Genomic DNA, 60,948 nt, shown 5'->3' with positions numbered 1-60,948 from the left:
ATGCCCCGCCCCCAGGGGGTGCCGCCCTGGGCAGCAAAGTGGCACTGTTCGCCACTGCCCTTTTTAAGCAGGAGGTGCCAGAGATTGAGCCTGGAACCCTTGCCTGGGCTCTGCTGCTGAGCTCTCAACCCTTCAGCTATGGTCCCTCTGCTGCAGCTTGGTACATGCCTTTGGGCCTATCCACCAGATACAGAGATAGCACAGAGATGGCCATACCAGCTGGGGCAGATAGGAGTTGTAGTCCAAAACAGGTGAAGGACACCAGGCTGGCCTAAATTCTCGCTGGTGCCTTGTCTTCTTGCCTGATGTGAGTAGGAGCAGTCCTGGTGGCCAAGAGACCCATGCAGAGCAGTGCAAGGGAAGCTGGACCTGCTTCCCTCTCCTTTTAAGGGCAGATGTGACTGCTGGGGCAGATGTGACTTCACAGTCAGCCAAGTAATAATGGGGATGAGCTACCAGTGCAGCAGGTAGCAGCCAACAGGGCTGCACAAAGGCAGCGGGAGAGCTGGGGGAGGCCCAGGCCTTAAAGAACAAGAGTGACTTGAGTATGTTGTGCCGTGCCAGCAGGGAGGAGGAGAGGCATGGAGCAGCCCTGGCCTAAGATGCTCTGCCCCTTTAAGAGCTGTGTGCCTCCAGAGGTAGGAATGGAAGTGATAGAGAGGGGTGGGATTGGCCAATCTTGACAGGCAGCTAGAGGCAAGCTACAAGGGTGGGTGAATGTGTAGAAACCTCCGGTGTTTGTGTAGCTGCAAGGCAGTCTGTTGTGCAAATGGGGTGCTCCTTCCACTTTCAGTCTCTCCTGCCCAACCTACCAACTGGCATGCAGCCCCTGGACTGTTGACCACAAGCAGCTTACATCAACAAGAATCAAGATACATTATATAAAAAAATACAAATCCCACATTCAACACAGCTGTTAATGATAAAATCCCGCATTTGTAGTAGTAACACAATTAACCAGCAAATCTCTAAAAACTAAAATAAAAACAAAAGTGAATCATTTGCAAAATGAAAATATATCAGAATACAGCAGCAATATATATATATGAGGACCACATGACTATTACAAAAAAACCCCCCACATGTAATACAGTGGTACCTCGGGTTACAGACGCTTCAGGTTACAGATGCTTCAGGTTACAGACTCCGCTAACCCAGAAATAGTACCTCGGCTTAAGAACTTTGCTTCAGGATGAGAAGAGAAATTGTGCAGTGGTGGCGTGGCGGCAGCGGGAGGCCCCATTAGCTAAAGTGGTGCTTTAGGTTAAGAACAGTTTCAGATTAAGAACGGACCTCCGGAACGAATTAAGTTCTTAACCCGAGGTACCACTGTATTACAAAATCAGGAATTAAGTGCCACCCTCACTCCTCTGACAATTACATAGTACCATCCACTCAATTCTCACTTTGGCAAAACACTCAGAACATTCAACAGCCCATCATCATGTCCAAATCCAGCAGGTGAAAAGACAAAAAACCAACATCTCTCACTTGAGATAACACAAACACCCTCTCCCCTTCTGAAGAAGTGTGCGTGCACACGAAAGCTCATACCAATGACAAACTTAGTTGGTCTCTAAGGTGCTACTGGAAGGATTTTTTTTTTGTTTCGACTACGTCAGACCAACACGGCTACCTACCGTACCTGTAACCTCTCCCCATCTGTTATCAAGGGAGATTAAACCCTTTCCCACCAAGAGACCCTCACCCTGGGGGGTGGGCTTCAGGCCCAGCCACCAACGCCTTGAGTCTTGACCCTCACAGAACAATAATGGCGGAAGAACAATAAACTGAAAAGGACAAATCTTAGCAGGGATAGGGATGATTTACATACCATTTGGCTAGCTCCTTATTAGATAGCAGTTACAGTGAGAACTTGGATGTACCACTGAGTTGGATGGCTTTAAAACAGGACTAGACAAATTCATAGAGGAGAAGGCTGCCATGGCCACTAGCCAGAATGCCTCTGCTCTGCCTCCATGGTTGGAAGCAGTCATGACTGCCAGTTGCTGGAAACAGGAAGGGAAAGAGCTCTTGTGCTCAGGTCCGGCTGTGAAGGTTTCTCACAGGCAAGTGGCTGGCCACTATGAGAACGGGAGGCTGGACTGAATGGGTCTGCTGAATCAAGCTCTTCTTGTGTCCTTAACTTGCTCTTTTCATTCTTTTGCCGACTTTCACCATTGCTATCACCAGTGCTTTTTTTCTGGGGGGACACCGGGACACGCATATCCCTAAACATTTTGTGAATCTAAGTTTGGCCTCATTGAGGGGCAGTATTTCAATAGGAGTAGGAAAATGAGAGTACAGTGGTATCTCGGGTTAAGAACTTAATTCATTCTGGAGGTCCATTCTTAACCTGAAACTGTTCTTAACCTGAAGCACCACTTTAGCTAATGGGGCCTCCTGCTGGCACCGCAGCGCAATTTCTGTTCTCATCCTGAAGCAAAGTTTTTAACCCGAGGTACTATTTCTGGGTTAGCGGAGTCTGTAACCTGAAGCGTCTGTAACCTGAGGTACTGTACTCCTCCTAAACATTTTTTTAAGGAAAAAAAAGCACTGGCTGTCATGGGCGAAACAGACAATGTGAAAGCTACCTATTGCCACTTTCTGAGCTGATTGACATGTGTTCTGGTATTGTTTGTAGGGGGCGGAACTGCTTGGCTCAGTGGTGGTCTGCTGGCTGAGCCCCCTTTGGATCACACCTCTGTGCAAGCAGGTCTCATGTAACAAGTGCCTGAAGGGTGGGAGGAGCAGAAACATCCCAGAAGTTTCCTATCCAGCTCCACCCCACCCCACCAACCCCAGTTCCTTCCCACTCCCCACAGTTACCAATACCAGGGGGGTGGGGAATGTACAGAATGGTAATCACTTAGCAAATAAGCTATGTTTACAATTTAATTGATATGATTTATACTGATTGCAGGATTCAGTCTTTTCTCCAGGGCAGAATCCATGCAGCCTTGCTGAGAAATCTTCTTTGTCATCAGTTTGGATCCTTTTCTCTCTCTCGTGTTTTTCTCCAGGGACATCTGCTTTAGAGATGGCCTTGGGCCCCCTCATCTTCCTGGCGGTGCTAGCTCTAGTTCATCACCCCCTGATGGTCAGTGACCACACAGACTCAGCCACACTGGGCCGGCTCCAGGAGCATGAGAAGCTGATGGAAATGGAAATGGGACGCCTGCAGACAGAACTTGACCAGAAGGGCTGGAGCTGGGACCCAAGGCAGAGCCGGGAGGATTGGGGGACAACCGATGTGGCAGCAGAGGATGGAACCTGGGATGGGTGGCACTACGTCGGGCTGGTCATTCTCATCCTGTTTGGGTGCTGCAGACACACCATAGAGAAGGAGCCCAGTTATGACTCCAGCACAGACAGCTCCAGCACCACCACCAATGAAGAAGACTATGACGACACTGACATGGAACCCGAATATGACGAACCCAAGCAAAAAATGCTGGAGGCCTTCTATGACCAGCACGTTGACCTGGAAACCAGTGACTTGAGCAACATGTGTGATTTTGTAGAGAGCTTTGTGAATGACTTGCTGGAGGCTTGTCGGGGAGCCCTTCCCTACCAGAACACCCTCCCTGTGCTGGAGAATTGCATCGGGGTGGACAGTGCCTTTGAAGGATGGCACACACAGAAGCCTTCCAAAGCTTTCCGCGTTCTCGTGCCCGTACTGCCACCCAAGGGACACTCTTTCCACATTGAAACTAGTGAATCTGAGGGTGCCCCAAGCACACATGGACACATCTTGGTGGAGACAGAATGTGTGTGCAAGAGAGAGAGGCTCCTGGGGGACGTGGTGTGTTTCCTTCACCATCCAGAGCAAGAACTGAGCAGTGACAAGCAAGGAATCTTCCTTGTCCACGTTTTGTGCACCAGCTCCCACTTGGATGTGGAGAAAACCATCCACTGGTTCCAAGGCCTGGTGGGCAAGGCCTGGCCCAGAATCCAGCCCAAGTACAACCTTGACCTTGTGCCTCAGCCTTCTAATTCAACATGCCGACTGAAATTGGCATTCCGGTCGGGCAGGTCCGTCTCTATTGACATCATACTCGGGGTGCAGCAAGGAGACTCCTTGGTCTTCCTGGCCACCCAAGCTGCTGAGATAGATCGTTTGACTGGCACTGTCTGGCAGAAGTCCTTTGCTGTCCAGGAGTTGCTTTTTTTTAAGTGGGTGAGCCAGCGAGTCCCAGAGGAGAGCTGCCACCTGAAATGTCTCCAGATCATAATCTATTTCAAAGAGTCCAGCCCATCAGAGGGTAAGAACATGGTGCTCACCAACTATCACTACAAGACTTGCCTGATGCACCTCTTGCTCTTTCAGCCCCCGTTGGACTGGGGCCCTGAGAGCTTTGCGCGAAGACTTCAGGACATCCTCTTGTACATGCACACCGCCCTGCAGGAGATATATCTTCAGCATTTCCTTATTGGTAACATCTCCTTGCCCATCCAGATCCCTATGCCTAAGGCCCTCCGGAGTGCGACACCCGTGAATCTTTTCAGGCACTTGGCAGAGGACCCAAAGCTTCACGCCAAGGCAATGAAGGAGTTTGCAGAGGTTGTACAAGCTGTGAGGGCTCTGTTGACAGGGTACCGGCAGTAGCAAAAGTCAGCTCTGTTAGAAAGACCAGCCTTTTGTGGCTCTTCATAGACCCACGTACCCTAACAGGGTTGGAAAGGCATAGGGCTATGGCCGGCAATGAAACAAAGCTGGCTTATCAGGAGCATCACTGATCCTGGGATGGTGCCATGTGGGTATCTTCACAAGGTTCCCATGCTCCAGATTGATCTGCTAAAAGGCAGGTGAGGCTGTAAAAGGGCCCATCGAACCATGCTGGTTTACATTCTTAGTGCCAACTACTCTTCTGTATTTTTATATGCTCCAGTTCCAAACGAATTTGCTATATTAGACTTGAAATAAAGGTTCCAGCAAACTGTGTTCTTAAATGCCTGCCAGGCCTCCAATGAAGCCACTGTGTTTCACTGCTTCTCTAGGTCTACCTTTAGAAAACCCATAAACTAACCACAGGCATCTAATGGCCACAGGGCTGCATTTGCAACTTCCCCAGCTGTTTTTTCAATGGAACATGAGATGGAAGGAGGGGTCACTAATCTGTCTTGGTCTGAAAACAAAACAAGTGTGTCAATCCCTAACTCTGGCAGCACTGTCACACTGTGTGCAGGGGCTGTACTCAACACACATGGTGCCTGTGGCAGAAAATCCAAAGAAATGAATTAACATGGGGCACAGCAAGCCGCTTGAACAGGGGTGGGTAGCTTCTGACCAGCCATATACTGTTGGACTCCCATCAGCCCCAACCAGCATGGCCAGGGGCTGATGGGAGTTGTAGTCCAGCAACACCTGGGAGGCCACAGGCTTCCTACCACTGAGTTAGAAAGCTGTCTTGCACATGCCTCATTCAAATGAATGGGAACCACCAGACCATTTTTTATTCTCTTCAGAATAAGAACTGCACAATGTATCCCTGCAAAGGTTTCTAAGGACAGCAGTCTACCATGGATTCAAGGCTGGTTATGCATGCAATTTTTGAACAGCAGCCATACAATGCCCTCTTCAGAATGCCATCCTATATTATTTTCCCTTTTAGTTTATGTGGGAAATCTAGCAAGTTTAAAAACTTGTGGAAATGGTAGATGTGGGTTAAATTGGGGGTGTGGTGGATATGAGGTGGCATTTGGAGGAGGATGTGTAGGTGCTGTGAAAAGCTTGCATGCCTGGAGAGCAGGGAGTCCTAAATAAATGGCTGCGCAGGAGCCTCCTGGCACTTGTCCAGGCTTCGTGTTTCCTTCTGAATGAGGCACAGCCAGTGCTTTACCCCTAAACATGCATACCACTAAACATTTTGTGACTCTAAGTATGGCCTCATTGAGGTGCAGTATTTCAATATGAGTAGGAAAATGAAAGTACCCCCCCCCCAAAAAAAAATCTCCAAGAAAAAAAGTACTGGGCACAGTGAAGGCTGAGGTGTCTTTAGGATTTATGGTTTATTTACACATATATACCACCTAAGCCAGTAGTTGGCAAGGTTTACCTCGCCTGGGCCAGTTCACTCCAGTGGAGATCCCTCCGCGTGCCTAATCATGCGCATGCATGAACGCACGTGGCCGTGTCTGCGCAGACGTGATTTCCGGCACCGCGGAAGCGAGTCCACGCACTGTGCTGTGCCGGTTTACAGCAGCGCGCGAGGGCTCATTGAGCGGGTGGCTCGTGGGCCGGTTAAACGACCCCAGTGGGCCGCTTGTGGCCCATGGGCCTTAGGTTGCCTACCCCTGACCTAAGCCTACAAGAGACCTTGCTTCTCCCATACAGTGATACCTTGGGTTACAAACACTTCAGGTTAGAAACTCCGCTAACCCGGAAGTAGTACCTCGAGTTGAGAACTTTGCCCCAGGATGAGAACAGAAATTGCGTGGCGGCGGCAGTGGGAAGCCCCATTAGTGCCTCAGGTTAAGAACGGTTTCGGGTTAAGAATGGACCCCCGGAACTAATTAAGTTTGTAACCCGAGGTACCACTGTAGTTGCAACCTTCAAACAGAAATCAAGCACCACTCTCTCTGGCTCCCCAGCCTGCCTCTTCCACTTCTAGCTTCCAGCTCACATCACTCTGTTTCAAATGGTGTGGCAGGAGAGGATGCCAAGTGTGGTGGGACAATCAAAGAAACATTTAAACATTCCAGTTTAGAATAGTATAGTATAGCATCAAAATATATGCTTTTATTTGCAGAATATGGATAAATATCTTCTCTAAATGGGACCAAAAGCATCAAGTGTGTGCGAATGACTCATGTTCTTATGTACCTGCTTTGTTTTATACTTTCTGGGTGTCCCTTGATCATATTATAAAGTAAGGTAAAGGGAAAGGGAAGACAGGAGTGCCTGGCATGCTCTAGTCCATGGGGTCACGAAGAGTCGGACATGACTAAAGGACTAAACAACAACAACAACAACAAAGGTAAAGGAACCCCTGACCATACTTTGTTGTTGTTGTTGTTTAGTAGTTTAGTCATGTCTGACTCTTCGTGACCCCATGGACCAGAGCACGCCAGGCACTCCTGTCTTCCACTGCCTCCCGCAGTTTGGCCAGAGTCATGTTGGTAGCTTCGAGAACACTGTCCAACCACCTCATCCTCTGTTGTCCCCTTCTCCTTGTCCTCCTGAGTTGCCCTTTCTATGTAGATTTAAGAGAATATCTCATAGCCCCATGCCTATCTCAGCTCAGCTCTCTATCCAGAGAAAGTCAGGTTGTATATTTGTTGTATAATCCCACTGGGAAAACAGCTTTCTTGGTGGCCAAATTTCTCTTCCTAGCTCTCAAGCGTCGTAAAACTAAAATCGACTGCATTGATGTGGGGTTATCTGTATAGCTTTTACTAGTGCTGCCCATATTTTATTTTAGAGCTTTTTAAAGATGTCTTAGATGTTTTAATCTTGTACTGAGAAATGTATCTTTTCTGACTGATTGTTGAATAAAGAATAATGATGATGATGATGATGATGATGATGATAGGCATCCAAACTGAATTCGCCCATTCCCGTCCATTTTAGTTCACTGATGCCCAGGATGTCAATATTTATTCTTGCCATCTCATTTTTTACCACATCCAGCTTACCTTCATTCATGGTTCTTACATTCCAGGTTCCTATGCAATATTTTTCTTTACAGCATTGGGCTTTCCTTTTGCTTCCAGGCATATCCACAACTGAGCGACCTTTCGGCTTTGGCCCAGCCGCTTCATTAGCTCTGAATCTACTTGTACTTGTCCTCCGCTCTTCCTCAGTAGCATGTTGGACGCCTTCCAACCTGAGGGGCTCATCTTCCAGCGTCATAACTTTTATATGCCTGTTGTCTTTGTCCATGGAGTTTTCTTGGCAGGGATACTAGAGTGGCTTGCCGGTTCCTCCTCCAGGTAGATCATGTTTGGTCAAAACATAACTTCTCTAAGTTATTTAAGCCCCTTCACAGAGGTGATTTCAGAACCAATGGCAGTTATCTTTGAGAATTCCTGGAGAACAGGCGAAGTCCCTGCAGCCTGGAGGAGGGCAAATGTTGTCCCTATTTTCAAAAAGGGGGAAAGGGAGGACCCAAACAATTACCGCCCAGTCAGCCTGACATCAATACCAGGAAAGATTATAGAGCAGATCATTAAGCAGATCATTATTATTATATAATACATATAAGTAATGTGTATACATTTAATGAAATAGATAAAAATACGTTAAAAGCAGCAACTCAATTTCAAATTAAAAGTGCAGCAGATTAAAAACAACCCAAGCCAAAACAAATTACTGTTCTTTCCTTGTTATGAATGCACGCAAGAAGGAATGCCTTTTTGAAAATAGTGCTTGAGCTTGCTGCTATGCTACACACATCCATCACCTTTCTGCTTCAGAACTATTGCGTCACTCACATATGCCAAATTAGGTACCTGCCGAAGAATGGATGCTTTTGAATTATGGTGCTGGAGGAGAAGTCCCCTGGACTGCAAGAAGATCAAACCTATCCATTATGAAGGAAATCAGCCCTGAGTGCTCACTGGAAGGACAGATCCTGAACCTGAGGCTCCAATACTTTGGCCACCTCATGAGAAGAGAAGAATCCTTGGGAAAGACCCTGATGTTGGGAAAGATGGAGGGCACTAGGAGAAGGGGACGACAGAGGACGAGATGGTTGGACAGTGTTCTCGAAGCTACGAACATGAGTTTGACCAAACTGCGGGAGGCAGTGGAAGACAGGAGTGCCTGGCGTGCTCTGGTCCATGGGGTCACGGATAGTCAGACACGACTAAACGACTAAACAACAACAATTTATGTCCCATCTTTCCTCCAAGGAGCTGTAGGTGCTGCACCCAGTTCTCCCAACAAACCTGTGAGGGAGGTTAGGATGAGATGTGACTGGCTCACAATTACCAGTGAATTTCATGGCAGAGCAGGAAGGAATTTGAACCCAGGTCCCCCAGGACCTAGCCCCAAATTCTAATAATTTATGCCACTCTGGCTTAACTGATTCATTAATTTATTAATTGGCTATGGCTCATATGATACAACTCAACTAAAGTTTATTTAATTGAGGAACCAGCCCTAGAAGTGCAAAGAGCAAAAAGCATAGGGTAAGAAAAAGAAAATTATTTTTGATCCAGTGTTTTTTGGACTACCGGTACTCCCGGCCTTTATCAGGGAAATCTATAATTTAAAAATATTTCTACAGGTAATTACAAAATGGAATATATTGTTGTCATAAGAATTCTAATGGCTCAAATATAAAGTTCTTAAAAGTACAAGGCAAACACATACATATGTATATAAACCAGTGTCTGAAATAGTACAGGAGAGCAATCCTGAAACCATTTTGACTCTCCCAAATTGATCTCAAATATTTATTTGCAAGGAGGAAGGAAATGGGAAAGCCTCTCCATTGTCTTTTGCTTACCTGCCTTAAGAGCGTATTTGTGTATGAATAGGGTGAGCCTGTGACCTGGATTCAGGAACTAAAGTATTAACCATCACAAAAGAATGGCCAGGCTGCCCAGGTGATGCAATCAGTGACCATTATCAGTTATCCTGGCAGGCAGGAATTCCGCTGTAGACTGCCTCTTCTGTGATATATGTATGATGTTTTGGAGGGTGGTCTTGAGCTACAGGGTGGACAATTTCAAAAGTCGACCGGTATATTTTCTCCTACCGATAAGGAACCCACTTAGGGACTCTATACGGGCTCTTGGTTACCCCATAAGGGAAAGGAGCAGTTTTTTTTCTTATAACATTGTATAAAGCATTTACTCATAAACAAAATATAAATATCACATCAGAATTAAAAAGAACCATTCAAAAAACAAGTCCAGAAATTAAGTAAAAGTATTTTTTTTAAAAAAAAAAATCAGCTCTTATATATTATGATCATGAAAACATGTACATACGACAACATATATAGGCTGCTTATTCAGTTATCTCTTTAAAACTATGCATTAACAAATATTTGTTAAGATATGCCAGCTGGTACACACACTCTCTCAAATTTTATCATTTTTCTGATGCTATGCATTTTAATATGAATTTTTAGCTGGCAACTTCTAAGAATCTGGAAATTGTAGCTTTTTGGTCGCTTTGTGAGGGGTAAACTACAATTCCCATGATTGATTGGGGAAAGTCAAATGTTTAAATATTTGATGTGTATGCAGCCCACCAGCTTGTTACACTTTTGTTGTTTTTAATTATCTACAAAGTATTTCATTTATCAAAAAAGAAATACCTAATACAATCTGCATTTACTGTATTAAGGACAGTCCTATTTTTTAGATCACAGTTGAGAGATGTATTAAACTCGGAAATTCCAGGAATAGACTCTCTATCCTTTTCATAACTCTGTTCTCTCTAGCTCCTCCCACGTGGCACGCGCCTAGCCTCGCGCCACCCGTTAACTGCGCGCTGACGTCACGGGAGAAACTGCGATTGTGACGCGGAAAATGGTTGCCGGTTGGGAACTGTGAACCGGTGGCTTACCACGCGGCGGAGGGAAGGTAAGTTAAGGGCAGCTAATCGGGTAATTAAAGGTATGCGTAAGGCAAAGCACGCCGCGGCTGCCTCAAGCCTTTCCCCACATTCAGAGGCGCCTACACGGGGTGGGGGGGGGAGCGGGGGGCGGAAAAGAGACGCTGTAAGAAGCTGATTGGTCGACAGTGGAAAGGCTTGGCCAATAGGGAGCGGTGAAATGCGCGAGGGAGAACTTTTGAAAGAAGCGACATTGATTGGCGGGCGCAAGCGTCGTCCGAAGGCTGCTCATATTGGGGAAAGAGATTCATGGAGGCGCGGAGCTTCTTATCTTGGCTGGGGACGCGCACAGTCCTCGCGCCGGCGGAATCGTGGCTGCCGGACGCGCTCTGAAGGAGGAAGCTTTTCAGTCTTCGGGCTTGAGCTTTGGTTGTGGCAGCCAGCAACTGTGCACATTGAACTTTGTTGTTTAGTCGTGTCCGACTCTTCGTGATCCCATGGAACACAGCACGCCAGGCACTCCTGTCTTGCACTGCCTCCCGCAGTTTGGTCAAACTCATGTTCGTAGCTTCAAGAACACTGTCCAACCATCTTGTCCTCTGTCGTCCCCTTCTCCTAGTGCCCTCCATCTTTCCCAACATCAGGGTCTTTTCCAGGGAGTCTTCTCTTTTCATGAGGTGGCCAAAGTATTGGAGCCTCAGGTTCAGGATCTGTCCTTCCAGGGAGCACTCAGGGCTGGTTTCCTTCAGAATGGATAGGTTTGATCTTCTTGCAGTCCCCTCCAGCACCATAATTCAAAAGCATCAATTCTTTGGCGATCAGCCTTCTTTATGGTCCAGCTCTCACTTCCATACATCACTACTGGGAAAACCATAGCTTTAACTATACGGACCTTTGTTGGCAAGGTGATGTCTCTGCTTTTTAAGATGCTGTCTAGGTTTGTCATTGCTTTCCCCCCAAGAAGCAGGCATATTTCAATTTCGTGACTGCTGTCACCATCTGCAGTGATCATGGAACCCAAGAAAGTAAAATCTCCATGGACAAAGACATTGAACTTAAGAACACCTAAATGAAAAAATTCCTTCCAGTAGCACCTTAGAGACCAACTAAGTTTGTTCTTGGTATGAGCTTTTGTGTGCATGCACACTTCTTCAGATACACTGAAACAGAAGTCATCAGACCCTTATATATAGTGAGAGGGTGGGGAGGGGTATTACTCAGAAGGGTGGTGGGAATGGGTGATTGGCTGATAGGTATGGTAAACCTGTTGACGACTGTTAACTACTGCAATTGGTCTTAGAGGGAAAAGCAAGGGGTAAGATGGCTAAAAATAGCTTTATTATGTATAATGAGATAAGACTCCAATGTCTCTATTCAGACCAGGTCTTTCCATGGTTTTAAGTTTGGTAAAGGTAAAGGGATCCCTGACGGTTAGGTCCAGTTGCGGACAACAGGGTTTGCAGTGCTCATCTCACTTTACTGGCCAAGGTAGCCGGCGTACAGCTTCCGGGTCATGTGGCCAGCATGACTAAGCCGCTTCTGGCGAACCAGAGAAGGACACGGAAACACTGTTCACCTTCCCGCCGGAGCGGTACCTATTTATCTACTTGCACTTCGTACTTTCAAACTGCTAGGTTGGCAGGAGCAGGGACCGAACAATGGGAGCTCACCCCGTCGCGGGGATTCGAACCACCGACCTTCTGATCGGCAAGCCCTAGGCTCTGTGGTTTAACCCACAGCGCCACTCTCATCTCTTTTCAGTTTGGTAATGTTGCAATTCAGCAACTTCTCTTTCCAGTCTATTTCTGAAATTCTAGACAGCTACTTTGAGATGTCCTGGGACACCTGTGAGCCTCATAGGGAGGCTGCCTGCTGCACATCTTCATGATTTAATGTTATGGCCTCTGCAGCTTTCAAGCAGCCTCAGACTTGGGTCCCCAAATGTTGCTGGGCTACAACTCCCACCACCCCTGACAACTGGTCCTATTAGCTGCGGATGATGGGAGTTGTAGTCCAGTAACAGCTCGGGACCCAAGTTTGAGAGAGGCTGGCTTGTGGTCACGTTTGTCTAGGGAAAATTGTGGGAGCTACTGGGAGCTCCCAGTTACTCCTGCTGTTGATGGTGACGCATATAGATAGAGGTGTGCGGTTGACCTGTGCTTTTTTACTTCATACATGATGTAGAGTTTGGAGTGATCAGTGAGGAGGCCAAGACGTTAAATCAAAAAGAGATTGTAAAGAGTTCCTGAAAGGGCCTCTAAGCTGAGGGCAGTAAAATATGAAATGCAATTCATTATAAACAAGCGCAAGCTGCTGCATGTTGAAGCAAAAAATAATAATTCCATGTACATGCTCATGGGATCTGAAATGGAGGTGATGGACCAGAACTGAGACCTTCCATTGAGCTATCCACCATGACCCCAAGACGTTGGCCAGTGTGCAGCAGCAGTGAAAAAGGCAATTCCAAAGCCTGGGTGCAGCCAGGGAAGGACCCCCCCAAAAAAATTTCTACCAGCCATACCTCAAGTGCAGAACATGGAAAAGACCCTTTTCCCTGAATCTAATACAGTCGTACCTTGGAAGTTGAACGAATCCGTTCCAGAAGTCAGTTCGACTTCCAAGACGTTTGAAGCCCTGTTGGACGTTCAGCTTCCCAAAATAGTTTGCAAACCAGAACAGTCACTGGGTTTGCGGCGTTTGGGAGCCAAAACGTTCAAGAACTAAGCTGTTCAAAAATCAAGGTACAACTGTCAGCAAGTTTCATACTGGAGAAGATGGTATTTCATGTATCCTGGCCCTAAAGTGTGCGAAAGAACCCTTTTCTTGCCCACATCATCGGCTCTAATGAGTTACTTTAGTTTAGGGAACCTATTTCAGCTCAAGGACTCCTTTCTCTCATGGGCAGCCTTCCAGTGATGGGCACAGGTGGGAGTCAATAAGTAGGCGAGTCCAGAGAGGGGAAAGTGGGTGTAGCAATGTGACTATACCCTGTGCAGTAGGCTACACTCCAGCCACATAAAATCCAGAGGTTTGCACACAAACACATTTCTAGGCAGACAAAACCACTCAAAGAGGGCATAGAGCAGGAGTGCTGCGGCATGATAGACATCAAACCAGTACTTTTAATTGTGGTCAGAAATGAACTGGAAGCCAATGCAATTGTCGTTACCAAGGAATTGTAGATCTCATTAGCTGTTGTTTCCCTCCTAGCAACAATGAGTGCCTCAACGCCGCAGTCTGCCGGCTCTAAAGGAAATGCCTCTTTCGACAGTGTCTTTGTGTCCCCTGGCACTAGGCGGCAGCCTCTTAGTGCCACAGGCACCCCTGTGCTGCAAAACTGCCCTGGGAATGATGATGAGCGAGAGAGGAAGCAGCGTCGGCGCTCCAGAGTGGTTGACTTGCAGTTTAGCACCGAGTCACCTCTGTTTATAAAGTCCCCGTCCAACAAGTAAGTGGTTTGCCCAAGCATCGATATTTTGTCTGTGTGTGTGAGAGAGAGAGAGATATTTCTTGCTATACTACACTGCTTTGCTTGTTTCTTTGTTTTAGGCAAGCAGAAACATCATTGCCAGCAATTCCACAATTGTCAAATGCCCAAATTGCAGATCATTATTCCACATGCATCAAACTTTCAACAGAAAATGTAAGTAAGTCTAGCATTAACTTCAAAGACACACCCTTATCAAGAGCCGCTCTGGCTACTACAGGCAGAACTGCTTGTATTCCATGATTTCATATAAATGTAAAAATGCTTCTGAATTTAGATTTATACCTTCAGAATACTGACCATCTTTCCTCCTGCATAGCTTATTAAACTTATACATGTTAACTTGAAGGAGAATTAATGATACAAATAAAGTAAGTTTTCATAAATTTTGTATCATTTAAGTGGATTGTAGAATTAGACCTTTCTTCGCACAGGATTTAGATGAACTTGTTGCAGATTCTAAGATTATTGTTTACTGTAGATTCCAGGATGAAGAATGTAGCTGTCAATAATGTCAACTTGCTGTTCCCTCTTCCAGAAAATCACCACGAAGAATGTATTTGGTTTGCACCTTATCGACTACATGACAGAAATACTCAAACAAAAGGACTCTGAGCCCACCAACTTTAAGGTTAGAGGCCTTCCTGATGTGTTTCCTGTGACAGAGAATGTGCACAGAAAAGGTTGGGCATGATCTGCATATCGACTTCTGGTAACTTTTGGAGAGTCCTGGGTTTCTTCTTACACTCCGCTTCTTTGAGGGTCATGTGTGAATATATATGTTGAAACACTGCTATTCTTCCTAGTGTGCTCCACGCAGCAAATTTTTAAAAATGCCCCCTCTGGAAGAGCTTGCTTACTGATCTATTGCAGAAAGCGAAAACTGCCTGCCTGCCACCATATTCTACCTAGCAGTACCACACATTCATGTATGGAGGGTTCAGGTTGGATTTGCCAGACTTTGAAAGGCTAGTTCCAGGATGCCAAAAGCCATTGTGAGGGAAGATTGTTTTGACTGAGGAACAACCAGGCCGAAAAGGAATAGTTGGGTATATTTAAATAATGGCTACTATGCCTGAGACAGAAGCCCAGGGTATGAGGAGGGCAGGTGGAAAGTCTGGGAAGCAAGGTAAAGAAAAGAAAAGGAAGCTTTCTCTTATTTTGTTGACAAGTAGTCTGTACTTTCATAGTAGCCCACTCAAAGTTTAGTTCCACTGTTAACTTCTTTCTTAACATTCCCCCTTACAGGTAGCAGCTGGTACCCTGGATGCCAGTGCAAAGATCTATGCAGCAAAAGTTGACGCTGTCCATGCAGATGTTTACAGAGTTCTTGGAGGGCTGGGCAAACATTCTGCAACTGCAGAGCCTGTGGATGGTCAGAATACAGGTGTGCTGTTTAACACAATGAGCTGAGCATGGGATTTGGAATAGCATAGGTGGGGATGGCCCATAGCACAGCTGTAGGAAATGTGGGGTGGAAAAAATCTGTTTCATTAGTAACTATGAATTGATGTCAAACAAGATAAGGCAAGCTTGGCCGTTGCAAGTTCTAATTAATATATTTCAGATGATTGAGTCAACACATGCAAAGTTATTTGGGTAACTGAAATCTGTTACGGAGTGAAGTTTTTAGTGTTTAAAGACATAAAATAGTATGTACTGCCTTAATGCTGTTTACTTGAAACAGTATTAAGGCAGTACATACTATTGCCTGTCTTTAGATTTTTACAAATATTTCAGTAAAAGATTATACATAATAAAATGTTAAACCACATTAAGTGTGCTTTAATTTCTCCCCTCAAATATATCAGGTCTAATACTTGTGCTGTGTTGAGACTAAAACATACCATTTTTGTTGTTGTTGCTTTACTAAAAAGTAAAAGAAACATGCTAAATTAGATTACTCACCAGGGCATCAGAAACTCTTCCAATGGAAGCTGAAAATAGAATATTCTCTGGGAAAATTTCAATTTAAAATTTCCCAGATCCACATCACTATTTGTGGGACACACAGTCCCAGATCAGTTCTCAGCATCTCTAGTTTTTGTTTTTAAACAAGTGGGATTTGTATTCAACCACACAAATGTCTTCTTATTGGTACACACCATATAAACTGACATTCACCTTGGATAATTAATTTGTATCCCTTATGGTGCCTCCTTTCTGGGAAAGTCTTCACAGCCTTGTGTCTCCAATATATCGCCTATGGGTTTTTGTTTTATTTTGAATGGGAAGTTGAATAACATCCAACCCACCAAAGACTGTACTGTATTTGCAAGCAGCTCTACTTACCTGTGTCAGAAAACCCTTTCATAGTTACGTTCTCTTCCCTGCATTTGTCAGTAGGTACAAGTATAAATCTCATGTCATGAAAGTGACTTGCAATATTTTTTTGAGATAGTCAAAGCATAATTGAGGAGATGGGAAGATCCATTAGTGTAAAGGAACAGGAGAGATTATTTCTTTTTCACCTGTAAATGATGCAAGATAGCAGAACAGTTGGACTTTGTAACTGAGTATTGCTGGAAACTACTTGCACCTGGATGATGATGATGATGACGATCTTGAGTTGTGACCATTCTTGTAGGTGGAGGGGTTGTGGATTCTGAGAGTTCCAAAACACATCTGAGCAAGAGGAAGCACCAGTACAAAACTATTGAACGGAATCTGAATAATATTAATATCTCCGACGAAGATCATAGGTGTGAGGTGAGAGAACCTGCTCCGAAGGACATTTCTCAAACACCCCCTTCCTAAAGTAGTTGGTTGACTATCTGCCTACAGCATCTTCTGGGAGAATAGTTGGAGAAATTAAAGCAGAAATCTGGGTGGTGGAGGAACAACAGGTTCATCTTTGTTGGTCGGTTCATTACAACTGTCCTGTGCTCCTGTGGGGATCCATCCTTTTCATAGAATCATAGAACTGTAGAGTTGGAAGGTGCCTAGAGGGTCATCTAGTCCAACCCCCTGCAATGCAGGAATTTTCGCACCTTTAGGGAGTGGAATGTTGTTCCACTGTTCTATGTCTGGCATACACCTGCACACAATGTGTAGAGTATCTGACAGAGTGAGAAGTTAGTGCTTCCTTGCTCATGGGCAGAGCAAGTTCACAGTCTGGAGAGTGCAACTGGGTTGGTATCAATGACCAGTAGCTTAAGCTCCCTTGACACACAGAAAGGAGCTGTGGGGCCAATGTCCATGCATGAAGTCTGGATGTATGCAGGGGAAAGCCTATCTATGGATATCTAAGTGCATAGACTTTCCACAGGAGCTGGAATCCTGCACCATTGGTGCCATTGTGTTCCCATGCAGCCTGTGATCTTAGGGTGGCCTCAGACCATTTCTACATGGGATGTGAAGGCTAGCATAACATGCTCAGGGGTGCCAACTTGAATAAAATATTGGGGGGGGCAAGGAAGCCCTGCCCTGCATAATGGATCACATGACATGGTGCATGAACACCACTTGAAACACAGTGCCCATCAACTTTAGGGTGTTCAGACCCCCTCAAATATTTTATTGGGGGGGTGAAGACTCCTCAGCTCCTAGGAGTTGGCTCCTATGAATGTGATTGTATGCTTTGTAAATTGTTGTAAACTGCCCTAAGACCTTAGGATGAAGGGCAAGTAATACTTTATTTATTCATTTATTTATTTATTTATTTATTTATTTATTTCCAATTGAAGCCACGGATGAGGAATCTATAGTTAAGGTGAGAAATCAGTTGAGTTCATTTTTAAAGGAGGCAAATCTTAATTTTTAGGGCTCAGCAAAGGATGCTTTTGTTTGTCCTTTGTTGTACTAGGGAGATAAAATATTTGAAGACCTAGTAAAGCATGGGACCTTTTCGTCTGTAATGGTAGGTTCTTGCACTTTCCATAATAATTCAAAATGTGTTGCTTCATATTGAGGTATATATTTTTGATCACTTAGTAGGCAGTCAGTTGTATTAGTTAATCACTGAAGAGGCTTGATGTAAAAAATATCTTATGAGTAAAACCATGTGCCTTTTTGCTATGGTGGGTGGAAAAGGGATGAGAAGTGAGAAGGAAATATTTGGTGGCTTCTGTTTCCTTCCCTTGATGTGTGATTAGCTTTACATGACATACTTCTGGGAACATGTTTGGGGACATGGAACCTTTGCTACTGGTCCAAACAGTGAATGTTAAGCAGCATTTGCAAAGTTTCATTGAACTTGATATTTGAACCTGAGCTCCTGTTGTTTTCCCCCTACCCAACCAGGTTGATCCCATGTTCCAGAGAACAGCAGCCTCCTTTGATGAGTGCAGTACGGCTGGTGTTTTCCTCACTATGCTTCATGTACACAGCTTTCTCAGTGAAGTTCTGTTTGATTCCATGGTCATCCCCCTGCCTTCTTCTATGACTGCTGAGCCGCCAACATCTTCTCACGTGAAAGTGACAGGCTTTAAGTGTAGGTGCTAACAGTTGCTAACTCTCCATCTTCTAGGTGCAGTAATGTTTCATTTTGAGTAGGCTGAGAAACAAGCCAGGATAGGATAGGTGGGGTCACATATATATTGAGACCTTTCCATTTTGCGGTGATAGATGAATCATGCTGCTTTACCTCTGGAGGCAGAACCAGTCTGAGTGTTCACAGGAGCTAAGCTTTATAAAGAAAGAGATACTTGCAGGGCAAAAGGAGGCTTGATACCACATCTTCTTTCTACTTTGATTTGGTAGGGAGTGGGGAATGTTTGCTTCATTTAATGCCCTGGGGAAGAGATATCATGTGCCAGGCTCCAAAAATGAGTTTACCCTCAACAGAAGGCTCTCTTTTGTCCATCCCTTTGCAAGTATCAAAGATGGAGCAGCTGTGGCTACAGCAGGTGCCTGTATCCTTGAAGTCTGCAGGGAGTAGAAACTGAATGAGTGGAGGGTTGGGGAGACATGGTACCAAGCCCCCCTGATACCAGGGCCTCAGCCAGGTTACCAGTGATCAAGGATATAAATTACTACTAGTAGTGCAAAGATCGGGGGCCTATGAAGATCACCCATGAGTTCTTTTCGTCCAGAGTTCTCATCTCTTGGGAAACATGGTAGCATAAGAGAGGGGCAGTTATGGCTTGGAATCTCCAACTCCTCTCGTCTTCCTTTCTAGCCATCCTTCTGCAGTGTGCTGAAAAGCGCCCCATTTGCCCTTCATTGGCTGGCTTCTTATTTACCCAGTGGGACAGTGAAACCCATAACGAGGTATGTCAAGCCGGCTGTTGCAGTGAATAAAGTGAACTGGTTACACAATGGGATTCAAAGCTATTTCAGTTTCTAGCCCGTAATTGCCTGCATTTCATGGTGGTTGTGTTTTTTTTCAAAAATGTTTCTGAAGCTTCATTGCCAACCATTTAATCTTGCAGGCAGAGGTACCTATAGCCTCACATTTGCACATTGCTATTACGTTGAATAGGTGACATCTGGACTCTGATATTTAGAGGTTATCCTAAAAGTGTATATGTTTGGGTGCTTAGTATAAAAGCACCATATTTTAAAATGTTCTTCATATCTTCATGTTCGCCATGTGGGCATGGTAGCTTTATGGGTGCAATTAGTCATTTACCTTACATATAGCTGGCTTACATATCTAAATAGTAAAATAAAAAAATTCCTTCAGTAGCACCTTAAAGACCAACTACTACTACTGAATTTTTTTTTATTTTACTTCGACCCAGACCAACACGGCTACCTACCTGTAACCATATCTAAATAGGTCAACTAACTTTTTGTGACAAATTCCTTGGATCCTGAGGAAGATCTTTTGGAGACTGAAGTGAGTTTTGTTTCTACTTTTATCACATCAGATTGATGTATAGGCATCATTTTGGGTGGATGAGATTCATTTTGTATTTTTGTAATCTTATTTTTATTGCCTATTCTTGTTTGTGGAATTAAAATGCATTTTGTTCTTGTATACAATTTAGCAGCTATTCATATGTTCCCCCCTTTCTGTGTTGAAGTCACACAATTTATACACTAATTGTGTTGTTGTCAGTCTTCTCTCTGCCTCCAGAAGGATTTTCCTTTTACATTTTATTCTGTTTTCAGTCAGTGACTGCTTTGTTGGATAAATTTAAGAAGAGTGACCAGGCATTTGACATCAATGCAGAGACTGATAGTGACCCTGGAGACTATTCTGAGGACCCAGCAGAGAACGATTTTGATGCTGACATCCCGGACGAGACGGTTGAGAAGGACCTTGGAGAGTTCTCCAAAAAGGTGGAGTCATGTAGACTAACACCAGGAATGTTAAGGTATGTCCAGGTTTGGATGGTTTGTGTAGGAATCAGGCCTTTCGTGTGGTGGTGCCTACCCTCTGGAACTCGCCTCAAATAGGCATGGTCTCTATTGTGTTTTAGCACCTGTTGAAGATCTTTTTCTTTCAACAAGCCTTCTAAATCCCCGTAAGTATTAGAATTGGATTTGAAGTTTTGGAAAATTGTTTTAAAATCCATACCGCTGCTCCTTCAAGAAAATCATTTCCAGCCTTATGCCTCCAGTATATGCCCTCTGCTTTACTGGATGGAACGTTTCATAATCTCAACTCATCCAGTGAGGTTGAGAATGTCTCCCATAACCTGTTAAGTGGTCCCTTATACAAGCACCATAGTTACACAAGTCTTGTAGCCTCCAATCTCTGTCAGGCAGACCCATTGTGATCTATGTATTGCTTGCATGCAAAGATGTCTTCATTACCATCCAAATAGCCAGATTTACTCTGGCAACAAGGAAAATGAGCCAGGTTCCAAAAATGGGATGGGGGGCAGGGAGTGGGATTTGCATTTTATTATATTTTAACACTTTTCTAGTTTATTGTAGAGGGGTAATGTGGGATTAACATTGGGTGTGTGTTGTTCTGTTGTATATAACTCTGCTGAACTGAAATGACTCTTTCAGTGGTGCTTCGATTTACGAATTTAATCCATTCCGAAGGCACCTTCATAAGTCGAAAAACGCCATTGGAAACGCGATTTCCCATAGGAATGCATTGGAAATGGAAAAATTCGTAAGTCGAAGCAACCCTATCTAGACATTCGTAAGCGCGCGGCCATTACCCCCATTCGTAAGTCGAAAAATTCGGTTGTTGAGTCGTTCGTAAGTTGAGGTACCACTGTATTTGTATTGTGTTGGCCTATGACTTTCTTGTTTACATTCAATTAAGAGTGGATTTCAAAGGTTTATGAACTATGTATTATATGTTTTACTCTGAATGTTTTTCTTCATTGTGAAATCACTTCAGGATGCTTCACAGGGAATGATTCATAAAAATAATTAAAATGGTGGGGAGAATTAAAAAAACCATTGAGGAAGCTTTGTTTTACAAATAGAATAAAATCTTGGTGAGAATGAATAAAACTGGTGAATTTTATAATCAGGCGTGTGTATGTACTTCTTCCAGAAAAGAAGTGGTTCCCCTGGGGGAAGGAGATGTCAGGTCCATGTCACTTCATTTGTCCCTGAAGCCCAGCGAGTATTCTTACTTCAGCCCCCGAACCATGTCCATGTGGGCAGGCCCAGAGCACTGGCGGTTCAAGCCTCACCATAAAGGTAAGGATGTGAAGGGAGTCGTGGGAGTTCGTTCCCTAGCTTTCTGCTTGCATATTGACCTACAGCTTTATAGGTCCTGTGTAGAATTTGGAAATGCAAATCTTCTCAGAACATGAAATCCACAGTTCATGGCTCTTCAGATGTGACTCAGTCAAAGCAAAGCATTGTCAAAGCTTATCCTGACCCTCGAATTAGGTTTGAGAGTTCCAAGGTGAGGTGGTATGTAATAGAGATTGTAATAGAGACAACTGAGGCGATGTTCAACATTTTAGGAATCACTCTGAAACAAGCAGCAGCACCGATTAATAAACCCTTGTTAACCATCTGTAGCAGATCCAGCAACATCTTCCACTCAGTTGCTCCTACTCACTCTTCACAGGTGATGCCAACCCTGAGAAAGCAAACAAAAGAAAGGCTGCCAAAAAAGTATTTGAGATAAACTTTGAAGATGAGATTGATTTTGAGCCTTACTTCTGCAAAACAAGGGTATGATTTTAACTCTTGATAGGGACGTGTATGTGGGTGGTTGTTAACACTAATTACTAGCTTTAAAAACAGTTTAAAAATATTTAATAGAATAACTAGCTGGCCCTGCCACACGTTGCTTTGGGTTATTTGTGTGATTTCCCCTACCCTGTGCTGATCCATGACATATCCCTGTGATTCCCCCACTCCTCCCCTCACCCCCCCCACATATCCCTGTGATTCCCCCCTCATCCCCCTCCCTCATCCCTGTGAATCCCCCAACTCTGTCCTGATCCATGACCTATTATGCCCCCTCTTCCTCCCACCCCTGGCTTATCCCTGTGATTTCCCTCCTCTCCTCTGTCTAACCCCCCCCCCGTTATCCCTGTGACCCGTTCATTTTGCACACAATCATTCCCCCAATACGCATGTTCTGTAAAATTTTGCCCTGTCCCAACCCTGACTCCCCTACCCACGTGTGTTATGTGAAATAACATTTATTCTACCCAAAGGCACGGCCCTGTAAAAGGCCCATATTCAGTTGATTCTATGCTGCGGCCTATTTGCCCCCCCATCCCCTACCCAGGCAGGTCCCTAAATCCACTCAGCAAAGCCACTCTGCAAAGCCAAGACGAGATACTGTGGAGAGGGCAGGTTTCATCCCTGTGTCTTCCCCCACCCTGTTCTGACCCATTACCTATCCCTGCCCCCTGTTCGCCCCCCCCCCCCAGGCAGCCCCCTACCTCCACTTGGCAATGTTGGGCCTTGTTGCTGCAAAAGGCCTGTTTTCAGTTGGTTGCTGTGGAATTTTGTGATGTCATCTGGTGGTGTGGCTTTGCAGGCAGCAGTGGGCGATCTGCCTTTCTATTGGATGCTGCTGGAGTCTTCAGAGCTTCTGCTGGTGACGTCTAATTTGGACGCCACTTTTTTGTGTTTCATCATTATTTTAGGTATGAAAGGTTTGCTTTTCTGGGGAAAAAATTATGCCAGATCCCTCACTGATGGGCATGGAACGTTGTGGCCAAATTTGTTACATTAGAGTTCAGCGGTTATGGAGAAAGGCTGTTACATCTGCGTGCGCAATGCCTACATTTTTATATATATAGAAGGATAGATCTTGTCAACTGCTGCTACCCATTACAACTTTGGAGAAGTCCCATGTTTAGAGAAGGCAAGCCTTTGAATACAACATGTTGAGGACAGTCAGCAGTAGGAGAAGGCAACTAGAGCAACGTTTTTGGGAAACTCTAAATGAGTCTGACAGAACACAGGCTAGAACCTCTTTGAAGACCTACTCTGTGGCAGTGAAAGCAGTGAAAAAGTATTCTCCCCCCCCCTTGCCTCCATTGCATCAGCAAGGAGCTGATTCAGTTCAGTGGAGCTGTTTCAAGTGGTCAGGGGTCTTTTACAAAGGCCCATGTCATAATTTAGACCACTTGACAGCTCTCCGTGAACAGGTTGCTCAGCACTTTGCTGACTAAATCACTCAAATCTGTTCTGACTTGGACACTACAGTTGATACAGGTCCAGTGGATGTAACTTTGGCCTCTGCTTATCCAGTGGATACTTATCAACTTGTACAGCCTGAGGATGTAGACTAGGATCCTTGAAAATGTGAGAGCTACTGCATGTATTCTGGATTCTTGCCCTTTCTGACTTATCAAAAGGGCCAGTGGGGGATTGGCTGAGTGGGTGGAGGGAGTGGTCAATGCCTCCTTACAACAAGGCAGCGTTCCAGCACACCTAAAGGAGACAGTTATAAGACCTCTGTTGAAAAAGCCCTCCCTGAATCCCACTGTACTGGATAATTATTGGCCAGTCTCCAAAATACCATTTACCATGTTTCTCCAAAAATAAGACACCGTCTTATATTTATTTTCCCTTAAAAACAAAACAAAACACTATGGCTTATTTTCAGGGGATGTCTTTTATTATTATTATTATAAGTATGGTTCAGTTTAACCTACAAGGTTAAACTGCCTATCACTATGGCTTATTTTCTGGGTATGGCTTATATTCATTGAATGCTTAAAAATCCTGCTATGGCTTATTTTATGGCTACGTCTTATTTTCGGAGAAACAGGGTAATGCCATTTGGGGGCAAGGTACTGAAGTGTCTGATGGCTTCTCAGCTCTAGGGGTTTCTGGAAAAGACTGATAATCTAGATCCATTTCAGTTTGGTTTCAGGCCTGGTTATGGGACAGAGACTGCTTTGGTCTCCTTGGTGACTACTTTATGCTAGGAACTGGACCGGAGGAGTTCTGGACCTCTTGGTGGCTCTTGTACTATCAACTTACTATACTATGATATCCTTCTGGACCACCTTGCTGGGATGGAACTTGGAGGCACTGTTTTACAGTGTACTCTGTTCCTTCCTGGAGGGGGTGAACCCAGAAGGTGGTGCTGGGGAACTTCTAGAGCCCCTCAGGATCCTGTTCTGTCCTCTGTGCTATTTAACACTTAGGTGAAACCTCTGGGAAAGTTTGTCCAGAGTTTGGGGGTTCGGTGCTGATGACACCCAGCTCTTATTTCTCCTTTCCACCTAAATCCAAAGAAGCTGTCTTGGTTCTAAACCAGTGTTTTGGAAAGTGTGGCTCTGGGTGACAGCGTGTGAATATTCCCATTACAAATTAAGAACTCTTAGTTCTTATAAGCAGCCTTGACTTGATAAGTGTTAGCATTTATAATAATCATGCATTCTTTTTTATATAATCGGAGTAGGTCTAAAATTCAAGCTAGTTGAATCAATCAATGCAGGGACTGCAGTTTTGAGGAAATATCTCCAGATTACTGTACTTTTCCTACCTTTTGCAACATTTGTTCTTGCCTTCTTAGCTCACAGACTATTGGTGTGTTGCCCTATATCATTGATTCCCAAACTGCAGTGCTAAGGTACTACAGGAGGTGCTGAAGTATGTCTTGATAAACGAAAGCATATGCAAATCAGATTTGATTCCAGTCCCAAGTATAAACTTAAGGTTTAGAAAGGTGATATTTGGATGGGAGTGCTTGATTTTTCTGTGAGCTTCTGCTTTTCTCAAACAGGCAGCTACTACTCTGTCCAAGTCAACCCTTGAAAGTCAAAACAAGAAAAGCAAAACTCTTCCTGCAGACTTCCACTATGATCCAGACAACCTCACCCGCCTCTTTCTTAAGCCAGCCAATAGGGTAAGCTTTCTCAATGCCATGCAACACTCCTGCCTTGCCTCCCCTTGTCATTACTGCAGTATCAGCTTCGTTTGGTTATCAGTCAGCTGCTCTGGGCAGAAGGGTGTGCTGAGGCAATTTCTGGACTGAGTGTGTTTTAGTTTAATGTTCTTTCCCATTAGTGACTGATGTCCTAAGTCACCCAAGTCTTTGGTTTCTGCAGCTGTCAAAGGTGCCACTGCAGGGTGACTCGTCCAGTCACGACAGTGAGGTCGAAGAGTATGATTACAACAACCCCAATGACACCTCCAATTTCTGTCCTGCATTGCAGGTAAGCTGCAAAGATCAGAGAAACACTACTGTGGATTGCACCCTTTCTTATATGAAGGTTTTTTGTGAGTCTTATAGAAGCTGGCTGCCAATCTGGGCAGAGAGGTTTAGCAGCCTTCCTATTGGTTAACAACCTCGGTGGCTTTTGTCGGTTCTGCCTCAGTGCAACATTATCTGAAGGACCTCGAAAGGCGCTCAAGCAACTGAGGGACCCTAACTAGAATAAGGAATAATCCCACATTGTCTGGACCTCAGAAAGGGGATAATATTTTGCAACCATGGCACAGACAGCTTCTCTAAGGGGTGTGCAAAAGAGAAGCAACAACAGACAACTTAAATATTAAAAAATACACAGCTAAATAAAAATGTTACATTAAACAAAGTTACACACACGCACACACACTTGCATCAATATCATTTCATTTCCCTTCTGACACACCCTCCCTCTCAGCCTCTGGGTTCTCTCCCAGGGTCCAAACAAACTCTCAGCTCGCTCACAAAAGTCTTAAACGAAAGATATTCCTGGAAACAGTGGTCATTACCCTACTTTGAACAGCCTTGGCTTCCCCCAATAATCCTGGGGACTGTAGCTTAAGTGTGCTGGGAGTTATTAGCAGACCCTGTTCCCCTCACAGAGCTACAATTTCTAGATTGGTTTAACAATTAGTCCCTTTTCCCGGGAAACTTTGGGAATTTTAGCTCTCTGGGGCAACCATGGGTGTCCTAACAGTTCCCGGTACCTTTAAACTACAGTTCCCAGTATTCTTTGGGAGAAGCCATAACTATTAAAGTGATATAAAATTTTATTCAACTAAATCCAACCGAGTAGACACATGGAGATGAACAAGCCGGAATTAGTCGTGGCCATTAACTTCAGTGAGTAGGACTAGGATTGAATACCATCTCTTGTGCTTTAAATGTTTGGGGTTGTGTTAAACTGACTTAGGTCTATTAATTTCACTGGGTCTACTCTGAGTGAATGTTACTAGAATACAATTAGTAACTGTATTCTGTATGTGATTTGAAAGGCATAACCAATAATATTGTATGTGAAGACTTAACAGCATCACTGAAACAATGGATGAAGAAGAGGGAAATAGAACCATGAGTGATACCGTAATATTGTTAAGGTCATACGTAGTTTGGCTTACAGTGCAATCTAACCATTTTCTACTTGGATGTACATACTTAGGGATTCACTGGGGATTTCTCCTGGGTAAGTGGGGTTAGGATTGCAGCCTTATTGAAAATTGGCTATGTGGACTACCTATTTTGGGAAATTTATTCCCCGGGCAACTTACAAAAGAGTAAGGTAAAGGGGCCCCTGACCATCAGGTCCAGTCGTGTCCGACTCTGAGGTTGTGGCGCTCATCTCGCTATATAAGCCGAGGGAGCCAGTGTTTGCCCGCAGACAGCTTCCAGGTCATGTGACTTGCATTTAGATGAACTGCTAAGTTGGCAGGAGCAGGGACCGAACAACGGGAGTTCACCCCGCTGCGGGGATTCAAACCGCTGACCTTCCAATCGGCAAGCCCAAGCAGCACAGTGGTTTAACCCACAGCGCCACCTGGGTACAAAAGAGTAAAAACCACAAATCTGACTAAAAGACCAGCACATGATAAATGCCAACCAGAAACAACACCAGCTTAAGAGTTTAAAGCTTCAGATATCTGAAAGCCTAGGGTGGTGATGGGCACTTTGCTATAATTTGGGTACTAGACAAAATGGGTGTCTTCCTGGGGAGGGCATTGCACAGCTTCTGCCGTTGCTGCAGCACCACCATTTACAAAGGCTGTCTCCTGGGTACCCTTACTACTGAGAAAAGCCTCATATGCACATCTTAGCATGAGGGGGTTTGAAGTGGGAGAAGAAACTCCAATAGATACTTGGCTCCAAAGACATGGCTTTAAAACATGAATTAAAGCAATTTGAATTGAGCCTGGAAGCAAACAGGAAGCCAATGAAGCTGGGACTAAAACAGGAGAGATCCTACCTTCTGGTCTTCATTAGCTCAGACTGCAGATGCTAGACAGTTAACAGAAGCTTTTTCATTGCTTCATTGCTATCCTTGGCCTCACGTAGAGCAGTAACACAACCTTGACATTATCAGAGCATGGGTAGTAGAGGGTAAGCTATCTCTGTCTGGAAGAGCCAATGAGCCTGGATTGTCTAAGGTACTCTGCCCCCTGAATCCACTTGAGACTCTAGTGACAATGATGGGGCTGTAAACCTCCCCCAATCTGTGTGCCTGACTATTGTGGCAGAGTACAACCCCATCCACAACAGGCTGAACACTATCCTCCTGAACAGATGAACCACCCACCAACAGCACCTCTGCCCTGTTTGAACTGAGCTTCACTTCATTAGCTGTCATCCAGTCCATTAGTGCCTCCAGGCACCAGTCCAGAACCACCTCCACCTGGATGAGATGTAAAAGAGATAAAGCTGAGCATTGTCAACATATTGATGACTCCTCACTGCAGTCCCCTGGATGACCTCATTCAGATCTCACTGCAAGAGCTCAGTAGAATATGTCATTGGTTAAGCTTGTTTAAGGATTATTCCATTAGCTGGCTGTAAAGTCTTTAGCAAGTAGAATGGATGACCTCATTTGTGTTCATCCATGGGAAACCACCTTATGGAATTGCAAACCAATATGTCTCAAGTGGTTAAAATCTTGAGGCAGCAAAAACATCCCTTTTATGTAGTTTTATCTCTAGTTTACACAGTTATTGGTGCCTTGTAGCTGATGCATTGTCTCTGGTGGAGGAGGATACAGGAGATCTTATGGGACCTTTTTCTTTTAGTACAACTAACTGGGTTCTCCAGTGTCTGAAGGCGTTTGGAAATCTTCCCTGCATTCCAAAGGCTTTCATATCCTCAATATCCACTTGGCTTAATCCAAGAGTTCCTTTTATGCCTTAGCATAAAGATGAAATCCTTGAAGGTAGATTAGTTTTAGAGAGGGGTGGGGAATCCGAGTTCAAAAAGTTGGAGCAACTCTGCAGAAAAAAGTTGGGGAGACAGGGAATGTTGCTTGAATGTGTGGGTGAGGGGCGTTGCGTGTTTCCTAGCCAGTGTGGTGTAGTGGCTAAGAGCGGTAGACTCGTAATCTGGGGAACTGGGTTCGCATCTCTGCTCCTCCACATGCAGCTGCTGGGTGACCTTGGGCTAGGTCTACCTTACAGAGTGTTTGTTGTGGGGGAGGAAGGGAAAGGAGAATGCCAGCCACCTTGAGACTCCTTCGGGTAGTGATAAAGCGGAATATCAAATCCAAGCTCCTCCTCCTCCTCCTCTTCTTCTTCTTCTTCTTCTTCTTCTTCTTCTTCTTCTTCTTCTTCTTCTTCTTCTTCTTCTTCTTCTTCCTAGCTCTCTAGCTTAACTGGCTGTTTGGCTTCCCTCCCTCTCTCCCCCCCCCCACTCAGGATGGTGACAGTGATGACGACGACATTCCTGTGGACTTTGTGGGCCAGAATGGGATGTTTGAAATGACAGCCTATCCTGCAGGAGAGGCAGGGCAGGAGAGAGAGCTCCATGGAGGCATCCCTCGGGCCAACATCACCACCTATGGGGAATTGAACCTGGTGGCTGAGCCACAGAAGGCAAGTACTGGTGTAGGATGCATGGCCTGCAAAGCAGCTCCTTTCTTTAAGGCTTATGTCTGTTGTGCGCTACGAGGGGGGCTGAGCTGAAGGTGTGGCACACATTTCACCTGTAGCGATATTGTTGGTGGCACTGGAACCTGTCTGTGGCTCATGCTATGCTACTTTGAAAAAAACTACAGTTCCATTCTGCTGCTCCAGGCTTTTGTCACACTTGCTGTGTAGGCCAAGGCAGCTCTCTTTCCCTGCCACCCCGTTGCCTAAGGCAGGGCTGGGGAGCCTTATGTTTGGGACCTGGCTGCAGCCCTCCAGGGATCTAGCTGGCCCTCAGGACTCTTCCCAGGCCACAGCCCTCGCAGGGCTTGCTTTACACCCACCTTGGTTGTCTTTGCCTGGCTGGAATGTGTCCTTGACCTCTGATCATGCTTCTTGTCTGCCTGGTTGGAGGATAGAGGGTGGTGGGTGGGTGGGTGTGTTTGTGGATGTCTTGTATTTGTGTTTAGAGATTAGGCTACTGCCCAAAGATAAAACTTAACATTCATCGCTCCACCATCTTTTACTCTGTCTACACCTACCACCACATGTGACCTCTGGTAGGGAGTGTGGCCCTCTGGATTGAAACACCTCCCCACCCCTGGCATATAAGGTAGTCTTGTGCCTAGATGGATCTGTCTTCCGCACGGTTCAGAGTCCTTGTGTTATGGTGGGGGTGGGGGTGGGGGTATATGCTTGCCAATTCCAGGTGAAGCTAGGTGGATGAAAACTTAGTTCTCTCCCCTATTGTTTGGGCTAAGAGGTAGTTGGTGTTTTCGGTGCCAAGAAGGTATACGTGTTTATTCAAAATAAAAATGACGGTCACTAGCTTCCTCTGTTTCTGTGCTCTTTCTTATTGAACTCTTGGGTTTAGTTTAAATAGCAAGCCCAAGGGGGTAGGGAGTAGCCTGTGCCTTGATGCCATAAGGGGCGGGGTTGAAGATTTCCCTTCTAACTGGATGGTCTTTGGCTAGCTCTGTTCCTTTTTCTCTGCTCTTCTAGGTGAACAAGATTGATATTCAGTATGCAAAGACTGCCAAAAAGATGGACATGAAGAGGCTAAAGCAGGGCATGTGGTTGCTCCTGACTGATGCCCAGACAAATGAAACTGAGCAAGAGGTATGCAGCCCCAGGAAACCCAGAATGCCTTACCCAGTGACGCCTTGGCCCACCCGCCATCCCAGACAGACAGGCTCTCATCCTGTTTTTATCTCAGCCAGGTGACTCTTAATGTCACATGGAGCCATTTGCTTCCTTGGTTCAGCAATACCAGCAGAAAACTGGGATTCAGGGCTGTGTGAACTCTGGACTTAAAAGGCTGAATTCTGTGATCTATTTTAAAAATATCTAATTGACTTTGCTAATCACAGGGAGGACCACACTGCTATGCAGGGTACTAGAAATCTTACCCCTCCTCACACCCCCTACTTCTGGCTCAAGTATGTCTTGGTAAACATAAGGATTAGAGTCTTGCTTTTTAACAAAGCCAGAATTCTTATAAAGCTGAGTTCTGAATTGTATGTACCTGCAGTACACACAGGATTTCACACCTATGGTTGTATTTCATTTAATGCTGCTTTCTGTCTTTGCATATTCCTGCAGTTGGCACACACCCTGATTTTAGGCAGAGAATCTGTCATAGCAGTAATATACTACTTAATATTTATACTGTATATAGTACTTGCAGGTGTTCAAATGGTAATTCTTCCAACAACCTTCTGAGGTAGGTAATATTAAAAGCACTGGACACATGGTAAAGGTAAAGGGACCTCTGACAATTAGGTCCAGTTGTGACCGACTCTGGGGTTGCAGCGCTCATCTCGTGCTATTGGCCGAGGGAGCCGGTATACAGCTTCCAGGTCATGTGGCCAGCATGACAAAGCAGCTTCTGGCAAACCAGAGCAGCGTACGGAAACGCCGTTTACCTTCCTGCTTGGAGCGGTACCTATTTATCTATTTGCACTATGACGTGCTTTCGAACTGCTAGGTTGGCAGGAGCTGGGACCGAGCAACGGGAGCTCACCCCGTCACAGGGATTCGAACCGCCAACATTCTGATTGGCAAGCCCTAGGCTCTGCGGTTTAACCCACAGCACCACCTGCATCCCAACGGACACATAGTACAGAAGTTTAAAACATGACAGTATCTGCTTCACAGGCTTGCAGTTTGTTTACTAGGTGACCTTTAATATTTCAAACTTACTTTCACAGAATGAAGTCATGGAGAAAGATGCTAACTCTTCAGTCGTATCTGGTCAGAAGGTCTTCAGCAGCGTTATCAAGGATCTATGTCATAGGTACTTCAGATCACCAGGACTTTGACTAGGATGCCAGGAAAAGAGACACATTTACACCTCAATCCTTTGGCTGAAGCATTGGAGCCAACCACCACACAGGGGTCCATTTAAAGCAGGGGTCAGCATACTTTTTCAGCAAGGGACCAGTCCACTGTCCCTCAGACCTTGTGGGGGGCCGGACTATATTTTTTTTGGGGGGGGGTGAACGAATTCCTATGCCCCACAAATAGCCCAGAGATGCATTTTAAATAAAAGGACACATTCTACTCATGTAAAAACACGATGATTCCCGGACTGTCCGCGGGCTGGATTTAGAAGGTGATTGGGCCGGATCCGGCCCCCGGGCCTTAGTTTGCCTACCCATGATTTAAAGTGTGCTTCATATGTTGCCATTGGCTCCCAAGTTGCTGAATGTATCTTCAATTCTTCAATTAGTCATCAAATTTTCCTGTTTGCAAAATAACCATTCAAAAAATCAACCTTGAGTCACTGACATGATTGTGCTCTGCAAGTGGAATGTTGGTTGTAGAATTCAAAAGAACGCATAGATTGGGATGCAGCAGGTCTTCCTGTTTTATCCCATTGCAAAATAACCCAGCTGTGAGTAGCTGTCTTGCTGATAACCTGCTAAGGTAGTCAAGTCAACTAGTATGCTGACCTAGCCTTCCACCAGAACGCTAGAAGTGCAAAGTACTCTTAATAGAATGCATGCTTACCAGTTGTATTCCTAGAAGGTATGTTTAAGATTGCAGCCCATGGCTGGAGTTGGATAATAGTTCATAAGAGAACAAAAGTGGCAAGCTTGTCTGGGTGGCAAGCTTCTGTTTCCAGGGGTGCACACATTTCTTTTGCTCCACTGTTGCTACTGGTCAAACAAGTTTGGTAGGTTTCTGAACGAATAGCTGCCAGATCTGTTTAGTAGGGGGAAAGTGAGTTTGTGCAATGCACGATGTGAGCTCTCTTATTAACTAAGGCCACATTCACTCAACCCTATAAATCAGGGATGTCCAACAGGTCGATTGCGATCTACTGGTAGATCCCCGCGAGGTTTTGGTAGATCGCTGTTCGATCTCTGGCTTCCTTTCCTCAGCACCTTCCTTTCCTCAAAGTTCAAAAACTTTGATCTGAACCCCCCAAAATGTGGGTAGATCATTGGCAGATTTTAATTCTGAAAGTAGATTGCAGTCTCTTGGGAGTTGGCCACCCCTGCTATAAGTCATAAACCATGGTTTACTGTAAATGTTTTGGATGTGCTCCTATTTTGTTCCTTCTTACATTGAGCTGGAAGCCACAGCCTGAGCATCAGTTTACATGTCATGCTTAGCCAAGGCTCATGGTTTGTTGCTGCTGGCCTGACAAAGAGGGAAAAGCAGGGAGTATTATTTAGCAACATGTAATGCTTGTTCAATGGTAGTCCATGGTTTGTGGCTTAATGTGATCATGCCCAAAGTATTTGATCTATTTCTCAGCTTGATTTTTCTCTTTCACAGACTGCCTTCCACGATGGCAAAGAACTTGTCTGCACCACTGGCATTTGCTTGCCTCCTGCATCTGGCAAATGAAAAGGTACGTGATAAAGGCAGGAACTTGAATAACATCAACGACAAGTTGGAGAGAATGGGTTCTTCCTGGCCTACACAGGCAATGCTGTGATAAGCATCTTGGCCTTGGCAAACAAGTCCATGATATCTTCTTTTCCACGCTTCCTGCATATGTGGAAATTTCAAAGCTTGATATGTTTTTTGATCCCTGCTTCCCCTTTGTCTCCAGAACCTGAAGCTAGAAGGTGTGGAAGACTTGTCTGAAGTCTTAGTGCTGCAAGGAGATTAATGTGTGCCACTGGGGCAGAATAAGAAAATCTTGGTCAACCTAGGATGGAATTTATATCTAACACACGCGACCATCAGAGCCTGAGGAGGCCATCAGCAACATCAGTACATGTTCTTGATTAAACAATTTGTGATTCCAAGACTTGAAACTATGGGAAGTCAGGAAAAGAGTGCCATTAGTGTTAATTCTCTTCTGAATTCTGCAACTTCCCTCTCCCACTATCTGATTGTGATCACAGCTAAGACCTGCTACATGTATTCAGTTTGCTTTATTTTAACATGAGTATTCAGTTCCTGTACATATAAAAACTCTCCTATATGTCTTTTTGCTCTCTTCCTATGACCTCCTCTATCATTGAATATATGAATATACTGATATATTTGTGCAAATGTGTGTTTTTTGTAAGGAATAAACAATGTGACCCTCCACATCCTTTTGGAATTTTATTTGTGTGTGAGAAAACTGTAACTGGTGAATGGGCTAGCATGAGTATCTGGACTCTAGTACCAGGCCTATGCAGGAAATTAAAAGTACTATTGATGTTTGTTGTTAATTTCTTTTTTCTTCTAACTTGTTTTAAAAATCTTTTTAACTTTTTATGGTGTTATTGTTTGGCTTTGTTTTTCTATCATTGTAAACCATTGCAATGTATTTCTTTGATACGGTGGTATCCTGTATACGGTAACTATTTTTATAACTAACTAAATAGATAAATGTACTTCTCTGTTTCACTTGGACCTTATTTTTCTAGTGTGCAGTTTCATTTTTGCTCTTGCTAATGCCTTTCTGTTTCACAGTAATGCCTATCTAATCACATTATGCCTGTTCACACACTCTTGCTTAGTTACTCAATTGGCAAATCATGCTTCTGCTTTACCTTGATGTTTCATGTTATGTAAACATGATTTGTGCCAGCCTCTATATATGTAGAAACAAGGGCAGAAATAGACCAAAGCATGTGAGTTTAAGGAAATTCTCCACTCATCTTGGCACCTGGCTACATTGCTAATGCAATAGTGATAACTGAGAAGGTTCATGTGATCGTAGTTCATGTGATTGTTTTACTGTCCCCATAGATCTCAATGATCTCATTTTAATGGCTTTCTCATTATTGCTCTGTTTAACTTGGCACGGCACCTTATAAACTTTTTACAACCTTGGATGACTCATATTGCTTCAGCTTCAGAGCTGGAAACATGGCATGGCAAATTCCACTGACTTCCAAAACGCAGTACTGTGATTACCACAATCACTGAATTTATTAGGCAGGGAAATTTAAGTGGCAACATAAGGTGAGGGGAGATTTCTTTTAAATAAAGGTGCACATATTCTTTGGAGAGTATGGGACCCTCAACCCTTTGCATTTTATGCTCAAGTCAAGTTGCTGCCTGTGAAGAATGGTATGTTGGGTTTTTCCAGATTCCTCCTTGTCCTTGGGTACCCAAGATGGGGAAACCAAATACCGTATGTCCCTTTCCCACTAAATTACCTTTTTTACTGTTCTGACTGTATTTTAGTGTGCTGTAAGCTGTCCTGGGATGATCCATTTTATGAAGGGAGGGAGGGACAGAAGTGAAATAAATGGGGCCCAATCTCCAGGCTGGTTTATGTGAGCCAATCCCACCAAAATGAATAGAAGATATGCAAGAGCTTATTAGCATATCTCAAGTTAATTTCAGTGGGGCTGGCTCACAAAAACTTACCCTCAGCACCAAATGAATCTGTGTCCTCAAAACCCCTAGCTGAACCTCAAAGTTGAGCTTTCTGGATTTGGCCAGAAGATCCTCAGCCCAACCAACATGACTTGTGAATGGGCTAATGTGGCCTTGTTTGTTCCATTCAACCTTATTCCTCACAGCCTGGCTTGCTTCGCTCAGGTTTATTGTGTGTTCAGGTTTATGTAAGTGTTATGAAATATCCACTTCCTGTTTTGTGACTACAGCTGCCTGCCAAGTATTATGCCAGTTTATGGTTCCATAGTTGCTTTGCTGAAAAACCTCCCACTTCTCTTCCCAACCCCCTCCCAAGACTATAATCAGGATGAGTTTAATGGACAACCTAACAGGAGGTGATGCTTGGTATCAGTGGAATGCCCCCCACAGTCCCTTATTTGATATAGGTGCCATTGTCACCTGGCATGCGTAGAGTGCTTGAGACAGATCACAGAGGGCTGGTGAACTGGAACTGGCCGTTTCAACTTGCTGTGCAGCCTTGTGTTGTAAATTCGGTGGTAGGAATAACCAGAGGAGAGCCTAACAGGAACAGAACGATAAACACTGTGGGTGACAGTATTTTGAATACATTGCATGGAGCCTTTCTCTGCTGTCTCAAAAAGGTTTGGGTAGGTGATGCTGAAAAGGGCAGCTCAAATTACCACTTGGTTGGAGATTTTCCTATTAGGGAAAACTAATGGATCTGTTTGGGGGGGAACAAGATGGGGAGGTGGTAGTACAACAACAACAACAACAACAACATGTCCCCCATCTGAGGTTTGCCCCAACAATTAAAACAAGGGATGTGGATTAACACACCACACACACACACACACACTTCTCTTGGTCACTTAAATTGATGAGCGGGATGTTGAAGCCAGTTACTACATTCTTTCCACAAGGCCTAAATTACCGTAATTACGACAAACGTCTTTATGCCCAGCTTAGGGGCTTCCCCAAAACATCTAGGCATAAGTGGAAAAGAATGCTGGATGACAAGAGACCTTTTGGTTGTGTTGCATGAGACTCTTTCTGTTAGTCTCTTTAGATCAGTACAGTACAGAATGTATTTTTGAATAGGATTGGCACAAAACCCTATAAATGTGCCTATAAATATGAGACTATTCCCCACACAGTTGAACCAACCTACAACAAAGAAATGCACAAAATTTTATAGAAAATGTTTTTATTATATAAAGAAAAATAGTTTACAAAGGCATAGAAAAATATATAAAAACAAACACATAAAGTGGAATGATGAAAACCCGTAGTACCTGCGGAATAATAGCAGCTAACAGATGCAGATAGCCCTGGATAGGAAGCAGTTCTTGTATTTTCAGATAGGTAATCAAACATTGTTAGTTCTTGTCTGATACTTGCATGATCAAACAGCCTTACTGGAATGTGTTACCTTCCCCAAAAGAAGAGTCATTGGTTGTCTCAATGACAGAGTTGGGTGTTTTTGTTTCTTTTGTGAATGATGCCATGGCCTTTGGCTAGTGCAATAAAGTTTATGATGCTGATGATGCAAGGCTTCTCCAACCTGGTGCCCTCCAGACAACTCTACAACCCTCACCAACCCCAGCCACCCCTTGGCTTAATGGGCATTGTACTACAAAACACCTGGAGGGCAGAAGGCTGCTTTATGCTGCTCCTACTGCCCATGTGACCCTGCCCCTTTTGGAATCTCCTAACCAGCTTCCCAGCACTTTTGACTCCTATCAATTCATGATAGGGTTGTGTTTCTCCTGCCCTTTGAAAATTCCATCCATTTTGCCCTGTTTGGAGAGTCTCTCTCTCAAGGGACATAAACTTTGCACCTGCCTTGGTTTACCTGTCATCTGCTTGTTCCTATCTAACAGCCTAAAAGATATTGCATGGCTGTGAGATTGAGGTGTGCATGAAAAGCAGTTTACAATGGCGTTGGTTAAACTGTAACACTGATATTGCATGGGAGAGAAAATTACTGCTGAAATGTGTGGTTAATAAAGGGTATTCTTCACTCTGCTCCCAGTGCAGTCTTCACTTCCCCCTTGGATATTTTCAACATCTGCTTGATCCCTCAAGCCACAAGCCCCTTTCTCCTTAACACGCTTCAGTCCTACTGTTGAATTTAGATGCCAATGTTCTAAATCTAGCACCATGGTTCTCTGCTTTTTAAAGGCAAAAGTGTCTTATTACGGAGAGTCCTTTTTATACACCTCCCTCTCGGGCTATGGAGAGTGAGAGAGAAAGATCTCAGCAGCCCCTCTTCTCTGCCACAGTGATCTCTTCGTTGTGCATCTCTCTTTTAAAGTCAGCCTTTGTCTTCTCCACCTCAGCAGGTTCCCATCAAGATTTGAAATATTTCAGGAGCTTTGATAGTACATACTTTTGACACCACAGGGGCTGGCTATTCTTTGCTTATTCCAGCCAGACTTCTGGGCTCTCTCCTTTTGCCAAAACAGAGATGGGAATAATTTTCTTTACTTCCTGCCGGCACAATGGGCAGCAACGGGTGGTATGGAAAATTTCCAGTGAGCAGTGGGAGCAGAAGTTGGCATGACAGCAAGGAAGCATCACTGTGTTGGCTTTTTGCCCGAAGCATACAGCGCATTCCTCAGGAAGGGCAAGGAAATCCCCACAGGTGGACTCTGGAGATGCACAAAAGACACGGAATAAGAAACATAGAAATCCTTCTTCAGCACACTCTTCTTCCTACTTACGCTATCTAAACACAAGGGGGCAGGGATGGGCAGACTTTAATATGGACAAGTCTGTCAATTTTGGTTTTGCAAGCTTAGCTTCACTTTGTCATGTTTCCACATCAGCTTGCAATTTTTTAAAAAAATACTGTAATGAGTTCTGAGCACTCGCCAACTTTTCTCTCTGTACTAGATGAGCACCAGTAGGGGGTGATCAGAATGACAGCAGCCAGAATTGAGCAGAAGAGGAAGCCCTGCCTAGCTCTCTGCTCTGTCTACCTGGCTCTCCCACCACTGACTACCCTTGACCCAACGGGGGAGGGAATGGCACTCTGCACATGTCCACGGGAGCCTCTTTTTGTGCACAAAGAGCCTAGCCATAGTTCTAAAGCCAGCCAGGTGAGGAAGCAGCAGTAGCCTTTGGACTTATCACATGCCATTTGTGTTCTCTGAGGATGGAGGGAATGCTGCTAGAGGGACAAAGTAAAGGCTTGGACAGTACTTTGCTTGCACTCACTGTCCACACGGCAATCTTGTTTTCAGCTGCATTTATTAATAAGAATTAATCTGTTCTGTTGCTGATTCAGCTACTGGACTAGAGTGAGTGAGTCTAGGGGGAGCTGGTGGGGGTTGGTGAGTGGCTTGTCTTGCGCATTTAAAACCTTTTTTGGAGGTTGGAGAACTGCACAAATTTTGAATGGAACAATTCACCTGCTGTTTCAGGAAGTGTGAATTGGGTAGATTTACAATAAAATGTGAACTAAACAGAATTTATCCTCTGCCCGTAGTTGGCTCATCCCAATGTCTTTATATGATTGAGCACTGGTTTTCAACCAGTGTGCTGTGGCACCCTGGTGTGATTTGAGAAATGTTCAGGGGAGCCCTGGGGGACCATCCTTTCATTAGCTTGAAGTCCATATCTCTCTGTCTTTCTCTGAGGAACGTTCAGAAGAGCAGACAACTTTAACTTGCAGCCCATTATCTTCCCAAAATAAAATAGCAGTAAGAAAGTGGGGAAACACTTTTTCATGACTGTTTATCTTCTTAATCTCTCTCCACCCCCCACAAACAAAAACCCTTCCCAGCTTTAGTAACTAACAGTTCCTTAGTTTTACACAGAGGGCTTGAGAAATGCAAGAAAATAGCAAAGTAGCTTGGTGGTTTGTCTTCCTGGATGCAAGGGAATTGCAATGAGGGGGCGGTTCGCCCCGGGTTCCACTCTCGGGGGGGGTGCCACTTGGCACCCCCACCCCTGTGACTCCCAAGCCGAGCCTCCAGCCTCCCCAGAGCAGACTTTTTTTTTTATTTAAAAAAAAACTTTATTTCGGTTCTGCAAACAATTCAAAGTAAACAAAGCAAAAAATCAAATAAACAATAAGCAAATTAACAAATCAATAAGTAAATTAACAGAATAACAATTTAACAAATTAACAAAATTAACCAAGTAGAAAATTAACATAATTTGACTTAACTTAGTCCAACCCATAACTCAAATCATAATTTCGGTACTTCAAATAAGACTTAAGTAAACTAATAAACTAATAAATTAATAAAGAAACAAAAATAAGGCTAAAATACTTACATATATAAAACACAAAATACACAAAGAAGAAAATAAAATACAACGGAAATACTTCCTACTATTCATGCATCGCTTTCCTTTTTTTCTTTCCCTCTATTCTTGCTTTAACTTACATCTCACTCTTTATTTCATCAGTTACATCATTATAGCTAATAAAATTTCCTGCTTCTTTTTCAATTTAAGCAAATCACCAAATCGGTATTAAATTTTTCTTTTTTGAAATACTCCTCTACACATTTCCATTCAATTATATATTTTTGTTTAGGGATATTTCTAATTGCCGCAGTCATCTTGGCCAAATTCATAAGCTCTACTAATTTTTCCTGCCATTCATAAATTGATGGTACTTTCCCTCCTTTCCAGTTCTGGGCTATAAGTAGTCTAGCTGCTACAATTGCATACAACAATACATTCTTTTTCTCTTCTGGGATATTATTCGGAACCATATTCAATAGAAATAATTCAGGTCTTTTTTCAAATGTTAGCTTTAACATCTTTTTCAATTTTTCATAGACATTGTTCCAGAACTTTCGAATTTCATCGCATTCCCACCAACAGTGGTAATAGGTGCCAATTTCTTTATTACATTTCCAGCATATATTAGAATTCTTTTTGCTAATTTTCGCAATTTTAGCCGGTGTTAGGTGCCATCTGTAAAACAGCTTTAATATATTTTCTTTTATACTTGCGCACGCCGTGAATCTCAACCCTTCCTTCCACATTTTTTCCCATTGGCAACTATATATAGGCCTTCCTATATCTTGGGCCCATCTCACCATTGTAACCTTTACCACCTCATCTTTAAGTTCCCATTCGAGGAGGTAGTTGTATAATTTAGACATTACCTTATCCCCATTTTCCATTAATAATTCTTGCAGCTTTGATTTATTCCCCAGAAAGCCAATTTTTTTATGTTTTTCGAAGATGCTTTGGATTTGATTATAGTGTAGCCAGCTTGTACATTCCTGTTTCATCTGTTGATATGATTTTAACTTTATTTGTTCTCCATTTTTTTCCAGAATATCTGAATAAGTCGGCCAGATTTTTCGTCTGCTATCTTTGATCATCATGGTCATTTCTATGGGAGATGCCCACCAGGGCGTTTTCGGCTCCAGAATGTTTTTGTGTTGGGCCCATATTTTTAATAAAGATTTCTTAAAAACATGATTTGTTATTTCTTTATATCCCCCTTTCTTTTCTTCTAATAAGTAATTATGCCAGCCCCGGATATTATTGAAACCCTCTAGATCTAAAATTTCTTTGTTTCTCAATTCGACCCAGTCTTTTATCCAGCACAAGCCCGCAGCATCATAATAAAGTTTTAGGTCCGGTACTCCCCATCCACCTCTATCTTTTATATCCGTCAGTAATCTATACTGTATCCTTGGTGTTTTTTTTTCCCATATAAATTTACTTAGGCTTTTCCTCCATTTCTCAAAACATTCCTTCTTGTCAATGATTGGTAGCATCTGAAATAGGAACAATAATTTAGGCAATATTGTCATTTTGATTGCTGCTATTCTCGCGGACATTGTCAGATGCAGATTGTTCCACCTTTCTAAATCTTTTTCTATTTCTTTCCATTTCTTTTCATAATTATTTCCAAACAAATTTACATTTTTAGCTGTTATTTCAATTCCTAAATATTTAACCTTTCTCGCTATTTCCCATCCTGTTTTTTCCTCTAATTCCTTCTTATCTTTTTCCCTTAAATTTTTTGTAATGATTTTTGTTTTCCCCTTGTTTATTTTAAAGCCCGATGTTTTCCCATAATTATTCAGAATTTCTTTCAAATAGTGCATGTTTTCTAGGGGGTCCTCCAATATTATGACCACATCGTCTGCAAAGGCTCGTGCTTTATATGTGTTTTCTCCTACTTTTATTCCTTTAATCTTTTTATCCTCCTTTATCTCTTTTAACAGACTTTCAATTGTCAAAATAAATAGGAGTGGCGAAAGTGGACACCCCTGCCGAGTGCCCCTCGATATCTCTATCTCTCCAGAGAGGTCCCCGTTTACAATCAATATTCCTTTTTGCTTTTGATATATTGCGTTTATACCTTTAAAAAATTTTCCTTCTATGCCCAATTCTCTCACCATCCTTTTCATAAAGTCCCAATTCACGTTATCGAAAGCCTTCTCGGCATCTAGGAATATCAGGGCAGTTCCTCGGCCGGGGTTCCAGTCTAGATATTCTATCAAATTTATCAAAATCCTGACATTGGTATTCAGTTTTCTTTTAGGGAGAAAACCCTGTTGTTCACTTCCTATCAACCTATTCAATACAATTTTTAATCTACTGGCCATAATTCCTGCGAATATTTTGTAATCGATATTTAGCAAAGAAATGGGTCTAAAATTTTCAACTTGGTCTAATTTCTTATCTCCTTTTGGTATAAGGGTTATAAAGGCTTCTTGCCATGATTTGGGTATAATTTCTTTTTCCATTATTTTGTTTACTAATTCAACATACACTTCTCCTAGCTCTTCCTTAAACAATTTGTAATGTTGGCTAGTGAGGCCATCCGTACCCGGAGATTTCCCCGATTTTAACTTACCTATGACTTCATATACCTCCTGCAGTGAAATTGGTTTGTTTAACAACTCTTTTTCTCTATCATCTATTTTATCTAATTTGTGGCCTGCAATGTACTTATCTAATTCCTCCCTGTCAATTTGGTCTCCCTTGTATAATTTCTCATAATATTTAACAAAGCACTTATATATATCCTCTTTTTTTGCCCAATTTTTCCCATCCATCCTAATATTTGTGATTATTCTTTCATCTTGTTTCTTTTTCAACTGCCACGCCAGCATTTTACCTACTCTTCCTCCCATCTCAAAGGTTTTTTGTTTGGCCCATTTAATTTTCTTTTCAATTTCTTGTCCCAATAGCATTGATAATTCCGTTTGTAAAATTTTAAGCTCAGATACTATTTTTGAATCTTTGGGATTTTTTGCCAATTCTTTTTCCTTTTCTTCAATTTTCTTTTTTATCATGTTTTGGCTATTTTCTCGTTGTCTCTTTATTTTATTTTTCTGTTGAATATATAGACCTCGTATAAAGGCTTTGCTAGCGTCCCACGTTACTTCCACCCCTATTTCTCCCGTCTTGTTTATTTGGAAAAATTCTTTTATCGAATTTTTAACCTTACTTACAAATTCTTCATCGTTAAGAATCCCCTCATCCAGCCTCCATCTAGTCTTTCTCTTATAGCCCTCCTTTAAACTTAGCATTACTGGATTGTGGTCTGTTAATGATTTTATCATAATTTCACACTTCTCTAATTTGATTAATAATTTATATGTAAGCCATATATTGTCAATTCTTGCTGCCGATTTCTGTACTTCTGAGTAGAATGTATATTTTTTCTCCTCCGGGTTCCTTAGCCTCCAGCAATCTTGTAATCCATAACTTTCTGTTAATCTAAAAAACAGCTCAGGCAACTTCCCCTCGTATTTTTTCCCTTTGTTCGATCTATCTAAGTCCGGTTTCACTACTCCGTTAAAGTCTCCAGCTAGTATGATTTCTTCATCTTCAACCCATTCACCTAATTGACTCCATAGTTTCTTAAAAAAATCTGTTTTACCTCCGTTTGGAGCATATATATTTACCACTACCACATTTCCCTCAGATAGATATAACTTTACCGCCACTACTCTTCCTTCATCATCTTGGAAGATTTTTTCTGCTCTGATTTTAGGATCAATGTATGTCACTACTCCCTTCTTTTTTTTCTCATTTGAGGAGGCATATTCATTACCCAAACGCTTGTTATTCAATATTCTTTCATGTTTTTTCGATATGTGGGTCTCTTGGAGACAAATTATTTTCCATCCACCCTTTTTCAAGACATGCTCCACCTTATTCCTTTTAAGCTTATTATTCAGACCATTGATGTTCCATGAGATTACATTAAGATTCATTTCTTTACTACTATATTTGATTTATTAAGCTTTAACCTGGCCGTAGCCTTCGTCAGTTTTAAAATAAGAACTAAATTCCCCAACAACTTACACAATCAAATAGATTAATGAATAGAGAGAGATCTTCCAAGAACAGAAAATAGAAAAAGAAAAGAAAAGAAAAAAAACCCCCAAAATTAAACACACAAGTCTCTACTGTCTTCTTACTCGTCTCCCGCCGCTGCCAGCTCTTCCTCTCCACTGTTTTCTCCCTTCTCTCCTAACAATTCTTTCCAGTTCCTTTTACTGAACTTTTCCGCCTCTTCTGATGATTTTATAGTTTTCTTCTTCCCTTTGAAAATAAAAGAAAGTCCCTCCGGATACTCCCACACATACCATGCTTTCTTTTTCCTCAGAATATCGGTCAACATCTTGTATCTCTGCCTTTTCAGCCGGATTCTCTTGGGCAGTTCTTTGTAGATGTCCACTGTTCGCCCTTCTATTACAAGTTCTTTTCGTTTTTTCATCTGAAGTATTTTGTCTTTGAGTAGGGCAGAATTCAAATGCACCATACAATCTCCTATCGCTTTATCATTCTTCTTTTTGTCAATTCTTATTCTATAAATCCTGTCCACGTCCAGCCACAGGTCGTCCGCCTCTACTTGCAGCCAGGCAGCTAGCTCATTCACGATTTTCTCATCCACCCGCTCATTAGATCTCTCTGGCACGCCTCTCAAGCGAAGGGTCAGAGCATTTGTTTTCAATTCAAGCATCGCGATCTGGTCTGCTAAATCTTCATGTAATTTCTTCATCTCATCTCTTTCTTTTTCCTCCTTCCTTTGTTCTTTTTGCATCTCTTTATTTTCTGCCACTATTGTTTTTAATGATTCCTCCTGTTTATTCAATTTTGCATTCATTTCTTTCACGGCTCTGTCCAGTTCTTTATTTTTGCCACTGAGTTCTTTAATTTGATCAGACATCTCTGTTATTACTCTGGAGTTTTGTTCTATCTTTGATCCCATTAAATCTAATTTCTCATTTAGAGATTTATTGCCTGAGTCCAATTTCTCATTTAGGGATTTACCCATTTCGGTTATGAGATCCTTGATGTCTGTCAGTGAGTCATTCTCTGGCGCTATTGACAGTCTCTTTTGGTTGTTTGTTGAATTTGCCGCCATTGTTGCTTGTGCTCTTCTTGATGAAGTCCTAGATCCTGTCATTACTTATCTCTCTTCTCTCTGAATGGTTTCACTTCTGAGGTTTCTCTTTCTTTCTGGGAGCCCCCCCGGAGTTATTACAGACTCATCTGGTTCACTTAGGTGTCAGTTCAGAATGGTCTTTCCTCTGTTTTCTTCTATTTACCCTTTATTTATTAATTCTGGGCGCAATTTCTATTTTAGCCACTAGGTGTCAGCGCACCACCCCACAGTCAGTTATGCTCCTTTCTCCTATTCCCTTTTGTTTCTCTCACTTCCGTGAAGAAAGGGGAAGCTGGCAGTCTCTGGTGACTCTGCAAAATCAATCCTCCATTTTCTTGGTCCTCACCCTCTTTTCCAATTTAAATTCCAATTTAGAAGGTAAGTAAAACAATCTTTATTTCCTCTACACGGGTGTCTAATAAAACGTTCATAAAGAATTGTTGTTATAAATTATCTCTTCAGCCTCCACTTAGACGTGCTGGCTGAGTAAGGGAGATTATTTTAAACTTCTAATAGACAATTCCGATCAGAATAAAACTTCTCCTTCCCCTGGTGAAAAGTTTACTTTATATTCTATGCAGTCTCTTTAATCAAAAGATCGAAGTGACAATAAAAGCAGGCTTACTCCGCAAGTTCTTCCACGGTGCATGAAATAGTCCACGGCCCTCTTTGCCCGGCTCGCGTCTGTTTCTCTCCCTCTTAAACTCTTTGTCTCGCCAAGCCGTTTTCCCTTCAAAGCCCCCTTTAGCCGAGGGGTCTGAGTGCTCGCTGGGCAGGTTTTGGGGCGCTTCTGCTGCTCCGCTGATTAGTTTTGCGCCGGCTCCTCTCCTCCGCTTACACCCCCAAAAAGGAGGGGGGTGCAAGCCCGGAGTTCTGCCTTCAGGCGCCGCTTCTTATTCCTCTCAGCCGAACCCCGCGTTTGGCTGCTTCAGGGGGTTAAAATTAGCGCCGCTCACCCCCACCAGCTCGCGTGCAGCACACAGGAGTCTCCCGTCTCTCGGAGCTCCTAAAATCCGACCCGCTCACCAGCGCACTCTGGCCGGAGCAGACTTTTTACTGGGTATGCGTATACACCGTTACGTGGCGGGGTATTGCTGCCCCCCGTGCTTCCAAAGCCACGCTCCTCCAACTCCAAACTCCAGGAGTTTTACCTGGAGTTTGAAGCTGGAGGCACGTGGCTTTGGAGTCGCTGGGGGGGCGGCGGCAGCAATACCCCGCTACGTAACAACGCATGCGTCGTTACGTAGCGGCGGCGCCCCCCCCCCGGTGCATGGCAATTTGCCGCCCCGGGTGTCACGGCGGCTCGCTACACCACTGCCTGGACGTGTGTGCTCTGTAAGGAGGGATTAAAAAATAACCCTGAAAGTGAGGAGTATCTTCCGTGTTTCCCTGTCCTGCTACCCCTAACATCCCTCCCCTCTCGTTTTCTCCACCTCTCCCCCCAGGCAGCCCTCCTGCTCTTTAACAGTCACCCAGCTTTATGGGGACAAAGAGGACCCATCAGGGAAGGACCATGTCTGCATGTGTGTCCTGCATGTGTGTTATTCCTTCCCTGCAATAGCAAAGTATTTTTGCTTTGGATCTTAATCTCATTTTCCCTCTCCACTCCCCCCCCCCCCCAACATCATGTGCATGCTGATTTGGGGAAAAGTAGGCTGTGGCTGCCATATGGAGTGCATCAGCTCAGCCCTACAGAGCAGTGTGCTCCCACTTACAAGGACGAAAGCAGCACTGACAAGGGGCAGGGCGGAATGGGCAAATCCCCACTTACTCACACCCTGTAACGGAACCCCAGGGTAAGTGGCTTCCACAGGGGAGCCACAGAAAGAATATGGTTGGTCAAGGGAGCCGTGGACTCAAAAAGGTTGACAAGCACTGTGATAGGGAGTTCCAAAGGTGACCTGTGCAGGGTCTGTGCCCTTGTGGGAGAAAAACAAAAAAGTATGGTGTCTTTTTGTAGTATGTATTTAGTCAGTTAGATGTTGATTGTGGTCAATGGACCAATAAGACAAAATACAAAGGATGAAATACAAAATAACAGCTCCATTGAAGCTATATTTTTTTTCAAAACAAAAAACAACAAAACAATAAAAGTGAAATTTGCACTTCAGTGGCCACTGAAGCGCCCTGGAAGGGCTTGTTTCTGGGAGGAAATAATGAGAGGAAATTGAGGGCAACTCACAGCTTTTCTAGATACTCACCACTCTGCTGAAGAAGGCTGAGCTCATCAGCATTTGTTGGTAGGCTGGAGGGATCTGAAAGGGAACGAGAGAGACTTGAGGATGCTGCATCTCAAGTGCGGCCTTTACCCATCAACAGCCCATGCCTTCTTGCCAGGCCACACCATACACCATGCTCAAGGGCTTTCCCCAGCTGGAAAGCATACCTGAACTGTGATAATGTGCCTGGCTGGAGAGAAGGGTGGGTGGAGAAATCTTGACCTTTTGTATGGCTGAGATGTAGGCTGCTGCACGAAAACAGTCAATCACCCCTCCCACTCTTTGCTATTGGTCCACCTCATTACCAGCCTGTGGCCCACAGAAGGCTGCTTATGAGGGAATGTGGCCCTCATGCTGAACAAGATTCCCCCACCCCTGAGTTTAGATGCTTCAGTTGCTTACCCAAAAGCTGGAGTGCCTTGGTCCTTCCATAGATGTCCACAACAGCCCAGAGAGGGCTTGTGACCAAGACGCCACTTATCACCAGGAAACCCTCTGGCTTCTCATTGGTGCTGCAGTAAACATAGCCTTGGTTGTCCACCCAGAAGCTGACAATGGTGCCTTCTGCTTCACATTCTTCCGGTAAGACACCTGCACGACACCTCCCTTGGTTTACCAGGTCTGGGCAAATATAGGGAGGCAGCACACTGGGCTCCAGGAGGGAGGGATCCTGCCAAGTGAAGCCCACCCTTAGGCCCCCAGTCCACCTGCTTTCTTCCTTTAAGATTTTCAAAGTCACCTTCTCATAAAGTTCAATAGGCCGGCTGGAGAAGACAATGCCGTTGCAAAATGTGGCTGTTCTGCTCGCTATGCAGTGGGACTCGTCCATAATTACCTGGGAGCCTTTGAGGTAAGGGTGGAAAAAGAGGGGACCATTGGGAGGCTGGCTTGGGCCATCTGAACCTGTGGGAGACATAAGGGACACCATGATTAATAAAATTATAAGGGTGCACGCTACAGTTTCCTTGCAAAAGGCACTTTCCTTGCAAAAGGTCTCATGACAGGAATGATGAGAAACGCTGCTCATCTCCCCAGTCACCGTGGCAGGATTCTCAGGAAGTGGAATTCTGTGCCTAACATTATGTACACACTGTGCTTTTAATGACATCCATGTTCTGCTCTGACTTTCTCTACCACAAAGAAGCACGCTTAGCATGTTGCTCAAGATCCCGCAAAATGTGAGACTACCATTAGGTGTCACTACCGGCAGGACAAGATCCTGGTTGGGTTTGCTTTCCATTTATCATGCAGTAGTAACATCTCCTGCATACAAAACTGAAACCCCTCAGTCTACAAGAGGCAACAGTTCTTCAAATGACTGAACCATATGCAGGTTTGTGGTTTTTTGTTTAAGCAACTAGAAATATAATTTGCAAAAATAACTTCCCTATAGTTTTACATCAGATATATATAGAACATAAATATTCCAGTTTATTAAACTGGATTCAGCTATGCCCAAGAAATATGAATTACAAAAAGTTGATCAATTACATAAGTCAGTTATATATGCTACTATAGGACAACTGGACTGCAAATGTCTCAGGTTAATGTTAATGCATTTAATTCACAGACGTTGGAAAACTGTGTGCAGTGGCGTAGATGGGGGGGGCGGTGGCCCTGGGTGCAAAATCCTGAGAGGGGCACAACCAGGCGCCCCCACAACTGGCTCCCAGCTGAACTCCTGCAACTTATCGTGGTATAGAAATATTTTGTACAGATAAATAAGCTCCAAGCTTAGATATCAACTTTGTCAGTGCTATTTTTTTTTTAAGAAAAAGAGGTGCTGGAACTCACTATGAACCCTTCCCTGGTCCTGTTATAATGGCAATGGCACCCACCTGAGAGGGGCCAGAACTGAGTTCCGGCAAGTTCCAGCTGAAAAAAGGCCCTGAACTTTGTATACCCCTAAAATCATGTAGACATAAAGTCCATTTCATGATCATCTGGCCTCATCTGATGAGCCTGTGCTCTGCCTCCTCACACATAAAATCCATTCAACCAATTTAGAGTGAGGTTTCATTGGTCCTGCCACCATTGCTCTGCCTAACTGCCTTCATGAGGGTTGTTTGCTTTCTTTGGTGTGTGTGTCTGTGTGTGAGAGCTAAACTGTATGTGAAAATGGGCTATAGTTTACGAAGAAAACAGCTTCTCTTTCAGTCCCTGATCCCAGATGTCATTTGAGCAGTTGGCGGTTACTGTTATCAGAACATCATCGCCACAATCCTTTATTGTTCTGATAGGGGCACTGAAATGACAGGTTGGAGAGGGACAGAAGGAGAAATCCTGAACCCTGAAGAAAAATATTTCAGCATATTGCCTTTTCCTTAGACAATCCATAATTGTTTTCTGACGCTTTCTCTTTAAATGATCTTGAGCGTTTGACATTCAGTAGATTGTTATTTGTGTGCGGTAAATTCACTTGTTGGAGAGCCAGAGTGGATCTGGTAAAAATATTTCTTTAAAAGAAAAGTAAAGTTGACCAGGGTTCAAATTCCCGCTTAATCATGAAGCAAGCTGGATGAATTTGGCTCAGTCACTATCTCTCAGGCTAAGTGTGAGGCACCTTGAGCTCTCTGAGGAAATGCTATGTGTATGTCACTCTGTCTATGCTTTGTGCTTTGGAAAAGATTTCTGTGGCGTTACTTTATGTCTGGGTGAAAATGTAAAAGTTTGAGACCTTGTGCTATTACTGTGTTGCATTATAAAATGCCTGGGAAAAGGCCGTAGTGTTGGCATCCTGCTGGGGCCACCAAGAAGCCACTTGATGCCTAAAGTAAGGTCCAAACAAGAGGCTTCCCAGCTCAAAGCCCCTGCTCTCCATTAGAAGAACACTGTGCTACGCTAGACTCAAAGAACATTCATGATTAAGTTCTTATCCAGAGTTTCAGTGAGAAAATAAATGTGGTCTTGGAGACCATTCAAAGCAGAAATTTTGGCAGAGGAGCAATGAATGGCATGCTTTGTTCACTGTTGCCTTTTGGAGAATTTTTATCATACAACAACCTCCAAAACCACCCCCATACCATCCCCATAAACACTTAATAAAAATGATATGTAAAAGATTTCCCTGGATGCCAAGATTCAGGTTTCAGGGTGAGAGAACCCCAGTAGACACAAAACATGCAGCAAAGTAAAGCGTGGAAATATAAGCTGTTAGACCTTTAAAATATTCCTTCCCTTCTACTCGACTTAACATAGAAAAAGACCAGGCATTTGGTAAGTTTAAAATGGCTTATTTACAAACTCTTCAAAGGTCAGTTTCATGTGCTTTTCCATACAGCATTCAGAAATCACAGGCAGCAAAACTTAGGTAAGATTCAAAGTGGTGAAAGTTCTTAAATTATTTGTATAGGGACACAAGGATGGCTTTGCAAAAAGTCTGAGCTTGGAGCAGCCACCTCAGATGTCTTTACATCCTGGAGTACACATGATTGATTGATTGATTATTTAATTCCTTTACCACTTAATATATTTAAATGATCTCTAAGCAGTGTACAGAAAACTGAAGCAACAACAGACAATTTAAACAAAATATTACAAAAACCCAGTTACATATTAAAATGTTACATTAAGGCACAGTTGCTAATATATATAAACCAACATCAATTTTATAAAAGCACTGTACAGTAGTCCGGTGCTTGCCCCCACAACTTGTGGCAGTGAATTCCATCCATTAATTCCTCGTTGTGCTGAGGCTGACAGTTGTTTCTCCATGCTGAGGGAGATGCACACAGTGATGTGTACATTCAGAGGCACACTTGGTTTTTCTGAACATTTTCCTTCAGGACTGCACCCTGGAAAGGAGAACGTTTTTCAGAGCTCTTCCCTGACACAGATCCAGACCTCAGCCATAGCCTTTGAGCATAATGAGCAGCAAGGCAGCCCCCTGTCAAAACTGAAGCAGTTCTTCAGTTAAGCTTCAGGTAACCAGTCCCATACCTGAGGTGTCCTCCATCACCTGACCTTGACCCACCAGAAACACCTTTGCATTTTCACCCAGGGCCCTTCCTCGAAACCCCCAGCCAGTTCTTACCCTCCAAGGGGCAAATGCAGGCCCCCATCACTTGCCAGGAGGCTGCTGTTCCTCTCTTCCTCTCCCTTCCTTTGTCAATAAGGCTGAAGACTTTGGTGCCGCGCGCTGGGTGATAGGCTGGAGTTTATGTTGCCATGCCAGGGAAGCGAGCTGTTTTTACTGAGCTGCCTGGGGCACTCCCGGGAGTTAAACATTAATCATGGAAGTGTGGGGCTTGTGTGTGGTTTCCTTTCACATTATCACAAGATGCACCTTGCTTTGTGCTAGGGGAATTTCCAGTCTATTGTGTGTGTGGACGTAACTTGAGCCAGGGCCAGGGCCACACCCCCAGGACCACATCCATGACTTCTGTGTCCTGGCTTCCAGCCCATGCTAGCAAGACTCCACCCGTTCCTCTTTCCTGTTGACCCAATAAGTTTACCGTACTTTGCACTGTTTCAGTGTACTTGATAGCTTTCATTGTCAAATCTTAATATTACTTCACATTTGTATAAAGCTGTGGACAAATGTGACAATTTCAGTTTCTCTTAGTTTCTCATCTTTTCCCAGTATTAAAGTCAGTTCTCCACATAAGTTTTTTTTTCAAAGTCTTTATGACAATTCACCAGCATTTTAGTGCAAATTTCTCTAAATATGCTTCTATGCAGAACATGTTGCTATGCAATTTTTCACACATTTGCTGGCAGTGGCTGAGCGAAGAGAGGACAAGTTTTGGCTTCTGGTGTCTCGGGGCATGAATGAATCAAGATCAACACCAGAAGCCACTATATCAGCACAACGTTGGGTGGATTACTAGGTGGAACTTTATGGAGAACAGACAGGGCATTCACTTGATGCTGAGGTGACCATCAACCTGTTGGGTTTTCCTGAGTGTACCACACACCACAAAAACCTAGGTTACGAGTAGCAAGTATCAATTATACAACAAGCATAACCGGCAGCTATAATCACTAATTTATAAACATATAACACAGAATAACTTAAATAACACAACCATAAACATAATATCACTCGTGATTCAATCCAACATCAGTTCAATGTATTCAGTCATATGTTGTAGTTCATATTGGGTATCCATATGACATATAAATTGGTTTGAATGTACTTCCAAATGGTTTTCCTGAGTGGCAAGCGGTGACCCCTGTAGAGATAAAATCTCTGGCAGAGAGACTAAAACTAAATGAAGCACCAGGTGAGGATATGATGCTGCCAGAACTATTTAAGACTCATATGGACTGGTGGCAACTCATCCTGGCAAAGCTCTACACCCACATAAATACCTACAGCTCAAATGCCAGCCAGCTGGAAATTGAATATCATTGTGCCAATTTACAAAAAAAGGGTATAAAACCCTCCTCCAAAATTACGGCCCCATTAGTTTGTTGGACATTCCCTCTAAACTCTATGCTCGTCATCCGCTCACCAAATTAACAGATTGGCTAAGTGAAAATAATACCTTACATGAGGAACAAGCAGGGTTCAGAGCTGGATATAGCACTACTGACCAGTGCTTTACATTGTCTCATAATATTAACAAATATATCAATCAAAGCAAATGTAACCTGTTCACTGCCTTAATTGACCTATCTGCTGCTTTCGATTCAATCGTAATAGGCTGTGGGAGAAATGAGACCCATGGCTCTTATTATTAATTTGTGAACTGTATAGTGGTACCAAAACACGAGTCAGAGTGGGCTTAAAGGGAGGTCTCTCAGAACCATTCAAGACATCAAGAAGCGTGAAACAAGGCTGCATATTGGCTCCCACACTTTTTAACTTTTATATAAATGATAGGGTGCCACAGCTAGCAATCCCCTGCCCCATCAATTAGTAATAGGAAGATATCTTGCCTGCTGTACGCCGATGATGTGGTGCTTCTATCACTCTCTTAATTAGGTCTTAACAATCTGCTTTCATCGTGAATTACTCCAAGACCAAAATTATGGTCTTTAGGAAGCATAGTCCCAGATTCAAATGGAAAATGGATCAGCAGAACGTGGAGCAAATATGCTTCAGATATCTGGGAATCCTTTTCACTGAGACACTATCATGGAAGGGGCACATCGAGGCTACAAAACTCAAAGTGCAGAAACTTGTGGGGCATTGATGAAATTCTATTTTATGGCGGGTGGTCAGCTATTGGAACCTGTGCTGAAAATCTTTGCCAGATGCTTCATGGAGTAGGGTTATGGGGCAAGGACCCAAATGCCAACAAAGCCTTAGAAATAGTGCAGAACAAATTCCTCAGGAAAGTGCTCTCGCTCCCCAATGGGACCCCAGCTGCTCTTCTCTGCGTGGAAATGGACGTGACAATACGGGCTAGAATTGATTACCTGTGCTTAAATTATGTGAAAAGACTTCAATTTCTTTCAGAGGAGAGATTCCCCGCTATGCCACACACAGAACCGAAACAGACCAAATGCTGGAAGGACTATCCAACGCCTCTTGTCCCAATACCAATTTCAAGATTTTCTTTTCTCTTTTTTGAATTTCACTTTATTTTATTGCAGTTCTTATAATTTTACAAAATGCTCCAAAATACCCCCAAAGTATTCCAAAATATAATAAACAAAATAAACAGAGCAAACAGAATAGCAGGATATTCCACAAAATGATATACAGCCATTGATAAATGAGAATCAAAGAGAACTAATCCCAGTACTGCCACTTTATCTCAACCTAATCCTTTCCCCCCTCCCTTTCCCTCCTCCCCTACTAGTCTCTCCCTCTCCTAACTTCCCTCACCCATGTACGATCTCTTTTAATCTTACGTATAAGTTTTCTGTTGCGTTATATGTGTTACTGTATAATATAATTTCCCTTTCTATTTTACATTTTTCTCCTTGCGAGCATTACTCATTTCTGCTCACACTTATTTAATTTTCCTTTCCATATTTTGCCATATACACTTCTACAATTTTCCATTCTTCCTTCAGTTTTTGAATGGAGCCCCCGCCCCTTTATTATTGCTGTTAATTTTAATTTTGCCATTGTCATATACTCATACAGCTTAGATCTCCATTCCAATATTTCTGGTACTGTATTACCAATTACAAGATTTTCAGGTGACAAAGAAGATGGACAAGAGGCACTTAAGAGATTGTCTCTTTAGGTCCGATGCAGAAAGGGATCTAACCATGATGGCTTCTACCAAGAGCTTGCCATGGTTCCCACTTATTAAAACGGAGCATAACCGGGCCAGTTACCTGTCAAAGCTCCCACTTGCCGTGCTTAGAATTGCTTTCACAGAATTACGATCCCAATTGATGCCCTCGGCGGTGTTGGATGGACGCTACAGCAAAGTACATTATGCAGACAGACTTTGTCGGTGTGGGCAACCCTGTGTGGAGGACCTGTGCCACTATTTATCGCAGAGTTTGAAAACCTCCCTGGAAAACAGGCATGATTGCAGCAGGCACAGCACAAGATCTGGCCAGTATATTGCAGTGAATCTGGCTATTAATAGATTTTATCCCCCAGGCAGTGATGGCATTTTGAATTTATGTTTTGGAAACTGACCTGACTTGTGCTGCTCATGCCATATCTGTTGTTGGATTGGATCCCTCCACCTCTAACTGCATTTCCAGGAATACAGCTGGTTTCTCCTAAGTGAATCAGTCAACATTCTTTAGTTCGAAAATGAAAGTGATAATAGTCATTTGCTCTAAGTGGCCAGAGTTCTCACTGGAAATTGGAAACTGAACCTGCACTAGCAGAAAGAAATGGCTTTTGAGCAAACCCCCCCAAATTTTCATGGATTGCAACTAAAATTGCTGTCGTGTCCACTTCCTCCTCTGACAGTTCCAGCAATTCTTCATCAGGTGTCAACCCAGAGCCCTGGGGGGGGGGGGGTCCCTCAACATTGGATTCAGAGAGGCCTCCCTGATGCACCAGACATTGGATTGGAAATACCTTTAAAGAGCAGCACATTATTAGATTCTGAAGGAAATCAGCCCTGAGTGCTCACTGGAAGGACAGATCGTGAAGCTGAGGCTCCAATACTTTGGCCACCTCATGAGAAGAGAAGACTCCCTGGAAAAGACCCTGATGTTGGGAAAGATGGAGGGCACTAGGAGAAGGGGACGGCAGAGGACGAGATGGTTGGACAGTGTTCTTGAAGCTACCAACATGAGTCTGACCAAACTGCGGGAGGCAGTGCAAGACAGGAGTGCCTGGCGTGCTCTGGTCCATGGGGTCACGAAGAGTCGGACACAACTAAACGACTAAACAACAACAAGCCTGTGACCTGGACTCAGGAACTGAGTATTTACCATTACAAAGGAATGGGGCCAGACTGCCCAAATAATGTAATCCGTTATCATTCTCAGGTAACCTGGCAGACAGGTTTTATGCTGTAGACAGCTTCTTCTCTTCTGTGGTGTATTTATGATGTATTGGGGTGGTGGTCTTGGGCTCCAGGGTGGGCCATTTAAAATGTCTATACAGTGGTACCTCGGGTTACAAATGCTTCAGGTTACAGACTCCACTAACCCAGAAATAGTACCTCGGGTTAAGAACTTTGCTTCAGGATGAGAACAGAAATCGTGCTCTGGCGGCGCAGCAGCAGCAGGAGGCCCCATTAGCTAAAGTGGTACCTGAGGTTAAGAACAGTTTCAGATTAAGAACAGACCTCCGGAACGAATTAAGTTCTTAACCTGAGGCACCACTGTATAAGGGCTTGTGTGCATGGTTCGGGGTCCCTCCCCCCTCCTGTGTGCGTTGGGAGCATCTGTTGCAACAACTTTAATAAAGATCAGGCTTACTAGCTGCTATGCTTCTCAATATACTCTGGTTGGTATCTGTTATTTTCTCCTACCAATAGTAAAGTAAAGGTAAAGGGACCCCTGACCATTAGGTCCAGTCGTGACCGCCTCTGGAGTTGCGGCGCTCATCTCGCGTTATTGGTCGAGGGAGCCGGCGTATAGCTTCCAGGTCATGTGGCCAGCATGACAAAGCCGCTTCTGGCAAACCAGAGCAGCACATGGAAACGCCGTTTACCTTCCCGCTGTAGCGGTTCCTATTTATCTACTTGCATTTTGATGTGCTTTCGAACTGTTAGGTTGGCAGGAGCTGGGACCGAGCAACAGGAGCTCACCCCGCCACAGGGATTCGAACCGTCGACCTTCTGATCAGCAAGCCCTAGGCTCAGTGGTTTAACCCACAGCGCCACCTGGGTCCCCCTACCAATAGAGAACCTACAAAAAGACTCTGTATGGGTTCTTGGGTATCCCATAAGGAAAAGGAGCAGCCCCCCCCTCAGAACACAGTGTACCCCTCCCCATGCAGATTTGTGGGCCAGGAGGGGGAAATTTATGCCTTCCACACTGTTGGGATCCAATAATGCACCCATGACCAAGGCTACTGTTTGCATTGGGAGGAAAGCGAGAGCTGGGATCAGTTGAAACAAAGCAAAAGCAACATCCACCAACATCATTTACAATTAACTGAATGTTGCAGTCCTACCATCAATATTTCCGATTTTCTCTTTATTCCTCCTGCTTAAATAAATTGTAAATATTTGGGAAATATTTGCAGTTTTGGAATTTGTAAATATTTGGGAAGACTGCTCCTGGAAGTGGGCAGGGTGAGTGAGGGAGCAAATGGATTATTTATAACGACACTGGCACTAAGCAATAGCCACTGATAACAGTGGACTTTCCCCTGGCATGCAGAACTGTGTTTTTATTTTGTTGTAGTTACAGGTAGGTAGCCGTGTTGGTCTGAGTCGAAACAAAATAAAAAAATTCCTTCAGTAGCACCTTAAAGACCAACTAAGTTTTTATTTTGGTATGAGCTTTCGTGTGCATGCACACTTCATCAGATACACTGAAACAGAAGTCACCAGACCCTTATGTATATTCAGAGGGTGGTGGGGGTGGGTGGGAATGGGTGATGGGCTGATAGGAGTGGTAAACCTGTTGATGACTGTTAACGACTGTTAATGTTGTTGCTTACTCCAGGATATTAAAATATAGGTGTAATATTCCAGAACAGCAAAGACGCTTTCAGACTTTTGCCAGGTGCACCAGTACACACACCAATATGTAAAAAATGCTACGTTGATCTTCTTCACCTTCAGCTGTTACTTTTTTGCCTGCAGCCTGTATGTGTCACTTTAATTTCTCAAGTTATTGAGCTCTTTGCCACCAGAGGGAGGCAGAGTCCACAAGCAAAGCATTTGCCAGAGGGATTCTGCCCAGCTTTCCAGGAGCACATTATGGGGAAATGTAATCTGCATTGGAGGAAGCGAGCAGTGTAGCCGGGGCCCTGATTTCGGAGTTTGGTGTTGTTGATGCTCAATATCCTGCTTATTCTGGGCTCTGGAACTTCCCCTTTGCTATCTTTATAGAAAAAAGGGTTGAAAACAGTACAAGAAAAATTCAACAGCAGGGCTGTTCTGCTCTCTCTCTTTCTCTCTCTCTCATTGGGTATTATTATGAGATTATAATTCCAAAGAAGGGCAGTGCCAAAGAATGCTCCAACTACCGCACAATTGCGCTCATTTCACACGCTAGCAAGGTTATGCTTAAAATTCTACAAGGCAGGCTTAGGCAGTATGTGGACCGAGAACTCCCAGAAGTGCAAGCTGGATTTCGAAAGGGCAGAGGAACCAGAGACCAAATAGCAAACATGCGTTGGATTATGGAGAAAGCTAGAGAGTTCCAGAAAAACGTCTACTTCTGCTTCATTGACTATGCAAAAGCCTTTGACTGTGTCGACCACAGCAAACTTTGGCAAGTTCTTAAAGAAATGGGAGTGCCTGATCACCTCATCTGTCTCCTGAGAAATCTCTATGTGGGACAAGAAGCTACAGTTAGAACTGGATATGGAACAACTGATTGGTTCAAAATTGGGAAAGGAGTACGACAAGGTTGTATATTGTCTCCCTGCTTATTTAACTTATATGCAGAATTCATCATGCGAAAGGCTGGACTAGATGAATCCCAAGCCGGAATTAAGATTGCCGGAAGAAATATCAACAACCTCAGATATGCAGATGACACAACCTTGATGGCAGAAAGTGAGGAGGAATTAAAGAACCTTTTAATGAGGGTGAAAGAGGACAGCGCAAAATATGGTCTGAAGCTCAACATCAAAAAAACCAAGATCATGGCCACTGGTCCCATCACCTCCTGGCAAATAGAAGGGGAAGAAATGGAGGCAGTGAGAGATTTTACTTTCTTGGGCTCCTTGATCACTGCAGATGGTGACAGCAGTCACGAAATTAAAAGACGCCTGCTTCTTGGGAGAAAAGCAATGACAAACCTAGACAGCATCTTAAAAAGCAGAGACATCACCTTGCCGACAAAGGTCCGTATAGTTAAAACTATGGTTTTCCCAGTAGTGATGTATGGAAGTGAGAGCTGGACCATAAAGAAGGCTGATCGCCGAAGAATTGATGCTTTTGAATTATGGTGCTGGAGGAGACTCTTGAGAGTCCCATGGACTGCAAGAAGATCAAACCTATCCATTCTTAAGGAAATCAGCCCTGAGTGCTCCCTGGAAGGACAGTTCGTGAAGCTGAGGCTCCAATACTTTGGCCACCTCATGAGAAGAGAAGAATCCTTAGAAAAGACCCTGATGTTGGGAAAGATGGAGGGCACTAGGAGAAGGGGACGACAGAGGACAAGATGGTTGGACAGTGTTCTCGAAGCTACGGACATGAGTTTGACCAAACTGCGGGAGGCAGTGCAAGACAGGAGTGCCTGGCGTGCTATGGTCCATGGGGTCACGAAGAGTTGGACACGACTAAACGACTAAACAACAACAAAATGAGATTATTATTAGTTTAAGTTTCCTGTTTGTGGCCTTGGCCAGTACAGTGAGAGACCAAAATATGCTTTTCGGTTGTCATTGATAGTTTCAGGTTTTAAACACAGTTCGTGTGACCACTTCCTCTGGGGGAAACAGCTATAGTTGTCTAAGCTCAAAATGAAACATAACCACTTATAGGAGAAGAGTCTGGTCTGGATTGTTTCAGGGTCTGAAAATCCAAACAGGACACACACACACACACACACACACACACACACACACACACACACACCAACATGTTAATTAACCTGGAGCACAATCCAGCAGGAAACTCCCCAGCATGAGATGGATTCAAATTTATGAGCACTCCTGCTTGTCTTGTAGTGATCATTGGTGGCTGTTTCTTTAAGTGTGAAATCTGCCGCACATTGTGAACGCATGGAATCAAAATGTGTGTGACTTGGCGGGAAATGCATGGTGTGTGAACTGAACAAGTTGTGTGTGACTGACATTTGGTGCTGACTGATGCCTGTGCATAAGATAACACAACCCTGTTTAACACCTGATCCCACTGTGAATGGTTCACTTTGAGAGCCATTGTTATATGTGATTGTTGCTGTCATATTATCATGGAGGAGCCGAATGATGCTTACAAATTTATCTGGGCAGCCAATTTTCAGAAAGACAGTCCACAGGGCATTACGAAAGTCTTAGTCAGGTCAATAAATGCCATATACAGGGGTTGGTTTTGCTCTCTGCATTTTTCTTGAAGCTGTCGAGTGGTGTTTAAAATCATGTCCACTGTCCCCCTAGAAGGCCGAAAACCATTTTGGGATTCAGGAAGTGTCACCTCGGATATTGTTACCAGACGGTTTGCTAAGATCCTTGCAAGAATTTTGCCGGCCGCAGCTAATAGAGAGATGCCTTGATAGTTTCCACAATCAGTTCTGTCACCTTTTAAAAAGAGATTGATAATTTTGGCATCCCTAAAGTCTGCTGGGATCTCTTCTCTTTCCCAGATTTTTTCGATGAGCTTGTGAAGTTGTTGTGTAAGTTCAATTCCACCCACTTTGAAGATTTTGGCAGGTATCCCATCTGGTCCACTGGCTTTGTTGTTTTTCATTTGGTTTACACAACTCTTCCAGATTTGGAGATACTGTACTGAACTCACTAGATGATCATAATTCTCAGGTAAAGTTACAGGTAGGAGTCCTGGGTTCAAATTTCACTTCTGCTCGGAATTTGCTGGACAGCTTTAGGCAAACTGCTTTCTCTCAGCCTCAGTCTTTCCATCTGCAAAATGAGTGGGTGATGGTGTGCTTTCAGAATGTTATTTAACAGAAAGGTGATTCATGAGTCAGTGAGATATGTAGATAAAACATGCAAGCCGTTAATGCAATTTTTAAAATTTTTATTTACTTTTTATTCGTTGTTTTTGAAGTGGAAGACTAAGGCACTTTTCAAACTAAAGCAAATAGCAGCATTGCAATGGTGAGGCATTGGGGTCAGAGGAGCAGGCCAGGTTGCTAGCTGACCAGAAACCTTCACCACTCAGCTCTTGTGCCTTTAACAGCAGCTTGATATGTCGAAACTAGCCAGGCAAGCTTTTCACAGCATTCTGATAATTCAGTGGTTCCCAAACCTTTTCAGTCCATCGCCCCCTTGGTTCCCTCTGCCCCCTACCCTATAAAAAGCATTCAGAATAGCAGTTTGCACAACCCACTAAGGAAGATAATAACACAATTAAATTCAGAACAGCAACAATTAATTGCATTTATTCAAAATCAACAAAATTGATGAACTTTATCTACCCGGTACTGATGCCAGCTTTTCAAAGCATGATAACAATTTACAATACCCCTCCCTTTGCTGCCCCCTTGCCTCAGTGCCCCCCAAGTAATCCCACAACTCCTCAGGGGGAAATATCGCCCACTTTGGGACCTACTGAGACAAATACTCTCTATTGCTATTGTCTGCAAAACAAGGCACTGCTAAAGATGCAAAAACAGGGGCTGTTTGAAAAGCCATAGAGCCATGGAGAGTTGCAGGGTGTGTGTATGCATTGAGAAATCAGGCCTTCCACAATTTAGTCCAGCTGCTTGGAATAAATTCCTGTCCATCATTGCATCTTTACGCTGCAGTGTAAGGGGGGGGGAGCAGGGAGGTCCGTTCTTAACCTGAAACTGTTCTTAACCTGAGGTACCACTTTAGCTAATGGGGCCTCCTGCTGTTGCCGCACAATTTCTGTTCTCATCCTGAAGCAAAATTCTTAACCTGAGGTACTATTTCTAGATTTATGGAGTCTGTAACCTGAAGCGTTTGTAACCTGAAGTGTCTGTAACCCAAGGTACCACTGTATTTTCATCCTAATGGCCACACAAGCCCTGCCTGGAAAAGTTGGCAACCTCGACAGCCACTCAATGGCCACACAGAAACCCTCCTGTAAATATTTGGTCTTCCTTCCTTTAATTTCGAGCGGGGTTGAAATCTGTGGTTATTTGCAAATGAAATTTCTCTTTCACTCTGACTAGGCACTCTGATTTGAGTCAAGCCCCACAGTGTGCGAAGAAAGCATGTTTTTGGTATCAAAAGGGGCAA

General features: G+C 43.7%; 3 protein-coding genes across 5 annotated transcripts; 2 read left to right on the top strand and 1 right to left on the bottom strand.

Annotated features, from left to right (window-relative positions):
- Positions 1-3,040: 3,040 nt before the first annotated feature.
- On the top strand, positions 3,041-4,609 carry ITPRIPL1 (ITPRIP like 1). Its single transcript, XM_035118862.1, has one exon. It carries the CDS (start codon positions 3,041-3,043, stop codon positions 4,607-4,609), a length of 1,569 nt encoding a protein of 522 aa, XP_034974753.1.
- Positions 4,610-10,470: 5,861 nt separating this feature from the next.
- Positions 10,471-33,989, top strand: NCAPH (non-SMC condensin I complex subunit H). Of its 2 annotated transcripts, XM_035117551.3 has the most exons (18): positions 10,471-10,542; positions 13,724-13,961; positions 14,063-14,156; positions 14,539-14,631; positions 15,249-15,387; positions 16,588-16,709; positions 18,243-18,432; positions 19,120-19,211; positions 20,058-20,263; positions 21,409-21,557; positions 21,937-22,043; positions 25,069-25,191; positions 25,394-25,501; positions 28,926-29,102; positions 30,138-30,254; positions 31,346-31,431; positions 32,922-32,997; positions 33,202-33,989. In XM_035117551.3, exons 2-18 carry the CDS (start codon positions 13,729-13,731, stop codon positions 33,259-33,261), a joined length of 2,172 nt encoding a protein of 723 aa, XP_034973442.3. In that variant the 5' UTR covers positions 10,471-10,542; positions 13,724-13,728; the 3' UTR covers positions 33,262-33,989. The 2 variants fall into 2 exon arrangements, with proteins under 2 accessions (XP_034973442.3, XP_088527552.1); XM_088671426.1 differs by lacking the exon at positions 25,394-25,501.
- Positions 33,990-36,142: 2,153 nt separating this feature from the next.
- On the bottom strand, positions 36,143-50,823 carry NEURL3 (neuralized E3 ubiquitin protein ligase 3). Of its 2 annotated transcripts, XM_088671425.1 has the most exons (5): positions 50,596-50,823; positions 50,188-50,356; positions 46,965-47,465; positions 46,545-46,598; positions 36,143-37,606 (listed from the first exon to the last, which is right to left on the bottom strand). In XM_088671425.1, exons 2-5 carry the CDS (start codon positions 50,306-50,308, stop codon positions 37,377-37,379), a joined length of 906 nt encoding a protein of 301 aa, XP_088527551.1. In that variant the 5' UTR covers positions 50,309-50,356; positions 50,596-50,823; the 3' UTR covers positions 36,143-37,376. The 2 variants fall into 2 exon arrangements, with proteins under 2 accessions (XP_088527551.1, XP_034973444.1); XM_035117553.3 differs by lacking the exon at positions 50,188-50,356 and having other exon boundaries at positions 50,596-50,821.
- Between the last annotated feature and the right edge of the window lie 10,125 nt (positions 50,824-60,948).

This window comes from Zootoca vivipara, chromosome 6 (genome assembly GCF_965207765.1).
Source record: "Zootoca vivipara chromosome 6, rZooViv2.hap1.1, whole genome shotgun sequence".
NCBI lineage: Eukaryota > Metazoa > Chordata > Lepidosauria > Squamata > Lacertidae > Zootoca > Zootoca vivipara.
Note: the sequence above shows the minus strand (reverse complement) of the source record. Positions and strands in the feature narration are given on the sequence as shown.

Excerpts from the sequence above, each read along its gene's own strand:
- ITPRIPL1 (XM_035118862.1), top strand. The coding sequence starts at position 3,041 with ATGGCCTTGGGCCCCCTCATCTTCCTGGCGGTGCTAGCTCTAGTTCAT.
- NCAPH (XM_035117551.3), top strand. The coding sequence starts at position 13,729 with ATGAGTGCCTCAACGCCGCAGTCTGCCGGCTCTAAAGGAAATGCCTCT. Across the intron at positions 14,632-15,248 it reads CTGAGCCCACCAACTTTAAG|GTAGCAGCTGGTACCCTGGA; the intron begins GTTAGAGGCCTT and ends TCCCCCTTACAG. Across the intron at positions 25,502-28,925 it reads ATTTCTGTCCTGCATTGCAG|GATGGTGACAGTGATGACGA; the intron begins GTAAGCTGCAAA and ends CCCCCCACTCAG.
- NEURL3 (XM_088671425.1), bottom strand. The coding sequence starts at position 50,308 with ATGTACACATCACTGTGTGCATCTCCCTCAGCATGGAGAAACAACTGT. Across the intron at positions 47,466-50,187 it reads GGGGCAAGCACCGGACTACT|GTTCAGATGGCCCAAGCCAG; the intron begins GTACAGTGCTTT and ends TGTCTCCCACAG. Across the intron at positions 46,599-46,964 it reads CAAGGCACTCCAGCTTTTGG|ATCCCTCCAGCCTACCAACA; the intron begins GTAAGCAACTGA and ends GTTCCCTTTCAG.